Genomic DNA, 59,853 nt, shown 5'->3' with positions numbered 1-59,853 from the left:
ATCAAAACTTTATTAAAAAATAAAATCATTGATTACCTCCAATAAAAATATACATTAAACTATTTCATAACATACTAAAAATTGTGCCTACTGTGTATGTATGTATAATACGCCCTTTTGGTCAAACTGTAACTTTATTAATTAATTACTTAAAATTATTATTGCTTCGCATCCACCTTCTACATTCACTCTTGAATTGTATAATTAAAAAAAAAAAAAAAAAAAAAAACTGATTTTATTTTATCTGGCATTTTCAAAATACTGTATTAGCTAAAACCTAGTTAAGAACCACTATGTAAATTGCCATCTCAACACAGGCGTTCCACACTTAGTGAGACCTAGTTCCACACCCAGCGCCCTTGAGGTGATTTCTCACGAAAACGGCGCTTTATAAATTAGACAAATATTATTATGGGCAATACGTCACTATTGTAACTAAATGTAATATTAAAATAAAATAAATAAATAAAATAAAATTAGCCCAGGGATTCTATTCAACAATACAAGATCAAAGGACGGCGTTAAAGCCAGTAATGATCAAACTCTCCAACAACGGCGGCAATTGATAATTCTTCGTGAAGAACTGGATTCCAAGAAGAAAAATGGCGAAACAAACTTAACAATAAACTATGTGAACTCCAGCCCCAAAATCGTCGAGATGCAGCTTAATGGTATTCCACTAGTCTCAAAAAACGGTTAATTTCACACATGCCTAATAACCTAGTAAATAACTTTATGGTAAATTATCAAAATGTTATTGGATTACGCACGAAGATGGTTGATGTGAAATTACAGAGGCCAGCTAATAAACATAAACCGGGATCATGCAGTATTTATTCTTCAGACTTAGAAATAATATATCATTAAAAATGTCACTCTGTACTACAATATGGAATCATAGCTTGGGGGGTGCATATAAATCATCCCTTCTCCCACTCGAAACAATTCAAATTATCTTTTTTAAAAACCATATTACCTACTACCCAACAATAAATGTATTCCAAGAACTCGCTGTTCCCCCACTTAACAAAAATTTACGACAAAATTGCACTACTTCAGTTGCACAAAGATATTTTTAATGAAAACAATACCCCACTGCTAAATATTAGCATAAAGAATACTTCTGTTGGTGGACTAACTGTACCACCCGTAAGAACCATAACAACACAGAATCACTATGTATATATAGGAATAAAATTATTTAACGAATTACCCGCTGACATGCGAACAGAAAAAAAATCGACAAATATAAAAATAAAATTAAATCATATTTTTATATTACCACTATATAATTTTAACTTCCTCTTATGATATATTATTGACTGTTTTGTTATTCTTAATGTTTTATGTACATCCCATATACATTTCTTGTTTTGCAAATTCCGAGTACCTTTATAATCATAAAAATATTATGTCTAAATCTCCAATTACATACAGTGATTTTACAGCAAAATTCCGAATACAAACATTCTAATAATTTTTTTTGAATTTTGCTAGTGCATAAAATTGTTACATGTTTATTAAATTAAGTGACCAGACAATTTGAACTCGTCACAGTACATTTATATTTCTTCACATTGTGTGCACTCTAGATTAAGGATTAAGGGATTTTTGAAATTTTTGGATACCATCTATCTAACTTTTCTGAATTTTTAAATTTTTTTTTTCAAAATCTAAATTTACGGTTGTCACTGTTTTTGTATCCTCGCTATTTTAATACATTTTCTCCACTGCCTATTGCTTGCCATATTATCAAAACAATATGTCATTCGAGGATACCCAGACATCGAACGAAATCCGCGGTAATAATCCCACAATGGATACAACAATAAACTCTGTCACGGTTAAACTACCCGCTTGCTGGCGCGACAATATTGCACTTTGGTTCGCACAAGATGAAAGCCAATTTTCTAACTCAAGAGTCAAGGATGATCTCACCAAGTACAACATTATTGTTGCCGCTTTGGATATGGAGACCCTCACGACCGTAAGCGACGTCGTTATTAATCCTCCTGCAGCAGACAAGACGTACACTGTTCTAAAATCAGCACTCATCGAGAGATTACAAAATTCTGAAGAAAAACGACTCACTCGTCTTCTAACCGGACTACAGCTTGATGACAGGAAACCTTCTGGACTACTTCGACTCATCCATGAACTCGCTGGTCCCGGGCTATCGGAAAGCCCAATCGTACGCGTACTTTGGCTGCAAAAGCTACCTCAACACGTCCAGGTCATACTGACCGCACTACCCGATGACAACCTGTTACAACTAGCATCCGCAGCAGATAAAATTTTGGAAGTTTATCAAAAAACAGAGTGTGAAACAATGGACAAAAAACAATGTAATGGCATTCCGAACGTAGATTTAAACATATGTGCTGTATTACAGAGTTTGCAAGAGCAAATTTCGTCACTCACTCTCGAAGTCAGACAACTTAAAACGACTCGAAGACATGATCATGGACAGGCGCAAAGCCATTTCGAAAACAAAAATCTCTTTCGAAAACAGCATCCGCCGTGAATGGCGTCATCCATCGACATCGTACCCGAATTCCGCGCACCGACCTCGTTCCAGGTCCCGCGGTAGATCGATAAACAACAATAACAATTCAAACGGCTACTGCAAATATCATGAAAAATTCGGTAACAAATCACACAATTGTATTAAACCATGTACTTTTAATAACAACAAGTCGGGAAACGACAGTGGAAAACCGCAGTAGGGACGTACGATTTTCCTCAAAATACTTGTCGTCTCTTCATCCATGAACTCGTGACGCGACAGAAATTTTTAATCGACACCGGTGCCGACGTATCCGTTCTCCCAAGGTCAAGCTGGAACACGAAGAATACAGTCACAATGGATACATGCCCCACCACGTTATATAGTGTTAATGGGAAGACTATAAAAACATACGGTACCAGAACGATCAACCTCCAATTTGGCCTCCGACGCGAAATGAAATGGAAATTCATTATAGCCAACGTTTTCAAAGCCATCTTAGGAGCGGATTTCTTGCATCATTTCAAATTAAAGAAAGGAGCCCTAACGGACCAGTCGACAGGATTGCAGATTAGAGGTGCGACGCTACAAGGACCCTCATCTGGCATATCGACGCTGTCTACCAGTCAGAAATACCGGGACATACTACAAAAATATCCAGCACTGACCCGACCCAACATAAAGACGCACGACGTTCCGAGTCATAATGTCACTCACGTCATAGAAAGCAAGGGACCGCCGGTAACTGAACGAGCTCGAAGGATGGCACCAGCACTGCGAGAAGCTGCAAAGAAGGAGTTTAAATTTCTAATGGAGCAAGGAATTTGCAGGCCGTCCAAGAGCAGCTGGGCGAGCTCACTACATATGGTGAAAAAATCCAACGGGGAATGGCGCCCTTGCGGCGATTATAGGCGTTTAAACGCAATTACAACGCCAGACAAATTCCCAATACCACAGCTCCACGACTTCGCACATAAATTGAACAAGGCGAAGATTTTCTCAACAATTGACCTAGTGCGCGCCTACAATCAAATCCCAGTCGACGAGGCGGATATTCCAAAAACCGCAAAAATAACACCATTTGGCTTATACGAATTTACATCGATGCAGTTTGGACTATCTAATGCAGCCCAAACCTTCCAAAGATTTATGCACGCTGTAACAAGAGATTTAGAATCATGTTTCGTGTACATAGACGACATTTTGATTGTATCAGAAAATGAGGAAGAACACATAAAACATTTAGATGCCCTATTCCAACGCCTCACAGAAAACAGCTTGGTAATAAACCTCAACAAGTGCAAATTTGGTCTACCAGCCGTTGATTTCCTAGGATACACAATATCACTGGACGGTATCACTCCCATTAAGGAGAAGGTAAAAACCATTGTAGACTTTCCACTTCCCAAAACAGCGCAAGGTTTAAGACGTTTTCTCGGAATGCTGAACTACTACAGGAGATTTTTGAAAAACTCCATCAGCACCCAAATTAAACTCTTCGACTTCACAGCAGGCTACAGAAAAAATGACAAAAGAATCCTCACTTGGACTCCGGAATTGACAGCTGTGCTTGAGGAATGCAAAAATCAGCTGGCAAACGCCACCCTACTCGCGCACCCGGATCTTCAGGCGAAAATCGCCATAATGGTCGACGCGTCTGATTTAGCAATCGGCGCATCCCTCCAACAGTTCAAAGGTAATGCATGCAACCTTTAGGATTTTTCTCCCGTAAATTTACACCAGCTCAATGTAAATATAGCACGTTCGACCGGGAGCTAACAGGATTATACGAAGCAATTAAGTATTTTAGAAACGAAATAGAGGGTAGAAATTTCACAGTCTACACCGATCACAAACCGATTACGTTTGCGTTCAGCAAGAAACGCGCTTCAAGCTCCCCGCGTCAAGAAAGACAATTAGATTTTATTTCACAATTCACCACCGACGTCAAGCACATCTCCGGTCATCTCAACACCGTAGCAGACACGCTGTCTCGAATAGAAGAGATAACCAGCCCCTCTGCTATTGATTACAGACGTATGGGAAAAGAGTAGAGTCACGACGACGATCTAATTAAGGCGCACGAGGACTCCTCCCTCGTCTTGCGGAAAATGATAATTCCCGAAACTGACGAATTATTATGGTGCGATATCTCCACTGGTCGTGTGAGACCTTTTGTTCCTCGTGACATGAGAGAACAAGTAATAGCCAACGTACACAACGTATGCCACCCAGACGCCTCCGGCACCTCCAACAGCATACGTCAGAGATTCGTCTGGCCCAAGATGGCAACGGACATCAAAACCTTCGTCAAACAGTGTGTCGCTTGCCAGAAAGCCAAAGTGTCACGACACACAACTGCACCCACAGCGACATATATCCTGCCTGAGGACCGATTCCGAAACGTCCACATCGACTTGGTCGGCCCTCTACCAGCTTGCAATGAGTATAAATACCTCCTAACAATGATAGACAGATACACTCGCTGGCCAGAAGCAGTACCATTAAAAGATATGTCTGCAGAGAACGTAGCTATAGCCTTAATGTTTTTTTTTTTTTTTTTTTGTATTTATTAAGTTAAAAGAAATACATATTTCGCTTTGTTAACTTAAGTGTACATTGATTAAGACAAAAATATTATATATATTAATAATTATGGTTTACTACCTAAGTAACATATTTTTCTTAAGTAAGAGCATTTTGATTTTGCTCATTGATCTTGAGGGCAAACAGTTTTTTCTTAAAAATGTTTATTCTATTTACAGTTGTCAGGCTATCAGGAAGGAGATTATATATGTGTACACCCTCATGGACTATGTTTCTTTTACCACACTCTGTCTTTGCTGAATTTGTGTATAATTTATTATGTTGTCTTGTGTGGTGGTCATGTACTTGTGATTTTTTCATAAATGAAGTATTTGTGTGTATGAGGCCATTTTGGATTTTGTGAATTAATAGGCATATGTTGTATTCGTACAGTTTTCTAATTTAAAGTAAGTTAGTTTCTTGGTATACTCTTTTGGTGGGGGTATCTGGTCTATAGTTAAAAAGTTTTTTTATAACTTTGTTTTGTATTATTTGAATTTCGTTTAGATATGTGATGTTTGTGTTTCCCCATATTTCTATGAGATGATTTACCGCACTCATCACACGTTTTCCTACGCACCGATGCCATAAGGAAACCGCTTCAAAACCCCTACGAAGGACCTTTCGAAGTCAAAGAACGTGACGATAAAACTTATGTTATCGTGGTCAACGGTAAACCAAAAAGAGTCTCAACAGATCGACTGAAACCTGCATTCTTTCAAAACACAGAAGAAATTCCACCAAGAATAGTCTGCACACAGCCTCCAATAACAAAAACGACAACTCGATCCGGAAGACATGTTCATTACCCGGATAGATATCAAGCGCAGTAATAATTTGACAATACCACAATAAAGGCACTGTAATTATTAAAAAAAAAACTAACCAGAAACCTTATACTGACGTATTCATAAATTTCATAAATTACTTTATATTTATCGTATCGCAAATATCAGACAATCTAATAAATTACTGTTACTCAAAAAAAAAAAACAAACCAAAATTATAATCAGTACTACGCATATCTAAGCAATCAACAACTAAATTCTTCATTTTGTAAATATTTAAAATTGCATGTACTCTGTCGAAAGTGCATTAATAGAAAAACAATAATTGAACTGTCAAAACAAGCGTATTTTAAATCATCGTAAATATTCGTAGTAAACACAGGTAGCTTGGTACCACTCTAGGTACATCGCGACTAGCGCCCGCCGTTCAACAACAACTATGTCAATAGTATGTATATTGTATAGTACAAATATGTTTACCTCTAAATTAATTATGTTGTTACCTACTTACTACGGCGAATAACATTCGTACGGCCAAATATCATTCAACGCCACACAGGTACATAGTTACTATGCAGCGTTGGCGTTGAGCCACTATTATTATTTATTACTTTTCTTTTGTAAATCTAGCGCAATAATAATGCACAGTATGTACTTTATATTATAATTTAACATCCTAGTTAAATAAAAACTTTACTTTCATTTCTCGTATGTTATAGGGTAAAGGTTTGATTAATGTACAATATAGTAAATAAAACTGAACTTTTATTTTAAAATTTTATATGACATTATAAAAAATATTTTTGTTAACATCATACATTGTGACAAAATCAAAAGTGTTCGTAATTATTGTAAATATGTGTTGCATTTCTTTGTATCGCGTGGAGACGCTGGTAGGGAGGTATGTGGGTCTACTTTATTTCATCCCACGTGTGGCAACACTTACTCAAATTAATCCGCCGCTAGACGCAAGCGGGCACGAGAAATCTTCATTCCTTCTTCAACGTTCGATCTGACCGCCACTCTCCACTACTTTGTCTGCCACCGTCTCCGCGATCTGTAAAAGTGTAAATTCATCCTCACGAATAAATTTAATTAATATTGCCGACAACTCATTTTCATCTCCCATCTCCTGAATACGATTTACGGTTCCGGCAGCCACCGTAAATTACAAATACACACACACACACATTGCTGCCACAAGTATCAGGAAAGCTTGCAAAAATTAGTCTAAAACTAGTTATAAAAATGATATAATGGAAGTCGAAAATACAATAAATCATCATGTAAAACATTTCTGGAAACACGTAAAGTCTATGAAAAAAATGAAGTCGGGATCCCTGGATTTATGAATCATAAACAAAGGAGTTCTAGCAACATAAAATAAATTGTTGACATGTTTGCCGATTTCTTTAAATATCTGTTTGAACCTGACATTTCAGATGAACAAATTCAGGAATTTAATTTAATTGCAAGAATCTTCGAAAAGGTCAACTTAAATTTAACGGAAGACAAGCTCAATACAGAGGACTCTCAAATGGGCTTCAAAGCTGGATGCTCTACTGATACGGCCATATATAGCATGAAACAAACAATCGAATACTATAAAGCCAGAAAAACAACGGTGTACGCATGCTTCCTAGACTTAAGCAAAGCCTTTGACAGGGTTTGTCATAATTCAAATTAGGAATTCCCTCTGACGACATTGATTACGATTCATTATTACAATTAATGCATCTCTTATCGTTAAAACATAGAAGAATACTTAATGATCTAATTTTTTTATTTAAAATAATCAATCACCGGTTTGACTCCCCTGAATTAACTTCGTTGATAAACTACCATGTTCCTTGTAGACAAACTAGACTCAAGTCACCTTATTATTGCAACAATACTGGAACTAACGCAGAACAAAATTCAATAATACATCGCTTGCACAGATTAGGCAATGAATATTCCAACATCGATCACGCTGATTGTCTATTATCATATAAAAGATGCATAAAACAAAAATTGTCGAATAATACCATACCATCATAATGTTTATGTACTTCAGATTAAAAACTACTAGTACTCGATAGGTAGAAGCTGATATCAGTGCATTATATATTATCAGTCATCATAGGTACTATGTAAAACTTTATCGGACTGTCAAGCAGTGTCGCACATTATTATTATACACGCGATTCTCCCATCTATTACTTTTGTTTCCTTTTCATATTATAATAGTATATATTTTATTCTTTTCATTTTCTAATAGTTTATACCTTTCTAATAGTTTATACCTTTTGTTTCCTTTTCATATTATAATAGTATATATTTTATTCTTTTCATTTTCTAATAGTTTATACCTTTCTAAAAATTTTTATTTTATTTTTTACAAACTCTTATTGCCTTTCAGACATTTTATAAGCACTTCATTCTTGCTTATACTACTTTATTGTAGATTATTACATATAATGTCTTACTTTGACTTAATACTATACTACAGATTACTACTTATATTTTATTTATATCTCTTTTTTTCATACTTTTAACCTTACTACTATTTACTGATTATACCGTTATACTTACATTTATATTGTTGCATTCCTTATGTTGCTGTACTATTCTCTGTAATTTAGTATGTGAATGGCACATGTTGTGCCGTATATGTGAAAATAAATAAATAAATAAATAAATAAATAATGCGTTGTGGAAAAAACTGACCGAACGACAAGTTCCACCACAAATTGTTAATATATAGAGAACATGGTACAACCAACAGGAAAACTTTGTCAGATGGAATGAAAGCCTATCAGAAGCAGCCAAATTAAAGTGCGGCGTTAGACAAGGAGGCTCAATGTCCTCAGTGCTTTTCAACGTGTATCCTTATATAAGGAAACAAAATTATTAGATGTAAGACAGATTTATATACATGCACTCATAATGTACTATACGAACAATCCCAAGCTTCATAGTCTTGTTGATCACAGCTACACAACAAGACTAAGATCAGAACAAATGATGATAGTACCAAAAATGAACACATCGTTTGGACAACGTTTCCATGTATTTCTGGCTCCTAAGGTGTATAATGGGTTCAGAATGGGTTCATGTGGCAGAATGAAATCAGAAAGCTTCCTGAATGAAATTATTGTCTGACTGAAGAAAGACCATTAAGTGAATTCATTCCGACTTTATCCATATTATCGCATATACATTTATTATTTTAGTTTTTGTTTTACCATTTGTATAACGATATATGAACAGCATTGTTTAATTGTGTTTATATTTTATTTTATATGTTTTTTATATTTTCTTATGATTTTTTTATTTTATATTTTCTTATTTATTACCACCATAATACGGGCATTTGCCTAGTTTGGGGTATTAATAAAAAATAAAAAAATAAAAATAATATGGATGAACTTAGTAAACACTAAATAATACGACAAGAATCGGATGCCATATTGCCGGGGTATGTATGAACAATATTAGCTATGCAGACGACATGGTCATACTAGCTCCATCGTTAAGAGCGATGAGAAAACTTCTGGCAATATGCGAAGCTTACGTTGATAGTCATGGGCTGATTTACAATGCTAAAAAGTCATCCCTGCTGATATTTAAAGCAAATACTGGTCCCACTGTCATTCCACCCATACGTCTCGGCGGGGCCAACCTGACAATTTGCAGCGAAATCAAATATTTGGGGCATGTCATCACCGATGACCTAAATGATAAAAAAGACATAGAACGTCAAAGAAGAGTACTGAGTGTGCGAGCTAACATGCTTGCCAGGAGATTCAACAAATGCAGTAATCCGGTGAAGAAGCAACTTTTCCAAACATATTGTATGAGCTTCTACACTAGCGAGCTATGGACGACATACACACAAGGCGTCATGAACACACTCCGAGTACAGTACAACCACGCATACAGAGCCCTATTTGGTCTCCCCTGGCGATGCAGCGCCTCACAGATGTTCACCGAAGGAAGGGTGCATGGGTTCGCTGCTTTGATGCGCCACAGAATAGCCGGAACGAGTCAGCGCTACCAGAGATCGGACAACACTCTTGTCCAGGCCGTTGCCCAGTGGCAGGGAGCGCCTCTACACCGGAGATGGAGAATTTCAATCAAGCCACCATAAAGTCCTAATGTGCACATCAATGTATTGATTTTTTATTTATTATTTTTATTTATTTCTTTATTCATTTTATTTTTATGTATTAACTTAAATGTAAACTATTATGGCAGACAGAGAATTGCACACACCGCTCTGTCCAGCTGAAATAAACATTATTATTATTATTAATTCTGATATAAATTTGCAATTGTCTGATATTAATATTAACATCACCGACATAGCAAATTACCTTAAAACGCTTGAATTAATCAAATCTCATTAGCTTTTCTGATTGGTGTATCCTAAATATCCTTACCCTTAATGTAAAAAAATGTCAAGTCATGAGACTTTATAGGAAGAAAAACCCATTGATTTTCACATACTGTATGAACAATCAAGTCTTAGTATCTGTACCCGAAATAAAAGACCTGGGGATAATATTTGACACCAAATTAACATTTATTTCCTACATTTACATATAACCACTAAAGCGATGCAAATGTTGGTTTTCATGTTAAGAACTTTAAAAGATTTCAAAAATTTAAAAATATTGTATTTATCCATTGTCAGAAGGCATTTAGAATTCAACTCAACCATTTGGAATCCATTTTAAAATCATCATGAAAAATCAATCAAGCGAATTTAACATAAATTTTTACGAAACATAAATTAAAGATTAGGATTTCCTATTTAAAACATTAACTACACCTCACTGTTGAAAGTCATGGGCCTTGCCACATTAAAAGAAAGAAGAACATGTTCTGATCTATTTTTTCTTTTTAAAATTGTTAATAACATGTTTTACTCCCCTGAACTCCTTAGGCTGATTGACTTTCATGTGCCTAGTAGAACGGTTGGTCTGAAGGTACCTTACCATTGTAAAATTGCAGGTATCAAAGCAGAAATAAATTCAGTAATGAACCGACTGCACAGTGCAGGGAATAAATATTACATGAACACCCACGGTACTGAACGTCTATCAGGCTATAAAAACATTGTTATTAAATCTGTTTGTCTTTTAAATGACTTTGTATGTCACTTCTGTAAGTGGCATTGAAAGTAATAAAGAGCGCACTCACTTATTAATTGACATTAATAGACGGGGCGATACTGCCATCAATGTCGTAGCAAGTAAAGGAGATTATATTTTGTTAAAATTATGTGCTGAACAAGGATTTTGTGTGTACTTTGACAAATCTCAAATGAATCCCTTGCACTGTGCAGCAAAGGGAGGGAACGTTGGGGATATAAGATATTTACTAAATCCCTCGAAAGAAACCTACAACAGCATAAAATCAATCATTGACGAAAATCATCTCGATGAAGAGGCAACCACATTTCCACAAGCTAGAATGTACCAAATGTTTTGTTATATCAAATCTACGGATAGTCATGCTACCCTGATGTTAGCTGCAAGTAAAAGACATCTAGAGGTCGTTGAACTCCTGCTGTTGAAAGGAGCAGATATCCATACCGCAAAGAATGTTGGTTAGTCTGCATTAATGCAAGCTGCAAGTCAAGGACGTGTAGAGATCGTTTAACTCCTGCTGTTGAATGGAGCAGACATCCACACAACAAATAACAATGACTTGTCTGCATTAATGCAAGCCTCAAGTCAAGGACATGTAGAGATCGTTTAACTCCTGCTGTTGAATCGAGCAGACATCCACACAACAAATAACAATGACTTGTCTGCATTAATGCAAACTGCAAGTCAAGGACATGTAGAGATCGTTTAACTCCTGCTGTTGAATGGAGCAGACATCCACATAACAAATAACAATGACTTGTTTGCATTAATGCAAGCTGCAAGTCAAGGACATGTAGAGATCGTTTAACTCCTGCTGTTGAATCGAGCAGACATCCACACAACAAATAACAATGACTTGTCTGCATTAATGCAAGCTGCGAGTCAAGGACATGTAGAGATCGTTTAACTCCTGCTGTTGAATGGAGCAGACATCGACACAACAAATAACAATGACTTGTATGGAGATCTAGAGGTTGTTGGACTCCTGCTGTTGAAAGGAGCAGACATCCACACTAGGGAAAATAATGGCTGTTCTGTATTAATGCTAGCTGCAAGCGATGGACATCTATAGGTCGATGAACTCCTACTGTTGAAAAGAGCAGACATCCACACAAGGGATAATATTAACTGGTCCGCATTAATGCTAGCTGCAACTAAAGGACATCTAGAGGTCGTTGAACTCCCGCTGCTGATTAGCTGATTAAAACTCCCGGTTATACTGCTTTTCTCCAGGCGGCCGCTAACGGTCACGGTGTTGATGTCAACTCTCAAAATGATGATGGCAAAACTGCCTTGTCATGGGCAACTCACAACGGACATGTGAATGTTGTGAGGGTCCTTCTGCAGCACAATGCTGATGTCTCCTGTCAGGATAGGAATGGGAAGACGGCTCTCTCTTGGGCGGAAGGAAAGGGACACGGAGAAGTGGTTTCGTTTCTGCGCATTCACGTGGAAGCCAACCCGATGGAGTGAGTCACCTCTCTGAGTCTTGTAGACTGTACCACCACATCTTGACAGCAGTATTTAAGGGCAGTGCTACCAGCCCTCCATTAAATTCTTAACTGTGAAGGACTAAAATTAACACAAACAATAATAACGTCTAAAAATATTTTCTAACGTAAGCTTGTGAAACCTTTATAAATGTTAGAACCAACTACGTTAGATCAATATCAAAGTATTTGTAAGGTTTTAAATATAAATATCCTGGTGAAATTATAAAACATGTGAATATTAAATAAATAAAGTGAGCGGTCATCTAATACTAACACATAAAAACTATACATTATCTTATTAATAAGTAATGACAATCCGATCAAGTGCGGTCTTGGTTAAAACACTTGCAACAGAATGTCCCCATGAAATAAACACTAAAGTGTATATCAGTCTGTAGTCGTGACAAGTTAGTATTTAGTAGAATATTGAAGCTATGGCTACCCTGGCCAGTCTATGCAATACGCAATTCAAGCAAGGCAGATGCAGCGCCTGTTGACTGAACATTGAACACATGCTCCAGGAACATCCTGCTCAACTCACTTCAACAGGTAAACTTATCTTTCTCGAAACTTGCGTATCTAGTTCATTTTCTTAAATTATTATTTTTGTTTAGCTTTTAGCTGAATATACCTCTCCATTTGGGGTACTATTTGAGGCCGAAGGGAATGGGAAATGGAAGTACATAGTTATTCAAATTTGGTCACCAAATACTACTAGTCATTTCAAGCAACCTTTCAATTCTAAATGGTGGTCTTTCTCAAGGACAATACAGGGAGTATCTTACACTTTGGAATGTTCCGAGATGTTAAACCGAGATAGCACACGTTACTTGAAATGGATTTAGCCATGTTTGGTTATCAGATCTGAAAAGCTGGTTACTGCCCAACCTTCCTCATTCTTTCTTCTCCCATTAACCTTCCGCCTTACAGCATTACCTGATTGTACATGCCATAGATCCACAGGCTCTAGATGGTTAGGAGCAGTTTATAGTCTTGTGAGTACACTGCAATAAAATAATGCAGTTTGTCAGATTATATTATAGCTTTTGGTGGGTTTACATGTTTCAGTAGGAAGAACAGTCGGCATTGAGTTAAATAGCGGAAATCAAAAAGGTTATATAACACGTAGGCTCCGATATCGTCCCTGTTGCCACTCCAATTATTGCTGTCATTTTTTTACTTCATTTTCCGTCAATTTTCTATTTAAAAGGTAATTTTTGAATTTGGCCAATGGTGGCTCTTTCAATAACAATAATAATTTTTGACCAGTTGTTTTGTAGTTGGTTCCAATCTATAAAATGACAATTTAAAAAAATAGCCAACGTAGGACAGTGGTTCATTGCACCTGAACGGCAATCAGAAGGCGTGAGTTCAATTCCCGTTGAAGGCATTTATTTAATCTTGGAAAAAGTTTTCAATTTATATTTGTGTTTTTTTTTTTTTTTTTTTTTTTATTATAAATTTTTAAAGATACAAGTTTTATGCAGTCCCACAAAGCTGTCACACATGACGGCTTGTCTGTAGGTTCTACAAATAATATATATAAACATTTTTAATTTTTAATACATGTATGACACAAAATTATACAATAAACAATATCACAAAATAATATATATCAAAGTACCTACCTATATACAAATTATTTAGGCAGGTACGTTGAGATGTTCAGGAATACATCAATAATAAAGTTCAGAGATACATTGATTCGTCGCTTATTAGCCAACTCTTAGTGTTTTTGGGGCAGGGTCTCTCATTATTCTGAGGTTTAAAAGAATTATTAAATTTATTGAAAATCACTGGTATTAAATATTTAAGCGTTCGGCTTCCATACCTATTTGTTACTCTTGGAATAATGAGGCCCTTATTTTCAGTGAATCTTGTTGTGTGATTATGCACCGGTTGCTTTTTATATTTGCTATCTCCCTCATTATCCATTATAATAATGTACCAAAGAAGACCCTTTATTGGAAGTAGGCCCTCAGAACCATACAGTAGTTTTAGATTACTTCTTTGTCTGTAGATATTCGGTGGTACAATTTTTTTTATTATAGCAATTTGTAAGTTTTGTATATATTTAATATAAATATTGCTTGAGTGCCCCCAAGTTCGTATGCCATATCTGAGTATGGATTCGACCATAGAAAAATAAATTATTTTAAGAGTACAATGAGGCAAAACAAATTTCAGTTTATAAAAATTACTTGCAAAAGATCGGAGCTGGTTACAGATTTTAGCCACTTGTTTATCCCATTTAAATTTATTGTCTACTATTAGTCCCAGATAAGTATATTCGTTAGTAAAGTCAATTGTTTCACAGTGGCAAATATTTTCAATTTTTCTATGAATACATTCAGAATTATGAGCAATTATTTTGGGTATATTCCATATTCTCAGGCTTGGTGATTTTACATACATACATTTTGTTTTTTTAACATTAATAATTAAACCAACATCATGAGCCCATTTAAGTAGCTCGTTAAAGTCACTTTGCAATTGTTGAATAGCTATGATAGGACTTTCATTGGATACTACAAGTGCAGTATCGTCAGCAAAAATGAATCTAAAGGCCTTTTTAAAGAGTTTTGACATAACAATAACATATATAATGTACAATTTTGGACCTAAAATTGATCCTTGCGGTACTCCTGATTTAATATGTCTTCCTTTACTCATATCATTTAAAATCTTTACGTTCATTTTTCTATTAGTTAAGTAGTTTTTAAAAAATGAGAGGAGTTTACCCCGGATTCCAATGTTTTCAAGAACCTTAATTAATTGTATATGGCTGAGAGTGTCAAAAGCCTTTGAGTAGTCAATAAAAAGCACCAGTACATGTTTTTTAGAATCAAGTTGAGAATTTATAATATCAGAAAATTTTTCCAGCAATTTATCACAACTTTTTTTTTTCTGGAACCCGTACTGGCATTCATCTATAATATTCAAATTATTCAAATATTTATCTAAATTTATCGAAATATATTTTTCTAAAATTTTTTCTAGTGCCGGGAGAATAGAAATTGGCCTGTAATTGTTAATTTCGGAGTGATCTCCATTTTTGAAAATAGGTCTTACAATGCTATTTTTTAATTCATCGGGGATGAGGCTCGTATCGATTATTCTGTTGATAAAGTGAGCAATAACAGGGCTAAGTAATTTGACATGTTTTTTTAAATCAAACATACGAATTAGATCTATGCCCGGTGACTTTGAATTTTTCATACCTCCGATAATATATTCAATTTGCTTAGCATTAGCTCTAGGTAAGTACATTGAATGCGGTAGGGATTCTTGCAAGTGTTTAGACGCTCGGAAATCACATTCATGTAACAACTTATTAACTCCTTCATCAAAAAAGTTAGCAAAATTTTCTGCCACTGCATCAGAAGATTGTGACTTTAGGAAATATTTAGATAAGACTTCATCGCAACCAGATTTATTTTTCCTACCCAAAATTGTATTAATTTCATTCCATGTTTTTTTAATGTCCTTGAAACAGTGATTAAATTTGTTATTATAGTATGCCTTTTTTGTGTTTAATATTTGTTTATTAAGTTTATTTCTATATTTTTTTAATGGGATTTCATATTTTTTATTATTAGGCGTGTTTTTCCACTTTTTCCACATGGCATCTCGTATTAGAATACTTTCAGCGAGACTGTCATTCATCCAAGTTTTTTGATTATTTCGAAATTTTTTTGTTTTTAATTTTGTAAAGGTACTTTTTTCATAAATATTTTTAAAAATCGATTTTAATTCTGCATAAATAATGTTTGGTTCAGACAATTTTAACATTGCATTCCAATCGGTGATTTCGATCAATAAATCAATCCTTTTGTCCGATAGTGCAGTGTAATACTCTTGGTGCGATTTGTCGACGGTACATTTATCATAGTAACAGAAGTTAATACTAGCTGCAGTTAGGTAGTGGTCAGCTATTATTGAATCGCATACGCATGAACTGATTTCGGTCGTCTCCTTCACTCTTACATAGATATGGTCTAAACATGAAGCCGTTACATAATTAGTCAATATCGCTTCTCTAGTCACATCATTTATACATCTGGTCATTCCAAAATGAGACATGAGGTTTTCATATTGCATAGTTATGGGTTCGTGTACATTTAATAAGTTAATATTCGTATCACCTAGAACCAATACGGATTCTTTTATATCAATATTTCCCAATATTGTCTCCAGCTCAGCAAGAAATAATTTTTTTTTTGTATTAGGTGGTCTATATATTGCTAAAAGATGTAAGCGAATATGTTTGTTTACTGAAATGGTTCCATAAACGCATTCAAAATTATTAGTCATAATATTTATTTTTTCAAATGTAAGGTGATCTTTCACGTACACAATAATACCGCCACCCGATCTTTTTGTTCGACAAAAATGGTACGAATTAAATCCCGGTAATTTATAAAGATTTATATTATTTTCATTAATAGACGTTTCGCATAGCGAAATTAAGTCGATGTTTCTCAAAGAGCTAGAAACAATTAATAGTAAAGTGTCCCAATATTTAGATAAAGATCGTATATTTAAGTTGAGGGCAGTTATTTTATTATTTCCTAACACATGTTTTTTTGTAGCCCAGTTTTCAAAAATTGACGTGCGTTCATAATCTATTTCTGCTGTATCAAAATCACAGTTCAAGTCACCCATATAGAATAATATTTTAACTGGCAGCAATAATATATAAACATGTATTGGGATTTATAAATATAAATACGATAGATACATAACAATATAGCAGTAAGTATTTCCGATATGTTCCAGGTTAGATTATAGTTTTGTACAGAACAAGGTAGGTTTACTAATTGGCACCAATAATTACATATTGAATTTTTTCTACACATACGAATACACGAAGAGTGCGCGAACATCAATATAATCATAGATTTCAGTATACTAGCGTTTAACACTGTGGCAATGGGATAATGCATTGTAACATAAATGGCAAAATTTTTCGGCAAGGATATGAAATATTTATGTCTCAATAAATTATATACATTACGATGCATAAATGAAAGTGATAATATGAAGTTAAAAAATGAAAAAATTGTGATTAGCATTGTAATTGTTTTTTAGAATTATAATACATACCTAATCATAGTCTATACGACTTTGAGCGATATGCATCATCTTTTTGTAGTAAGAACAATTAGTATTACCTATTAGCTTTGTGATTGGTATTTAGGGTCATCTTGAATAAGGTGTTCTGATGTGCACAGTTACTACATTTTTCTTCAGTGTTTTTGTTAGGGCATTCCTTCCATTCGTGATCTTTTGCGCAATGTAAACACGTCGCACGTTTGTCCTTATTAAAACATTTTAATGCAGTGTGACCAAATTTGAGACAATGGTAGCATTGCGTCAAGGGGCTGGCATCTTCCACTCGTACTCTGCTAAAACCAATGTTAATTTTTTCCTTTTCCATGAGGTATGACCTTACTGCTCCGCTGGTTTCAAATATATAATTAGTGAGTCCATTTTGGTTTTTTGGTTTAAACATTTTTATTAGTTTAATCGTGTTTTTAGTATCGCTATTCATGATATCTTTTATTCCATCGTTTTGTGTTTTTATTGCCTCAATTATGTCCTCTTCAGTTAAATCTACTTGAAGATTTCTTATGAATATTTTTGGATTTTTCTTTCTTAATTCCTCTGCAACCATGTTTTTCTTAAGGGTTTTATTGATTTCATCTGTCAATTTCTCTGCATGTTCTTTTGAAGGACAAGATATAATTAATTTATTTTGCGAGGCTTTTCGTATTCCGTTCACTGCGATACCCAAGTTTGCTATTTTAATTTTCTTTACGATTTGTTCTTTAATAGCATCCAATGTCATGTTCGAATCTTCACCTTTGATGATCAATGAGAATTTGGATTCCGGGATTACTTTGAGACAACTTGCGTATGTTTTTTTTTCAAAATTGCTCGTATTCTCGATTTTTTTTTCTAATTTTTCAATTAGTTTTGACTGGAGACAAACAATCTCGTTTTGAAAAGATATTTTTTCCTGAGTCCATTTTTCTTCTAATAGTTTTATATTTAATTCCAGATTATTTTTAGCTTTCGAGTCCTTTACCGTAGAAATATTTGAAATTTCTAATTTTATGTTTTCTATTATCGACAGCACGTCCATAATGGGTTAAGCTTGTGACCGCCTCGCGGAACACCTCGCTCCCGGCAAAACTTTGATAAATGTGACAATTCTCTAATGCCGGCGCCAGACATGTGTTCAAATAAGTGAACACTTATTTGAAGACTTTGCTCACACATTTGGTCACTTATGTGTGTCTCTGCCAGATATGTGTTCAAATATTTGATCACTTCTTTGTGCTCACAGTTTTCAAATGGACCTCACATAACATGGACGACGATTTGGTCGACACAGTTTGCTTATATTATTTATTTATTAATCTTAAGTTAGCTCACATCTTCGTGTGTGCTAATAGTTTTATAAACATATAAACATGTACATTGTTTGGCAAACATAATCTTTCTTTAAATATTTCAATAAAGTCACAAAAAAAAAAAACAATTGAGATAGACATATTTTCTTAATTCATTTTTGAACTTATTATGTGCTAGTAATTATTTATTACACGTGCAAATAAATAAACAAAAACAGCCAAAACGAAGACGTGAATGGATGTGTAAAATGTATCGTAATAGAACAAGGTAAGTGAGGCGTTTTGGGTCCCATATGTCAGGCTCTCCTTGTAATAATTCAATGAATTCAAACACGCCCTCATTGTTCCACTCCATCGCTAGTTCGCTTGGTTATGGCTGTACGCACGCGGCACGTCAAGTCTCCACGGCGACGCTCACGATACTGGGCTTCGCGCAGTGTGGCTGGCATGCAAACATTTTGACTTTGATCCCTTTGATGTGCGCCAAAAAACCGACATAATAATGTATTGTCTTTCTATAAACACGTCTACACACTACCACGGTAGAATGACGAAGAATAATAATTTAGAATAATAATTTTTGCTTTTCATAATTGGTTATTCTCTGTGTTCTGCTTTATAAAACCCTTGTCGTGTAAGCATTATTAAATTTATCTTTATTGAGATATAAAATAATTTTCTTTTAAAAGCAGTTTTCTGTTATTATCTTATAGGCAGGTACTTAATCGGTTGTCTGAATTCATGACACAATTAATAGTTCCAATTGACGCAGTGCACAAATAAGACTGAAATTAGTATTTTGAAGATTTGTTCTCTAATTATAGCTTTCTATCGATATTATTACCACTTTTAGTAATTTTCATGAGTAATTTTTAGAATACGATTACTACGGGTCACCAAATAAATATTATATTATACTATTTATATTTCTAGCTGTACCCCGCCTGTGGCTCAGTTTGTCTGTGCAGATAGAGAAGAAATACGCGTTTTTCTTTTACGTCCAACAGATGGCGCTGATTAAAAAATAACATAATTATTTGTCCAACCGATGACGCTGTTTGTACCTGTCAGGTGAAATCTTTATAATACAGGTATATAAAAAAATACACGCGTATTTGAATGCAAGATTATGTCAAAATTTAAAAAACAATCATTGAAGAACTTCCATAGATTTAAGATTTTAAGCAAAGGAACATTTACATTTGTATTTGTATAGATAGATAGATTAGTAAATGTTAATCAGGACACCATAAAACTATTGTAAAAATGTTGATGTTTACCGACGATCGCCAACAGTTTTAACTTTTTTGACCTTAAATTTAGTATAAAAAACGCTGGTTTCCTTTGTGACTTGGACCGTATATTTAATGAAATAAAAAATATATTAGCTTTCCTTTGAAAAGGGCACTCGTCAGCAATTTCTCCAAAAACCACCATCGAAATGACACAGTTAAGGATAGAATGATATTACATTTGATAGAAAGGGATAAATACAGTTTTTTTTACGTTAGGACCACAGGAAAATAATTTCCCTCAGGGCCAGAGCCATCTTTAGCGATGCTGGGGGGAGGGGGTCTTTAATAAACGAAGAAGTTAATATAACTTTATGCCACTAACTTTTTTTTTAACGTTACCGGTTTCAGCACATTATGATCATTTTCAGAATGCACCAAAATAAAATAAACGAAAAAGCTTTCAATTTTTTCAATGTATCGTGATGAAAAAACAGCAAAAAATAAGAAAAAGAGAAAATCATCAGTAAAACGGAATTAAATTTGTAGCAAAAGAAAAGAAAAATGCTAGTGGTTGAGAATGGTTCTATAATTAGATAAGTCCATTTCACGTTATTTGCTGACGAGATGAAAATTTACTTCATAACAAGAAATTTAATGGACTGCCTTGTTTTACAAAATAACTTAGACCAGTTATGCAGTTGGTATAACAAACAAATAATTTATTTAAAAAATAAGTAACAATCTTCTGTACATCATTTTCACTGATATCAATAATCAAGTATCAGTAATTAAAATTAGTATTAATTAAAAAAATGCTATACATCATATTTGTATTTTCAAATGTTTAACTGTAATGCAAAATAGCTAGTAAAAAATATATATATTTTTTTTTAATCCGTGAGACATCTGAGTTTAATGCTAAATGCAGCGAGATGATATGTGTACATTTTTAAGAAATAACATTACTTCATTACTATTCGTTGGCAATACGAGTTACAAATATCCCTTTTCATATCACAGAAAAAAATCATGCCCCGCTTAACAGCAACGAGCCTAATACCTAATACCTTAGTAGAAATGGAGGGTAAATGACCCTCAGGTTATTGATGGTGTCATTTTCCTCCTAGTCGTATTTTTATGTTTAATGTCTTATTAATCAAAAATTTCAATAAAATGGATAGTTGGCAAAAAACTAGGATGGCTTAAGGACTAACTAAAAAATAGAAAACAAAATCCCAAGTTTGTAGACGCCATATCGGAGGCATTGAAACTAGGAGTCCCACAAGGATCTGTATTGGGGCCATTACTATTTATGTTATATATCAACGGTTTAGTGCATTGCTTAAAAAACTCTTTGCAGGTGGTACGCTTTTATATACAGGAAATAATTCTGAAGAATTTATGTTCAAAATACAGTACGACACAAATATCTATGTGGTTAAAGATAAACAAATTAAATCTAAATGTTACAAAATACGGTACGACCTGGAACACATATCTATCGTGTTAAAGATAAACACAAAAAATCTTAATGTTAAAAAAAAGTACGACTTGGATCAAATCCCTGTGTGGTTAAATATAAATAAATTTAATCTAAATTTTACAAAAAGTAATTACATGGTAATAGGTAAAAATATTCAACGAACTCGGTCAAATTTTCATAGACAACAAAAAAATAGATGGAAATCAAACACTTGGGCATTATTGTAGACAATCTACACAAATCTAACTATAATTTTGAATTATTAGCAAATAAAATGCCAAAAACGGTAATTTTTTTTGGTATAAATTTGATTAAATATGTTTATAGTAGTATAATAGCATCTCATTTAAATTATTTCTCTAGTGTCCCTTTCTTGTGCAATGGAACACAGATAAATAAATTGCAAATAATTCTAAATAGAGGAATGCGAGCAGTATTGAATTGAAGTGGGTAATCTCCGATAATTATTGTGCAGAATAATAAACTTGGAATGTTGAGTGTGAAACAACGAATAATTTATAGTACCTAAATTTTTACATTTAAGTTAAAATAATAAGATACTTCCGAAATACATGTTTAAGAATGTAAATTTTAATTTTGCGATACATGGCTACCTCAGGAAAAACTGTGGAGATTTTAAACGTCCAAAAACCATTTTTTCGGGAACCCAAAATAATTTCTTTTTTAAAAGATTTAAGATTTTTAATGAACTATCGACAGAGTTGTTAAAGAAGCTAAAACCCAGCTGCACCAAGATGAATCCAGCTGCTTTAATGCACCGATGACTGAATTTCATTGTCACTTCACCTGCAGAGCAAAATCTATGCTAGAATTCCCAGAGAGGTCTTTAATATCATTTTTTTATAATTTTAAGTTAAAATTTTAAGTTAACTAAGTTGTAGTCTACTGCTTCTCCAAGTATCACTTTTAGTTTTCCCCTCGAAATACATATAAGTGGGTAGGCTGGGTTTGTTTTTTCTTAGTGAGTTTTGTGTTTAAAAAAGTTTTTGGTATCTGAAAGAATAAACTTTTCTTAAGTATGTATTTTTATTTATTCAGTCAGTTTTGTATTTATGAAATATTTTGTAGTCCGAAGAAGAAGTTATTACAAAGAGAACATCCAATAGACAGTCCCTATGAAAAGTGGCCTAAAAGCATATTCCTAAATACAAAATGGAAACATTTATTTAAATGAATTAAAAATGCGCTTTCTTTTAAAAAAAGTCTTCGTCAGCAATTTTAAAACTTTTCGGATTGTTTTTAATTTTGTTTGTTGTTGATCTTTCGGGACTAAATTGTGATTTTTTTTATGATGTATATGAATTGAATTTTGAAAATGAGGTTGCTTTATTGATTATTAAAAATATGATGGAATTGAATTATGAAAAAATGGTGGAATTCCATTATAATAAAATAAAAATAAATTTCACTTTAATTTTATTGACCGTTTATTACCGACAAAGGCGGACTGTCAAATTTATCATCACACTTAATAGAAAACAAACACTAGTTTGATAAAGACAGAGACGTTAAAATTCTCCATCCTTGTAAGAAAGGTCATAAACTAGAAAAACTCGAATCTTTATAAATTACCCGCTTAAATGAAAAATTAGACCCTAACTGACCCTAACTAATAAGCAATAAGAATCAATTGCTACGTCTCCGAGTTTGTATCCATTGTAATTTCATAATAATTTTGAAATGAAAATATGTATTTAGTTTATATAATGACCATTTTTATTTCAACGTAAACATGTATCCCTTCAAAAAACAATTTAAAAATAATAAGATTGATACAATATATATATATATGAATCCCATATATCAATAATTTAATATCGATTTGATAACAAAATTGTGTATTTCATAATTCACATTACTTGTAAGGTTTTCCCCTGAACAATATTGAAGTGAGCTACAAACCCAAGGTAATTAGCCGACTGTAATTACCAAAATAATTAGAAATATGAGAGTCTTAAACGACTTAGTGAGAAATGTACTTAATACAATTGATTAAAACCCTTTTGGACCACCCCCCTAAGTTTCAATTTGATATCTGTGGCATCAAATACAAATGAATAGATATATATATATATATTTTATTTATTAAATAATTAATCAATTTACAGTATAATAGTATTACAGAGTATAATAAATGTAAACGAAAATAATTCATACAATTAGTTTTCACTGCTATTGATTTTTTAATGTTCCTCTTCTATGGAATACAAATGAAATGTTATAAACAGATTCCAAATATAACATTAACAATGTTAATAATCATTTACACATTTTGCTTTAATTTCAGAAGATGTTTTCAAAAAACGATTATAAATAAAATATTTTATTGAGCATAATAGGTCCATTTCAGTTTTCGGTACCATCAGTTACATTGCATCCGCTGTAATTAGCGAGACTTTGATAATGAATGTATATATCTGTTTGTGAGATCAGTTTCATCATTCAATATCCCAGTCCTTAGTTCACTCCGAGAGTCAGCCAATTGTTTGCGATGTAGTAAAGTTATATCGATTCGGGCTATTAAACCAGGATAGCTTGGACTAGATATTTATGATCTTTTTGCGAAATGTCGGTCGTTGAGTTCAGGTTTCACTAAACCGCGACCAATTGGCTGGAACCATCGTTCTTCAACACATCCATCGTTTCGTTCTCGTTGACCGTATTGTAATTTTTTGTTGGAAATTTAGATACACTTTTAATTTTCTAAGATGCACGAGCTGTGTGAGAGTCGGATTTGCTTTCGAGAATACTAAATAAAATAAAGCTTTTAAACCTTAGCTTTACTAACGACTGCAACTTTTTTCGTGTGTGCTATCATTTGGCATTACATGGAGAATTTTGTTAGTATTTGTGTGGATGAAATTTTAAATAAAAAATGTTGTCCGGAAACTCTGAGTCAGCATGTGGTTCGTTAGAAAACACTTTCGAGAATATTGATAGTTCCATGTGGAACATGAAAACTCATTTCCTGACTTTTCTGTGAATTAATACGTGTCCTCAAATTTCCCTTTCGAGTTTCACTCGGAACAGGAAAAAGCTTTTTCTCCACTGTGAGTCAGTATGTGTCTCGCCAGATGGCTTTTTTGAGAAGATGCAGAATTGCACTCAGAACATGAAAAAGGTTTTTCTCCACTGTGAGTCCGAATGTGTGTCGTCAGATTGCTTTTTTGAGAAAATGCATAATTGCACTACAAACATGAAAAAGGTTTTTCTCCAATGTGAGTCAGCATGTGTTTCGTCAGATAAGGTTTTTGAGAACATGAATAGCTGAACTAGGAACATGAAAAAGGTTTTTCTCCACTGTGAGTCAGAATGTGTCTCGTCAGATTGCTTTTTATGGAAGATGCATAGCTGCACTCAGAACACGAAAAAGGTTTTTCTCCACTGTGAGTCAGAATGTGTCTCGTCAGATTGCTTTTTATGGAAGATGCATAGCTGCACTCAGAACACGAAAAAGGTTTTTCTCCACTGTGAGTCAGAATGTGTCTCGTCAGATTGCTTTTTATAGAAGATGCATAGCTGCACTCTGAACATGTAAAAGGTTTTTCTCCACTGTGAGTCAGCTTGTGGGTCGTCAGTGTGCTCCTTCGAGAAAATGCATAAATGCACTCAGAACATGAAAAAGGTTTTTCTCCACCGTGAGTCCGAATGTGTGTCGTCAGATTGCTTTTTATAAAAGATGTAAAGCTGCACTCAGAACACGAAAAAGGTTTTTCTTCACTGTGAGTCAGAATGTGTCTCGTCAGAAGGCTTTTTTGAGAAGATGCATAATTGCACTCAGAACATGAAAAAGGTTTTTCTCCACTGTGAGTCAGAATGTGTCTCGTCAGAAGGCTTTTATGAGAAGATGCATAATTGCACTCAGAACACGAAAAAGGTTTTTCTCCACTGTGAGTCAGCTTGTGGGTCGTCAGTGTGCTCCTTCGAGAAAATGCATAAATGCACTCAGAACATGAAAAAGGTTTTTCTCCACCGTGAGTCCGAATGTGTGTCGTCAGATTGCTTTTTATAAAAGATGTAAAGCTGCACTCAGAACACGAAAAAGGTTTTTCTTCACTGTGAGTCAGAATGTGTCTCGTCAGAAGGCTTTTTTGAGAAGATGCATAATTGCACTCAGAACATGAAAAAGGTTTTTCTCCACTGTGAGTCAGAATGTGTCTCGTCAGAAGGCTTTTATGAGAAGATGCATAATTGCACTCAGAACACGAAAAAGGTTTTTCTCCACTGTGAGTCAGAATGTGTCTCGTCAGAAGGCTTTTTTGAGAAGATGCATAATTGCACTCCAAACATGAAAAAGGTTTTTCTCCACTGTCAGTCCGAATGTGTGTCGCCAGATTGCTTTTTATAGAAAATGCCTCATTGCACTCAGATCATGAAAAAGGTTTTTCTCCACTGTGAGTCCGAATGTGTCTCGCCAGATTGCTTTTTATAGAAGATGAATAGCTACACTCAGAACACGAAAAAGGTTTTTCTCCACTGTGAGTCAGAATGTATCTCGTCGAATTGCTTTTTATAGAAGATGCATAGCTGCACTCAGAACACGAAAAAGGTTTTTCTCCACTGTGAGTCAGAATGTGTCTCGTCAGATTGCTTTTTATGGAAGATGCATAGCTGCACTCAGAACACGAAAAAGGTTTTTCTCCACTGTGAGTCAGAATGTGTCTCGTCAGATTGCTTTTTATGGAAGATGCATAGCTGCACTCAGAACACGAAAAAGGTTTTTCTCCACTGTGAGTCAGAATGTGTCTCGTCAGATTGCTTTTTATAGAAGATGCATAGCTGCACTCTGAACATGTAAAAGGTTTTTCTCCACTGTGAGTCAGCTTGTGGGTCGTCAGCGTGCTCCTTCGAGAAAATGCATAAATGCACTCAGAACATGAAAAAGGTTTTTCTCCACCGTGAGTCCGAATGTGTGTCGTCAGATTGCTTTTTATAAAAGATGTAAAGCTGCACTCAGAACACGAAAAAGGTTTTTCTTCACTGTGAGTCAGAATGTGTCTCGTCAGAAGGCTTTTTTGAGAAGATGCATAATTGCACTCAGAACATGAAAAAGGTTTTTCTCCACTGTGAGTCAGAATGTGTCTCGTCAGAAGGCTTTTATGAGAAGATGCATAATTGCACTCAAAACACGAAAAAGGTTTTTCTCCACTGTGAGTCAGCTTGTGGGTCGTCAGTGTGCTCCTTCGAGAAAATGCATAAATGCACTCAGAACATGAAAAAGGTTTTTCTCCACCGTGAGTCCGAATGTGTGTCGTCAGATTGCTTTTTATAAAAGATGTAAAGCTGCACTCAGAACACGAAAAAGGTTTTTCTTCACTGTGAGTCAGAATGTGTCTCGTCAGAAGGCTTTTTTGAGAAGATGCATAATTGCACTCAGAACATGAAAAAGGTTTTTCTCCACTGTGAGTCAGAATGTGTCTCGTCAGAAGGCTTTTATGAGAAGATGCATAATTGCACTCAGAACACGAAAAAGGTTTTTCTCCACTGTGAGTCAGAATGTGTCTCGTCAGAAGGCTTTTTTGAGAAGATGCATAATTGCACTCCAAACATGAAAAAGGTTTTTCTCCACTGTCAGTCCGAATGTGTGTCGCCAGATTGCTTTTTATAGAAAATGCCTCATTGCACTCAGATCATGAAAAAGGTTTTTCTCCACTGTGAGTCCGAATGTGTCTCGCCAGATTGCTTTTTATAGAAGATGAATAGCTACACTCAGAACACGAAAAAGGTTTTTCTCCACTGTGAGTCAGAATGTATCTCGTCGAATTGCTTTTTATAGAAGATGCATAGCTGCACTCAGAACACGAAAAAGGTTTTTCTCTACTGTGAGTCCGAATGTGTCTCTGCAGATTTTTTTTATGAGAAGATGCATAATTGCACTCAGAACATGAAAAAGGTTTTTTTTCACTGTGAGTCAGCTTGTGGCTCCTCTGATTGCCCTTCAGAGAACATGAGTAGTTACATTCGGATAATGAAATTTTTTTTTTCCTGTACGGGTGCAAAAGTGCCTTTTAAAATTCGACTTAAATATTGTTTCTGTTTCGTTTGTTGGTTGTTTTTGTTTTAATTGTTGTAATTGTTTTTCCGCAGGATGCATCTTCAGATCTATCGAAAAAAATAAAGAAATATGATTATTAAGGCTTATTACGACTTAATATCTACACTTAACGTAAGAAAGCACAGAAAATTGATTAAAATGTTAACAAAATAAAAAGGCAGAAATTATTAACAGAAAAGAAATTGTTTTTACCGGACTGGTCAATTCTTTCAACGCGTTCTAAGCATTCCCTTTTAACATCCGGCAGGTCTATGTCGATTTCCATACATGGGAATCCCCCATCATTATATTCTCGTCTTCTGAGTTCCTCCTTGACGGTAACAGTCTCCACATTAATGCAAACTATAAAACAACATGTACCTATATTGATAATCCATGTTAAACAACACAATTTTTTTTTAAAATTATTATATTTATGATAAAAAATATCATTGATTAACCCTGCCGAAGTGAGAATTAGGTGAAAAGAGTTCAAGGTTTTTTTAAGGAAATTAATTAGAATGACCCCGGATGTCCGCTTAAGGAAGGAACAGGCATTTGCTCCAAAACAATTCAGTATGGAGTTGTTTTAAGTCAACGAAATGATAAAATCCAAGCGTGCGCAAGCAATTTTTTTTTGGTTCGTTACATGATATTTCACAATTTATTCTTGTGGCACGTTCCAGAGTGGGAGATATTCTCGGCATCGCCTTGGTGTAATATAAACAATTCACAATTTAAACATTAATTGAAATGACAAGATCTGAGTAACCAGCTACATCCCGCTTTTCACCTCCCTATATCCATTCCCTCCTTTCTACCTTTAGCCATACAACATAGTATTACACCAAGAACTTGAGAGCAGTTGGTAAACTTGTGGCGTTAACAAGCAAATTTTGTTCTATCACCATGGCAATCCACAATAAACTTGAAATAATAACATTCAATTTATTTTACATAAGCAATGCAACTAACTGGCTGTCTGTGTACTCTCCGCATATTGCAAACATTCCTTCTTCACATCTGGGTGGTCGAAATCCATATACGTGTACGGCATTTCTCCTCCGCCTTCTTCCTGGGGCCCTGGTTCCGTCTTGATGGAAACAGTTTCGGGATTTACTAGATCCATGACACCGCTGTCGTAGGGTTTGATAATTGGTTCAAGCCCATTCAAATATATATCTGAAATAGAACACAGTTGTAACAGAACCCTATTTTAAATGAAATTAATATTTTGTTTAGTTGGAATATTCTGGCAAAACAATGATATCTTATGCGAAACTCATATTTGGAAATAGGAATACACATCATAGTAAATGTCTACTGTTTGCAGATGACCTCAAAATTCTAATGGAAATAAGTTCCCAACAAGACTGTCTTAAAATGCAAGCTGATCTGGATGCACTATCTGAATGGTCGTTGATAAACAAATTAGATTTCAATACAAAAAAATGTGTCACTATGTCTTACACTCGCTCTTTAAACACTATACTTTACGATTATAAGATAAAGGGCGAAACACTATCACGTGTAAATTCCGTAAAGGATCTCGGTGTCGTCTTTGATCCCGAACTGAAATTCTCTGGCCATATATCGCAGCTCACTCAGTCTTGCTACAAACTTCTTGGGTTCGTCATTAGGACATGCAAGCAGTTCAATAACCAAGATGCTATGTTAGCATTGTTCGATGGCATACTGAGAAGCAAGCTGGAGTATGCGAGCGATGTTTGGGCACCGTACCACCAGAAGTACATCGAAATGATAGAGCAAATCCAGAAGAAATTCCTCAGGTATGTCTATATGCGGACGCATGGAACCTATCCCAGATTCATGCACCATATCGACTTACTTGAGGAAACCAATTCTGTGAGTCTGGAAACTAGGCGGAAAGCAAGCCTAGCCAATATATCTTTCAAAATTTGGAACAATTTTATTGATAGCCCATTCCTCTTGGGATGCTATGATTTATATGTACCAGACCACTACAGCCGAAGTCGATACCATGACTTATTTAGAGTACCAAAAGGCAAAACCGACGTCCTGGCAAAGCATAGCATGACGAGGGGAGTGGTGCTGTTAAACGAACTAGCAAAGAATTTGGATGTAAATGACTGTTCTTTAAACGACCTAAAACAATTATTGAAGAGTCACTTACCCAAATGCTGATATGATGTAAAATTATACTGTTTGTAAAATTGTACTGTAACTGGAACGAATGTTCTGTTATACAATAAAAAAAAAATAAAAAAAAAAAATAAAAAAAAAAAAATAAAAAAAAATATTGTGAGTATCTTGACCTTGAAGTTGACATTTGAAATCTGTTGAAGGATCCGTTGTTAATCGTCGGATAACACATCATAAGTATAACCATAAGTAAATTTTAACCGGTAAAGCTTTTATTAAGTCCGCTAATCCGCTAACTTAGTGTACCGATAACGGCCAATACCAAAATGATTAGCGTAATTAATAAAAGCATTAGTACTTACTAATAAAAGCATAAGTACTTACTAATAAATATCACAAGTATGGGAAGATAAATTTAACTTCGTGGGTTCAACAGTGTAAGCGAAATAAAGTTGAATTAGAGAGTAAAAACCGGGTGATGCCACTGGCCGACTGGCGCTGAAAAACTGGCGAGTCATAAATCAACTATCTATAGATGGATAACTCCGCCCTCTTTCCATACATTTGGTTTGGTCAAGTTTTAACCTTAGATCTGGCAAATTTGTAGACACCCCGCATCGTTGACGTCACACCACACCATCGACAAAGGAATTAGCGGATTGAGGAAATTAATAAAAAGGCGTAACCATAGACAATTTAATTCTGCTTCGGAACCTACCGAAAACTAAATTCATTAGCCAACATAAGTAAAATGTCACCCAAGACCACAAAGTCCCATCTGACAAAGCCCTGTCCTAAGAAAGAAATGAGCTTTAAAGTATCTTACTTTACAGCTCATTTTCTCAGGACAGCGTTTTATTAAAAGGAAGCTGAAAAACAAACTCACAATTACACGTACAATAATTTTATTTTTTAAATATAAACATGAAATACAATAATATAAGCACAAAACACATTTAGAAGAAATTACTGTATGAATATATAACTAGTTGTTGGAAATAATAGTTATTTTCTTTCAACATCCAACGCTATTGAAAAAAAATATTGTCAATAAGGCAGTCAACGATTCAACCTACTGTTTTAGCTGTATTAGCGCCTAATTACATTATTATTATTTTTGTTTCCCTCCTACTTATCTTATTACATAAATATTTATATCTTTCATATATAAATAGTAAGTAAATACTTTTGTGATACTTTTTAGTTTTAAAAACTTTATATGCCTTTCAGATATTTTTAACTTAGGAATAGTACACAACATAAAAAACGTTACAGTTTAAAGAGTAAAGTAAATTTAACAATAGTTTATTGTTTTAACAATACATATTGGCACCTGATAAATAAATAGGGTATAATTATAACAAATAAACCACATAAATATATTTACGTATATACGCACAAAATAAATTTAAAGAAGGTGTTGAGAGAATATTCATTATGATGTCAAGTATGTAATAAAAAAGTGGAACTATATAATATTAACTAGACATATAAAATAAACAATTTTGACTATTTTTTTAAGGCCAAGACCTAAGGCCTATTCCGTTTAATAAAACGGAATAGGCCTTAGGTTGAATAACTTAGAGGCGCTAGAGTTAAGGAAAGTCAAAAACGTCAGTAGCAAAGTCATCAAGAACCAAATAAACCTAAATAAAAGCCCTATACTCAGATTGTTCCCTATTGACAAAGAGCACTCGCCTCTCAATCTCCCACCTATCCCTACCTCTTCCACTGTAGCTCAGACCGTCTACTTACCGTGATATCAACCCATTTTCATAGACAATAAAATTACGTCAAAGTAAAAACTTTAAATATTAATATTTTTTTTTATGCTTCCGATTTTGTTGTCCGGGTTAAATCTTCCCCATAGGAAAAACTAAACCCTTCCACTCACTTTTCCACAAATGATCATCTAGTCCATCAACATTATGTAAGTGCATTATATAAGCAAAAAAAAAAAAAAAAAAAAAACAAGAACAACACGTCAACTCACAAGAGATCAAAAGGGAAAATAATTCACCGACTCCAGATATTTTCATATCAGAGGGTTCGGCTCGGTAGAACTTCTAACAGGGCCTATAAATCCTACTGATCCCTCAACATAAATATTTTTAAAAAATCTTTTGTTATCCTACATGTATTCAAAATGACCGACTTTTGCATCTTTATATATAATTTTTTTGATAGATCTAATACGCCTAAATTTTTAATTAGAGAGCTAGGTATAATGCCAGTAGCCGAAATAACGAATGGTAATATTTTTATAGTCTGAGAATGCCAAATTCTTTTTATTTCATTTCCGAAATCTGTGTATTTTCTTATTTTTTCGCTAACAGATTTTTGAATATTACAGGCATTTGGTATAGCGACATCAATGATATAAGTTATTTTTTTAATTTTGTCATGTAAAACTATATCGGGTCTATTATGACTAATCGCTCGGTCTGTTAGTATAGTTTTATCATAATATATTTTATAAAATTCGTTTTCTAAAAATGAATTTGGTTCGTATTCATAATATGGTACTATATTACGGCAGTCAATCAAGTTATGTTTAATTACTAAATTTTGGTGAATTATTTTTAAAACTTGATTGTGCCTAAATGTATACTCGGACGGTGCTAATATAGAACATCCCGATATAATATGTTCTATAGTTTCCGGAAAAGCCAAACATTTTCTACACAAATCATCAATTTGATTTGTATCTTTGATTATATGCTTTCTATAATTTTTAGTATTATTGACTCTATCCTGAATGGCAAGCATAAATCCTTCTATTTCTGCGCTCAACTCTCAAATACTCAACCATTTTTTTGACGAAAATTTGTCAACATACGTTTGGTTGAGATAATTGAAGTGTTTTGCGTGTAAAATTTTATTTGACCAGGAATCTAATAATTCCTGGTTGGGATTTATAAAAATGTTGGCTTTCTCATCGTATAAATTTAAAGGTGTAACATTTCTATCTGCTTTGCAAATTATTTTGTGCATTTCTGAGCTATGAGCTATCCTATGGAAAAAGTTCTCAGCATTTCTACCTGATTATGTTTCAAAGAAGTTATTTTGACTATGCCTCTACCTTCTAAATTTCTAGGTAAATTAGTTCGTTCTATAGCTGAATTTGGATGATGGCAATTAAACTTTGTTAGCGTAATTCTAATTAATCTCTCTAAGTTATCTAAATCTGTATTAGACCATTTAATTATGCCAAATGAGTACGTTAATAGAGGTATTATTAAATATTAAGGAATTAATTATTTTATTTATTATAAATGCATAAAAGTTATTTTGAATACTGTTATACCTAAACCGATATTATTTTTTTATAAACAAACGTGTGTAAAATGCTAAAAATAAAGTGTTAGCTTGACTTAAATATCCAGTGCTCGGCGCCGCGTATATTTTGCATCACTTGACGAAGGGGAGTATAATTCCGCTTCAAAACCTCAACACAAACCGTAGACATGGTAAAAATCTGTGTTTGTGACATCACAGATGCAAACTTATTTTGTTTCTCGCTCACTCTACCATAAGACCCGTGTACCAGAAAGAGAGGCTTCGCAAACCGTGTAATGCGTGTTCTTGCCGCTAGGTGGCCGACGCGTGCTCCCCGTCATTTTTGCTTCCTGGAAAAAAAATGTTAAAAAGTCTGATGGACGCCATTATCAGTTTATGTTACCATAACATTGTGCAAACATTTAATATTATCAAATATCTGGTTGTGTGAAACTATAAATGCCTACCAATATTGTTCTTAAAACGTGTTGTGTAAAAGGATGACTGAGTCAATTTCGGGAATGGTGTTGGAGATTAGGAAAATTTGAATTAATTGATTTTCTAATCTTATCTCAATATGCATCAGTCTGTGGGTCTCATTTCAGTATAATAATAAAGTAATTAGAATCCAATACAACTAAAACAGTTGTTGGTTGACTGCCTTATTGACACTATTTTATTCAATGGCTTTGGATGTTGAAAGAATAAAACTATTATTTCCAACGGCTAGTTATATATTTATACAGTACTTCTTGATTAACCTTTTTATGATTCTGAGATTATTGTATTTTATGTTTATATTTTATAAGTTTGTTTTTCAGCTTTTGATAAAATGATGTCCGAAGAAAAAAATGAGCTGTAAAGAAAGATACTTTAAAGCTAATTTTCTTTCTTAGCACAGCTCTTTGTCAGATGGACTTGTGTTTCATTTTATTTATGTTTTAGGCTAATGAATTGTGTTCTCGGTAGGTTCCGAAAGAGAATTATATTGTCTATAGTCGCGCCTTTTTTTAAATTTCCTCCATCCTTTGTCGATGGTGTAGTGTGACGTCACCGATGCGCGGTGTTTTAAAATTTGCCAGATCTAAGGTTAAACACTCGACCAAGCCAATTCTATGGAAATAGGGTCGCATTGTCAATCAATAGATAGTTGATTTATGGGTCTATCTATCTAGTGAGTGGTATATCTTAATTTCGCGTCTTGCATCTTGCATCGTTCAACAATACCATGGTTACTCCGCTTATCTGAAGTAATATTGTGTTAACTGCAAAATATTTGTGTTCCATTAACACAGTTTTCTGTCACTTCAGTGACCATCACATTTATCTACCGAAGTTAATCCCATTCTTGCAGTTCTACTTTTCTGGTGACGTTTCTTCTTCAAGTTTCAATTGTCTCCTTGTATGTAAGTAGGTTCACGTTACATTGACCAAGTAAGATCTTATCCCCCTAATTAATGCATGTTTATTTTTGGAATATGTCACATTTAGCGACATTCGCGATATAATATACTGAGTTACCCAACAGCAACTAAGTTTACACGGTACTTGTGTTTGTTCATTGTAAACTTACGGCTGCCGTCACAAATGCCAACCAAGCGATTAGTAAGTTTATCTCTTTACACTGAACAGTAATTTCTTACTTTTTCGTAAAAGTTAATTACATCACATATTTTTTCTCGAGTTTGCTTATTGTAAAAATAGTTTATTTACCCAAAACCTCGAAATTGTTTGCTTATTGTCAATATAGTTTATTTACCCAAAACCTCGAAATAGAAACCAATGTTGTACATTTAGTTATGTATACAATATCAGGTCATAAAATAAGGCAAAAGCCATTTAAAGCATCTTCCCTGTTCTGAATGGAAATCCAGAGTGATACTGAGGGTATCTTACTGTCGGATGACATTGAAGCAACTGGTTCGACTCACTCAAATGTACACCATACTAAATTTGACAGTTTTTAACTTGAACGAAACCTGTACTGTCACGATAATAAATCATTTTGTTAATCCAGATAAGTATATTTACTGCCAGTCAAGTTTGTGTATTTGTGAAGTCAACATTGGATTTAGTTCTCTATTGGAACTGAGCGGTCTCTCTTCTTAGCGGTTTTATTGGTGAAAGCAGCCGTGAGATATAATATATTTTAATCCTATTTTTGTCATGCATATGTTTTTCCCGCACGGTTAACTATTGCAAACATAATTCTTGTTCGTATTTAAATCACCATGACCAGCAAATTCATAATATATAAAGGTAATGTAGTACCTATGCGAGTCATTCCATGTAATGTAATGCCTCGCATAATACGCATTATAAACAAACTGTCAACGGGACACCTGTAAGCATTGTTTGCTTTATGCGATAACACTTTAACTTAGTCGTATGACTGACAAAACTAAAATATTTGACATCTTTGATGCCTAGGTCAAATAATCGTCTATGATATTTATTGTAAGGGGTCGAGTTCACCACCGAGGTTTTGAATATTTCGTTCCAATTGAAAATGATTACTTTTAAGTAGTTTTAACCACTCGTAAATAGGATCAGTTGTTTAATATTTATTTATTTATTTATTTTATTTATTTATTTAACGCCCAGAGGGCTTTTACATGTGAGTGGTACAAATTTAATGACAGTTTTGAAACATAAGAAAGAAAAGAAAGAAATAATAAAAATAAAATTACATAAGTATATGCGAGAAACAAAATTAAAAATAACAAGAACATATATTATATTGTTTCAGGTTTGATTTATTTTAAGCTAGGACAAAGAAGGCCATGGATCTTCCAAACCCAGAGAGTGTTTCCATCAAGGAGGAGCCAGGGTCCCAGGAAGGGCGTGGAGGTGAAAAGCCGTATATATATATAGAAATCAACCTCCCGGATGTGAAGAAGGAATATTTGCAGTATGCGGAGAGTACTCCGACAACCAGTAAGATGTACTATTTAGTAAATTTCCCGTTTCGGAATGATTCGCAGAAACCACATATATCATTCTTTATGGCGTCCTCTCTTGTCTTTTTTTTAAATTTAATTAAAATGAAATTTCATAATATAATTATTAAGTTATGAAAGTATTTTTTTGTTTTTGTTATTGTTACAGCTGTTTCGGCTTTCAAGTCCATTTTCAAATTGTGGTTTGAGCCACCTTTAGACGACTTATTAATATGATTCTATTTGACCTCCTCCCAATTTGATATGACTTATTACCAGTTAAACCGACTTACTGATCAAGCGGGACGTGATTATTTACTGAGAGATGTTTTGCAAATTTTGAAAAGGTGCTTTTATTATTATAATATCTTATATGTTCTTTGAATCTAGTTGAGAAAGCCCTTCCCTTCTGTCCTATATAAGTTGCGTTGCAGTCGGCGTGGTCACATTTTAATTCATATATGCCACTTTTATTATGTTTAGGATTTCTACTTTTAGAGTTTTTAAGGTTTGTTCCCATGTTATTATTGGTTTTGAAAGCTATATTTAGTCCGCATTTTTTAAACCACAGTTTGAAAATGGTCTTGAAAGGCGAAACAGATCTAACAATAACAAAAAATACTTGCAGAACTAAATAATTATATTATGGAATTTAGGTTAAATAAATTAAAAAATATATATATATGGAGTTCTACGAATAAAATTTATACGTTTCCCTTAAAATGTATCTTCACAGTAAACTGTCAAATTGCACTTAAAATACTGACAAAATTTCCAATTTCTAAAGTTTAAACCTTTACTATACATGATTTAAGTTATGCATGTCCATTAAAATATGTGTATTTGATGTACAAAAATATTATTTCACTGACAATATATTAAACCAAAAAATATATATTCTAAAGGAGTGCAGGATAATGACTAAATGTTTTACTTCTTGAAGCATCAGTCCTGGGGTCCTTTTTTTAATTCTTTAATAAGCCCCCAGTCTTAGTTTCCGCTTCTACCAGATTTATATATATGTTAATAGAAACAATATGTTTTCTTATAACTCCTTTCGGAGAAGGAAGGCCATAATTATTAATGTAATAGGTTATTCGTATTTGCATGTCAACGTACATATTGCTGTTTTGTTTCTCCAGGTACCATTAAGGTGGAAACTATTACCATCAAGACAGAACCTGAACACCGAGAAGAGTTTGGAAGAGGAATTCCTAACTCAGATATTGACATAGACCTTCCGGATGTTAAAAACGAATGCTTAGAGCGCTCCGAAAGTATTTCCCACACAGCAGGTAAAAGCGACTTTGTTTTGTTAACCTTAACAATTCGCGCTCTCCTAATTTATGCGTTTATATGAATTTACCGTACTCAAGAAATTTATTCATAATCTTTTTCAGACTTGTCAAACGTGAAGACGCATCCTGGGGATAAAATATTTTTTTGTTCCCATTGCAGTTATTACTGCTCTCTCAGGTCAGCATTACAAATGCACCTTAGCACCCACAGTGTAGAAAAACCTCTTTCATGTTCCGACTGCAACTATTCATGTTTAAGAAAGGATTCTCTAAAAAAGCACATGTTAATGCACGGTGGAATAAAATCTTTTTCGTGTCCCGACTGCAACTATCTATGTTCTCAAAGGTCGAGTCTAATAATGCACATGTTTACCCACAGTGGAGAAAAACCTTTTTCATGTCCCGACTGCAACTTTTTATGTTCTATAAAGGGGAATCTAAAAAGACACATGCTCACACACAAAGGGGAAAAACCGTTTTCATGTTCCGACTGCAACTATTCGGGTGCGAGTAAATATTTACTAAAACAGCATATGCTCACCCACAGTGGCGAAAAACCTTTTTCATGTCCCAACTGCAACTATCGATGTTATAAAAAGGGTGATCTAAGTACTCACATGTTTACACACAGTGATGAAAAACCTATTTCATGTCCTGACTGCAACTATCAATGTTCTAAAAAATCGAATCTAAAAATGCATATGTTTACCCACAGTGGAGAAAAACCTTTTTCATGTCCCGATTGCAACTATCGATGTAATAAAAAAGGGAATCTAAAAAAGCACATGTTTACCCACACTGGAGAAAACCCTATTTCATGTCCCGACTGCAACTATCTATGTTCTTCAAAGTCGAGTCTAAAAATGCACATGTTAACCCACAGTGGAGAAAAACCTTTTTCATGTCCCGACTGCAACTATTCATGTTTAACAAAGGGAAATCTAAGACGTCACATGCTGACCCACAGTGGAGAAAAACCTTTTTCATGTCCCGACTGCAACTATCGATGTTATAAAAAGGGGCATCTAAAAATGCACATGTTTACCCACAGTGGAGAAAAACCTTTTTCATGTCCCGACTGCAACTTTTTATGTTCTATAAAGGGAACTCTAAAAAGACACATGCTCACACACAGTACAGAAAAACCTTTTTCGTGTTCTGACTGCAACTATTCGGGTGTGAGTAAGTATTTCTTAAAACAGCATATTCTTACCCACAGTGGTGAAAAACCTTTTTCATGTCCCGACTGCGTTTATCGATGTTATAAAAAGGGGAATCTAAAAATGCACATGCTTACCCACAATAGAAAGAAACATAATCCGTGTTCTAATTGCTAACTATTCATGTACGACAGTAAGACAGCTAAATATGCACATGTTTACCCACAGTAGAGAAAAATCTTTTTTATTTGCTGACAGCAACTATTCGTGTGTGAGAAAAAAATTACTTAAAAAATATATGTTTACCCACACTTGAGAAAACCTTATTTCATGTCCCCACTGCAACTATCTATGTTTTACAAAGTCGAGTCTAAAAATGCACATGTTTACCCACAGTGGAGAAAAACCTTTTTCATGTCCCGACTGCAACTATTCATGTTTAACAAAGGGAAATCTGAAACGTCACTTGCTGTAGAGAAAAACCCTTTTCATGTTCCGACTGTAACTATTCGGGTGTCAGTAAATATTTCCAAAAAAGCAAATGCTTACCCATAGTGGCGAAAAACCTTTTTCATGTCTGGACTGCCACTATCTATGTGCAACAGAGTGGAATCTAAAAATACCCATGCTTACCCACAGTAGAATGAAACTTTATTCATGTTCTAATAAATAGGAGAGAGGGAATAATTGAGTGAGATTTTTTTTTTATTATTTTGATCCCGTGTAACGGACGTTGTTGGCCATATTTTTCCATTTCTAAAAATATCTTAACTTTTATAAAATGTGCCAACTCCCCGTTACTGGCAAATTCATCACTCCCCGCCACTGCCCATTTCATAGCCCGTTTCGGCCAAAACTGCCCTAAATTTCTGCCTCCGAAAAGCATCGATACCCCATCGCGCGCGTACCTCGGCCGACCGGAACGATGTTTAGTGTTGTGTATACAAATTTTACTAATTAATTAAAATTTTACAAATATGTCGATATTACCTGTTTTTACTTGTACATCTCCTCAGCGGTAGTCAAATAAAAACTTTTTGCGATATGCTACCACTGAGGAGATATTTAAAATGTCTTTTAAACGATTTCAATTTAACCATTTTTTTTTATAATTAATTTACATATTTGTCTCTACAAAAATCCAGGAACCTCGTAGCATAGTGAATCTTTGTGATTTATTTCGGTTGAAAGTCGACCGAATAGGATATAAGCAGCTACATAATTAAAATAAATCAGTTCATTTTTACCAACAAATAAGTGTTTTACTACTTTTTACAAGTGACTCCTACCCTTCGCCTGCCTCACCTCGAATAGTCTTCTGCTCCAAATCTTCTGGTGTTTACCTCTTCAAGATCAGCCGGCCTTGTTAGGAAACAGCCAAACGCCAGAAGTGAGCAGAGACAACAGCACACCCAGTGCCCAACATTCACCGATCGCTGGGTGCGGGAGGCAGATTGCCATTGACTATTACAACTATCATCACTATCAGCCGTAAAGGAGCATTCTCATCGGCTGAAGACACGGTTTGGACCCGGCGCCCAAATCTACAGTCTTGTGCGGACTCCTGTTCAGTACATCCCGTATAAGTTGATAAGAAAATAAAGTGTACAAATTCCAAAAGCCTACTAAGTTATATTTACTACGAAGCCTATAAAGTGTTATTTAAGGCGATGCCATACGTAGTAATGTAAAATCATGTGTTTTTGGTTTGAAAATTAGGTCGCCTAGAAATTTTTCAGATGCTTTAATTAAATACTGTGAGTAGAATACTTCTTGGTCTTTGAAATAATCGACTATTTTTTAGATAAGTCTTTTTATAAGCCCAGAAAAAATAATGTATAGGCCTATGAAAACTGCTCTATAGTTCAAAATCTCCTACTTACGAACCCATTTTCGGTTATGATTTTATTGTATAATGTGGCGAATTAAGTTATCTATAAAATGATCGGAAAAAAATTAAATATTTATGCCTCAACATCCACAAAATAAAATAAAAGGTACTTTTTGGCCACGTTTTTTTCTTGCATAAATCAAAACAGGCGGATGGTGTTACGCGGGAATTTAAACCTTATCGCCATCTACGTAAGGGTTGTTATTGATAGCGGCTCAATTTAAAATATTACACGACGTAGTGCATCGCCTTAAAGTGATATCTACTACGGACCATATAACCAATAATACACTATCACAAGTGCAACATTAAAAAATTGTGCCGGGCACAAAATAGTTGAGTACGGTTCAGGTTATTTTTGACAGTTTGCTGCAGTGCAGTATCAGAACAACTATTGCCGAGAATCAAACTAGGAGCAAAGTGAGACAAACCAGTGTGACCAATATTGGAATCTTCACGAAGTAGATGGAGATTAAATTTGAGACCATGAAAAAAGAATTGTTTCAAAAAATAGACAACGAAAACAAAGATGCACGAACTTCTAGACATTTTATCAGCAGCCAATATGACGACCTCACTACAAAAATAAATATTTTTGCAAATTTAGTATCGGAGGTAGAAATCTTAAGAAAAGAATTAAATGAAAAAAAAACCTTATAATAAAAAATTTCGAAATTCACCTGGCCAGTGTCGAACAGATTTTAAAAGAGGATGCATTGGAGGTCGCAGGAATACCACCATGTGAAGGTGAACAACCCTCGGAGACCGTCTAGAAGCTGGCAGCGGCTGTAGCTATAGAACTTCTCCCCCACGATATCCTGGATGCCAAAAGGATTCCCGACAGACGACCTGGAGCTCCCCCGATAATGCATCAGATTCACCGATATTCGCAATAGAAACCTACTACTAGTAAACCGAAAAAAATTCACCATGATTTTATAAGTGCTATTCTTAATCCTTACTTCAAAGAACTTCCATGGAAAACCAAAAATATATGCTAGGAAAAATGTTTTTGTACGTCTAGTACAAATACGAAAAAATGTTGGTAAAGAAATCAGCCACGGACATAATAATATATATTGAACATTCTGATGACTTGTGTAAAATTATTTAGGTTGCTGAAGAGCTCTGACATAATATCGAACACTGGCCCGATCGCTCTTACCATACATATCCTGCTCCTGTTGTAAATTGTTGTTGAGAAATCACTTTACAGTGATTGTTTCCAAACTGTCATATATCTTACCTATTTACTACTATCGGGTATAGGGCGAACTCCCGGTTTTAGCCACTGTGTCGGGGCTCCCAATACAAAATATAAAGCTCCTTTGTAATTTTTTTTTAAAAATGGCTCATCTGATTTTAGATAATGAAATAGTATCTTCTGATAAAATTAATAATTATGTATCTTCAGATATAAAATTTTATTATTTTACAAGCAATAATTGTCCGCCTGAAACACTCATCCACATTGAAAAATCTCTTGATAAAAGATACATGACGCCAACGGGACTCGAACCCGTGTCCCTTCGATTTCCGGTCGACAGCTCTGACCACTGAGCTATGGCGGCTTATCTCTTACCCGCGAAATTATTCAATATATACTAGTGTTTCATTCAACAATTACTGCTTGTTACATTTTTCACCTGAAAACAACCAACTTTATTTTATATGAGAAAGGCATTGTAAGTGCTAAACTCTCTCACTAGATGGCGTCGAGACAAATTGTCTACATTTTTAGGTGAAATACTTGAACTCGTCAAATATTAATTATTATTTTTTGGTAAACTAATGTTTTTAAGACAAGATTTTTTATGCATAGCACAAAGGGTAACAATTATTTTACAAGCAATAATTGTCCGCCTGAAACACTCATCCACATTGAAAAATCTCCTGATAAAAGATGGCGTCATGTATCTTGTGGATGAGTGAGATGAGTCATGTGGATGAGTGTTTCAGGCGGACAATTATTGCTTGTAAAATAATTGTTACCCTTTGTGCTATGCATAAAAAATCTTGTCTTAAAAACATTAGTTTACCAAAAAATAATAAATAAAATTTTATAATTAACTAATGAAACCACTACACGAACCTACAAAATTTTCACCATAATGTTCGATGCATAAATAAAAATTGGGAAGAAATTCTCATATAACTTAATAATCTAAAGGTTAAATTTAATATAATTATTTTAAGAATGTTGAATTAATGAAATATATGCACCAAAACACCTTCCTGATTATACTCACTTCTCCACAGAAACTCATCACAACCAGAATGACGGCATTATTATACACGTAAATAATTTACTGAATGTTCAGACTGTGGAATTAATAATCCCGTGTGCAAATTGTCTATAAATATCCTACGGTGACCCTTGCATACTAGCAATAGATAGATCTCCCTCTTACCGCAATATAACCCCGTTCATACAAAACCTAAATGAAAACGTATTAATCTTAATTAACATTTTACCAAATAATTCACACCCTCAATGCCAAGATTACCTAAACCTACTTAGCTATCATGGATTGATATCTACAATAAATCACCCAACTAGGGTCACAAAATAATCCAGCTCTTGTATTGACCACATTTTAATAAAAACGAACAATCCATATAAAACACTTGTTTTATAATCTACCCCATTACTGACCACTATGCAACTATGATTTCATTATACACCATCTTAAAATACAAAAATTAAATACTAATCTACAAAAAAAAATTTCCAGTAATTATTGGCACAACTTAATACACACACCCAACGCTGATGATGCATGGACTTACTTCATAGACAAACTACAAACTGAAATAAATAATAACAAAATTCTATATTAAAAACAATCTAAAGTACTACGACCTAAAACCACTCAATATTGATGGAGAGACCGTCGACTTCTCAATGAATCCGGAAAAAAATCCTAAACCATGCCAATGACTTTTTCACTAATGTCGGGAAAAAGCTGGCAAACAAAATCTCCTCCCCAAATTCAAAATTACACACATACCTATACCCTTTTCTAAACAATTTAAATTTCAAACGGTTACACATGACGATATTAAAAATACAATTAACTCATTAACCCTCCCTCAGGCGCACCTATCGGCGAACCGAAATCGGGCGCACCCGGCCTGAGAGGCCACCTATATATTTTTAGCCCCCACCATCCACTATATTAATTTTTATACAAAATACTTGTCGGGTAGTCTTTACTAGGATCCATAGAAAAGAATTAAACCAAATATAACACAAAATAACCAGTTTATTAAACATTACCAACCATAAACTAAAATTATCAAAATAAACAATTTTCCAAAAACAGTGTTCAAGATAATTGGTCAAATCGAGCTCTATAGAAGTAATAAAAGTTTTAAAGTTATAAAAATTTAAAGGTAAGGTAGGTGGTAGACTCTACTGATCGCAGCCGTAGCCAGATACGGACGCTGAGGTTCCCAAATCAGCAGCCGAAAAACTAGTTTGGCACAGCGCGTTTTCGTGAAGTAAACAGATCGGGTTAAGGTTGATGACAACCTAAACATTCGTAATTCGTCATCCTCCTAAATCCTAATTCAAAAACGCATATTCCATACTTTCACCTTTTGGAAGGTGTTGCAGGGGATGTGAGGTTTCTTCACGTTCCTCGTGGGGCAACAACCAACATTTGTTCAACGAAATTTCAAATACATTGCGTCTAAAATATACAATAACCTACCTGAATAACAAGACAATCGAATAATATTAACAAATACAAAATCCTGATCAAACAATAGATCATAGAAAAAGGTCGTGCAAAAATGAGTGACCTCACCCAATTATAATCCTTTCACTCATTATTGTTACAAGTTTTTGCTTTATTGAAAAATGTTTATTTAAATATTATAAAATATTCGTACACAAGTCTGTCTCGACACAGGATTTCCTAGCGAGACAGGCAAAGCCAAAAAAATATATGTTAACCTTTTTATATAGATGCACATAATAAAAAAAATTGATATTGTTTATGTAAGACAATATGACGACTAAAAATTTACATGTTTACCCACAATAGAGAAAAACTTTTTTCATGTGCCGACTGCAACAATTCATGTGTGAGAAAGATTTACTAAAAAAGCATATGCTTAACCACCGTGGAGAAAAACTGCAACTATCTATGTTCTACAAAGGATAGTCTTAAAACTCACATGTTTACCCACTGTGGAGATAAACTGTTTTCTTGCCCCGACTGTAAGTATTCATGTTTAACAAAGGGACATGCAAGAAGTCATTTTCTGACCCACGGTGGAGAAAAACTGTTTTCATGTCCTGACTGCAACTATTCATGTTCAACAAAGGGAAATCTAAAAATTAACTTGCTGACCCACAGTTAAAAAAGCCGTTTTTTGTGCCCACTGCAAATAATCATGTTTTACAAAGGAACAACTAAAATTTTACATCCTTACCCGCAGGTATATTGATTTATTTATTTGTAAGAAACGAACAGCTTTTACATAATTAGGTCCGTTTCAGTTTTCGGTACCATCGGTTACATTGCATCCGCTGTAGTTAGACTTTGATATTGGATGTATATATTTGTTTGTGAGATCAGTTTCAACTTTCAATATCCCCATTTCGAGTTCACTCCGAGTGGAACAATCAATTTGGGCTATTAAACCAAGATAGCTTGGACTGAATATTTATGAACTTTTTTGCGAAATGTCGGTCGTTGAGTTCAGGTTTCATTAAACCGCGACCAATTGGCTAGAAACATCGTTCTTCAACACATCCATCGTTTCGTTCTCGTTGGCCGTGTTATCATTTTTTCTTGGAAGTTTAAATACACTTTTAATGTTCTAAGATGCACGAGCTGTGTGAGAGTCGGATTTGCTTTCAGAATATAAAATAAAAAAAGCTTTAAAACCTTAGCTTTACTAACGATTGTAACTTTTTTCGTGTGTAATATTAATTTGAATTTCATAGAGAATTTTGTTAGTATTTGTTTAGTTGAAATTTTAAATTAAAATTTTTTCCGTTAACTGTGAGTCAGCATGTGGTACGTTATAAAACCCTTTGGAGAATATTAATAGTTGCATGTGGAACATAAAAACTTATTTCCTGTCTATTATATTATAACGTGTCCTGAAATCTCCCTTTCGAGTACATGTATAGTTTCACTCGGAACAAGAAAAAGCTTTTTCTCCACGGTGAGTCAGCATGTGTGTAATCAGATTATTTTTTTGAGAACATGCATAATTGCATTTAGAACATGAAAAAGGTTTTTTTCCACTGTGAGTCCGAATGTGTCTTGTCAAATTCCGTTTTGTTAAAGATGCATAGCTGCACTCTGAACACGAAAAAGGTTTTTCTCCACTGTGAGTCAGCATGTGTTTCCTCAGAGAGCCCCTTTGAGAAAATGAACACAGACACTCCAAACATGAAAAAGGTTTTTCTCCATTGTGAGTCAGCTTGTGGGTCGTCAGATGGCTCCTTCGAGAAGATGCATAATTGCACTCAGAACACGAAAAAAGTTTTTCTCCACTGTGAGTAAGTATGTGTTTCGTCAGAGAGCCCCTTTGGCGACATGAATAGTTGCACTCTGAACACGAAAAAGGTTTTTCTCCACTGTGAGTCAGCTTGTGTCTCGTCAGATTGCCCCTTTGAGAACATGTATAATTGCACTCAGAACATGAAAAAGGTTTATCTCCACTGTGAGTCAGAATGTGCCTCGTCAGATGGCTTTTTCGAGAATACGAATTGTAGCACTCAAAACATGAAAAAGATTTTTCTCCATTGTGAGTCAGAATGTGTAGGGTCAGATTGCTTTTTAAAGAACATGAATAGTTGCACTCAGAACACGAAAAGGGTTTTTCTCCACTATGAGTCAGAATGTGTCTCGTCAGATGGCTTTTTCGAGAATACGAATTGTAGCACTGAGAACATGAAAAAGGTTTTTCTCCACTGTGAGTCAGAATGTTTCTCGTCAAAATGCTTTTTTGAGAAGATGCATAGTTGGAATCAGAACAGGAAAAAAGGTTTTCTTCACTGTGAGTCAGCATGCGGCTATTCTGATTGCCCTTCAGAGAACATGAGTAGTTGCATTGTGAACATGGAAAATGTTTTTTTCCTGCAAGGGTGCGTAAGTGCCTTTTGAAATTCGACTTATGAGAATTGGAATACGTACAATGAGGATAAAATAATTGTTTTTCCGCAGGACGCATCTTCAGATCTATCGAAAAAAATAAAGTAATATGATTATTAAGGCTAAATACGACTTAATATCTACACTTAGCGTAAGAAAGCCCAGAAAATTGATTAAAATGTTAACAAAATAGAAAGGCAGAAATTATTAACAGAAAAGAAATTGTTTTTACCGGACTGGTCAATTCTTTCAACACGTTCTAAGCATTCCCTTTTAACATCCGGCAGGTCTATGTCGATTTCCATACAAGGGAATCCCCCATCATTATCTTCTCGGCGTCTGAGTTCCGCCTTGACGGTAACAGTCTCCACATTAATGCAAACTATAAAACAACATGATTGATAATCGATGTTAAACAACACTTTTTTTTTAAAATAAAATATTTACTATAAAAAATATCATTGATTAACCCTGCAGAAGTGAGAATTAGGTGAAAAGAGTTCAAGGTTATTTTATGTCCGCTTCAGGAAGGAACAGGCATTTGTTCTAGATCACCTTCAGTATGGAGTTGTTTAGTCAACGAAATGATGTTTTCTTCAATCAATATGTATTTTTAACGTATGAGGATGAGGTAGAAAATTTGAGGAATCGAGCACTTATTGTGAGCATTGGCGGCTTCTGAGATCGTAGGATATGGCTCTCGACTAGTAGTATGGAGATTCCCGGGATAAAATCCAAGTAAGAACCCTATTTCCATTCCCTCCTTTCTACCTTTAGCCACACAATATATTATTACACCATAAGCTTGAGAGCAGTTGGTACACGTGTGGCGTTAACAAGCAAATTTTGTTCTGTCGCCATGGCAATCCACAATAGACTTGAAATAATAACATACAATTTATTTTACATAAGCAATGCAACTAACTGGCTGTCTGTGTACTCTCCGCATATTGCAAACATTCCTTCTTCACATCTGGGTGGTCGATATCCATATACGTGTAGGGCATTTCACCTCCGCCTTCTTCCTGAGGCCCTGGTTCCGTCTTGATGGGAACAGTTTCTGGATTTACTAGATCCATGACACCGCAATCGTAGGGTTTAGTAATTGGTACAAGCCCAATCAAATATATATATATCTGAAATAGAACACAGTTGTAACGGAACCCTATTTTAAATGAGCTTAATATTTTGTTTAGTTGGAATATTATGTCAAAACAATAATATCTTATGCGAAACACATATTTGGAAATAGGAATACACATATTGTGAGTATCTGGACCTTGAAGTTGACATTTTAAATCTGTTGAAAGATCCGTCACTAATCGTCGGATAACACATCATAACTATAACCATAAGTAAATTTAAACCGGTTAAGCTTTTATTTAAGTCCGCTAATCCGCTTTTCACATAATATTTAATACTACTTTTAAAAATATTTTCAAAACATTTTCGTTAAAATAAGCAGACGTCTAATTGACAGTTTGAACGTTCCGCAAATCAAACGCCAATAGATTTCTTAACTTAGTGTACCGATAACGGCCGCTAGCAAAATGATTAGCGTGATTTAAAAGCATTAGTACTTACTAATAAATATCACAAGTACGGGAAGAAAAATTTAACTTCGTGGGCTCAACAGTGTAAGCGAGATAAAGTAGAATTAGAGAATAAAAACCGGGTGATGCGACTTGCCGACTGGCGCTGAAAAACGGATGAGTCAACAAATTAGGTTAGTTTTAAACAGACAATAATGAAGTCATAGACAAGCATTATGCCATCAGCAGTAATGCTCGTATATTTAATTTGACAAAAACCGATAGATGCAAAAAGTTACAGACGGGTAAAATCATTATTCCTCTTTGGCGGCCAAAATACGCATTTATTTCCAATTTTGGTAAAGGTGGTTATCTCTAGCCATAGCCTGAAGAATTAGACATTACGAATGAAGATAATATAAACAGTTTGAATTAATGGTTTGATGACAATCATTAAACTTGGGCTAAACTTATTACATAACATTAACACTAACAGACGGTCTGAGAAGGATCATATAACAGACTAAGCCCCAATGTTGGGAAGTTGTCCTAAGAAGACTTATAACAAGGTGAGTAACTCTAGTTTCAGGTTTGTACAACACAGAATTCGTTATCTCAGGGGGTGGTAAATTTACTATTTATAGAACCAATTCACATTCCAAATATATTTAACCGTGACATATTTATATGTTAGCAAATTGAGTAGAATCTGCCAACATTTGTATTTTCACAGGCGTGATTGCTAGTTCACAAATTGAAATCGCGACTTTGAGATTTAATCTGAAACACAAAACTATTGGTATAAGGGGCTTAGCCTTAAAATGGTTTGAATCGTACCTCAACAATCGTAAGCAGAAAGTTCAAATTTCAAATATTGACGAAAAAATGATGCAACACATGGTAGAATCACAATGGAGAACCATAAACAAGGGCGTGCCACAAGGAAGCATTCTTGGGCCTCTCCTCTTCCTTGTATACATAAACGAACTTCCAATAATTGCTGGCACAGATTCTTCAATGTTTGCTGATGACACTGCTCTGTTATTTGAATGTACTGGAGATGTTGACGAGTTTAATTAACATGTTAACGAGACTTGTCAATTGATAGCAAACTGGCTGTTTTCACAAAATCTGTCGCTTAACACAAACAAAACTAAACTTCTAAAATTTTGTCCAGTACAAGCAACACCTATTAACATAAATGTTAACTTTAATAACAATCATTTCGAACCTCCCCAAACTTGTTCACTGCTGGGAATACAACTAGATGCAAATATAAACTGGAAAGAACATGTATCTTAAGTTGTTGCAAAAATCAGTAGCTTTTCTTTTGTTCTAGGCACCCTTAAAAATATCTTAAACATCGAGTCAGTAATCACCGCATACTATGGATACGTATACTCAATGATAAAATCTTTGATGGGCGGACATAACAGTATAACTGCATTTTTGACCATTTAACGATTTATATGAGAAAATGTGTCTTGTGTATGCCGGCATCAATGGTATTAACAGTATAGTTACACCAGTACTCAAAACATAATAAGTTTTTTGGGGAAACTCAGTAAACGCCAAAGATGTTTTTATCATCCAAAAGAGGTGCCTACGAAAAATTACAAACTCTGATCACCGGGATTCATGTAGACCATTTTAAAAAAATCTTAAATTCTGACAGTGACGGACATATTTATAATGGAGTTATGCCTGTTAGTACGATCATCTCCAGAAAAGTTCCCACAAAAAACCTCAACACATAAACACGCTACAAGGTTCACAGAAAACCTATTAATCCCAAAAGCCAACAAAACTATTTTTCAAAAAGGACCACACTACATGGCCATTAAAATATATTACAACCTTCCACGTAGCATCAAACAAATAACCGTCACACTTAAATTTAAATCAACACTAAAAACATTTCTTTTAAACAAATGTCACTACACCTTGAATGAATACCTTACATGAATTAAATACCTTTGTTTTTTTATTTTTTATTTACTGTTATTTATTTTTATTTATTTGTTAACGTGTAATTGTTGGGTTATGTGATATAATGTGTTTTTGTTGGGTTAGCTGGAAGAAATAGGATGTAACCTATAAGTTATACCTTTTGTACTCTTTTTAAAAAAAAAGAAAAGATTTTGTTAAGTACCGAATTTAATTAAAAAATGTTATTTTATACACGAGTAATGTGTGTTTGTGCACGCATCGGATCCTTCACTGGGCTTGCATAAGTACCATATGACAACAAGAGCTTCATAGTCGTTCATTGAGCTCGATCGTCTACTGAACAATGAGCAAATAAAATGTTTTGGTTGAATCGAAAAAAAAATTTTCCGTAGAGTAGGATCCGATTTTAAAACGGATCCGTTTTTAAAACGGAGGTGTGAACATGGCTAAAGGGTATCCGATTTTAAAACGGGACCCACCTCCGATATGAAAACGGGAGTGGGAACGGGCAACGGGAACTCTATTATATAATAAATATTGTTTTTTTAATACATTTCTAAAACCAAATGCGAATTTTTGCGACGCCATTACAGAATGTGTTTTGTTTTTAAAAATATCGATTTAATTAATTCACGTGTGCATTGGAAATAAAGTTATTCCATTATAGTGATTTGTAAAAAGGGGAAAAATATAAATTTTTATACAGATTGGGTAACTTTTAAACAAGTTACTTGCATTTGAAATCTGTAGCAATTTAATAACAAAAATTCGCCATTTTAGGCCATTTATTGAATTAAGGTAACACAGTAAGTTTTCGATTATTTCGTTTATAATTAATTAATTTATTTCAAATTTGAACGAATTCAACAATCTTTACGTTTGAATGTATTAAAATATTTATAAATATTTTTTTGTATGTAGTATTTTAGAAAATATATAAGAATTTTGAATATAAAATATATACTGACTATATATTTTATATTCAAAATTCTTATACTTAATTTATATCTTGACTGTGGAGTGTTTTATTTTTTTATATTTTTAATGTCGCTATTTCACTGTGGATCTGTGTTGTGCTATCATATATTTTTTACAGTAATCCAGCTTTAGTAATGGTGAGAGAGGATCGCGCCTAGGCCCAAAAGGCAGTAAGGGCCCAGTCTGCTTCCTTCCAACTGTAATTTGAATGCAGAAAGTTCCAGAAGCAGGCGGTGCGGATCCTTCTCCCCACTGCGCCCCCAAGAAAAACAAAAAAAGTAAGTGAACGTGTTTAAATATGCATGATACAATATTATTGTTTTCCTGAGTGTTCTGCAACAGTGAGAGTGAGTTGGATTAGCGTTGGTTATATGTGCATTGTACACATGAGGTAGAATCGGAGCTGTCCATGACACTGATGTTGATTTTTATTTATTTTACCTCCTGGCTTTTTACAGAATCAGTTCACGCGTGAATGAGAAAAATCCGTTAATGTGATTAATGTATATGTTTTCAGAATTCCATCTCCGGAGAGAATAGGGTGTCCTTTTTCACTAGGGACACCAGCAACATTACCTTCACCAGTTCCCCCAACATTGATATCTCCCGCTACCTTCACTCCCTTACCTGGGACATCACGGGATGAACCGCGGTGGGGTGATAATAGCGAGCTGTGGGTGGACATCCCACTCTACCAAGAAGTGTCTGCTTTTGGAAACGATGAGTTTATTTTTTAAAAGATTCTTCAGGATGCGGACCGTAATTGAAAAATAGATGCATTAAATTAATTTGTGATTTCACAAATTACTTGGTCTGTATTTCAATTACGGACCGCCTCTGGTACGACGTTTGAAATTAACTAATAGCACGATCAAATGAATCAAATACTTGGGGCGGGCAATATCAAGGGTTAGAATAACATCAGTGTATGTATGAGACGATGTATGCATGTGAATAAAGCAAATAGTATGTCTGCCAAAACGGAGTTGTTAAGCGGTCCATAATTAAGTTGTTAAGTGACCATATACAATATTAATGGCCTTGAGAAGGACCGTTTTTTCTGTGGTTAAATCCAATACAAACTTTTCTCATACAAAAAGCCCGAACATATCGATAGACTGAATGGTATATCTATGTTTCGTGTCTTGCATTTTGCATCGTTGAACAATACCATTGTTACTCCGCTTATCTGAAGTAATATTGTATTAACTGCATAATATTTGTGTTTCATTTATAATTGAATTGTCGCCTTGTACGTAAGTAGGTTCATGTTATATTGACCTAGTAAGACCTAAGCCCCTTAATTGGTGCATGTTTATTTTAGGAATATGTCACATTTAGCAACATTCGTTTATACCGATTATATGTGTTTGTTCATTGTAAATTTACAGCCGCCGTCACAATTGCCAATTGAGGGATTATTATGTTTATCTGTTTACACCGAACCTTAAACTTTTTCCTATTAGTCAATTCCATTAGGTGTTACATCACATATTTTTTTCTTGCGTTTGTTTATTGTCAATATAGTTTATTTTACTCTAAACCTTGAAATATAAACCATTGTTGTACATTTAGTTATGTATACCATATCTGATCACAAAACACGGCTAAAACCATTGAAAGCAACTTCCCTGTTCTAAATGGGTACACAGAGTGATACTGAGGGTGTCTTTCTCTCAGATGACCTTGGAGCAACTGGTTCGACTTCCTCAAAAGTATACCACGCTAAAGATGACAGTTCTAAACTTATACTAAACTTGTATTGTCACGTTATTACTCATTTAAGTAGGTTAATCCAAATAAGTATATTTACTGCCAGTCAAGTTTGTGCATTTGTCAAGTTAATATTGCACTTAGTTCTCTATGGGAACTGAGCGGTCTGTTGTTTCATTGGTGAAAACGGCCGTGAGATATTATACATTTTGATCCTATTTTTATTATGCATATGTTTTTCCCGCACTGTTATTTATTGCAAACATAATTCTAGGCCATGGAACTTCCGAACCCAGAGAGTGTTTCCATCATGGAGGAGCCAGTGTCCCAGGAAGAGCGTGGAGGTGAAATGCCGTATACAGATATAGATATCTACCTCCCGAATCTGAAGAAGGAATGTTTGCAGTATGCGGAGAGTACTCCGACAACCAGTAAGATAAATTACGAAAATCAGAAGAATATTATAAACAAATAATTGAATAATACAAATGTTTAAGAATGTTTTAAGAATTTGACGAATTCTTTCCCGTTTCTGAATGATTCACAGACAGGACATATATCATTATTTATGACGTCCTCTCTTGTCGTTCATTAGTTATGCTGGTGTCCTTGGGGCCCTTTTTATTTCTTAAATAAACCCCAGTTTTTTTTCCGCGTCTACAAGATTTATCAATGATTTCTTCAATCGTAAATTTATATATTTAAATCAAAAAAGTATCTTTTCTTATAACCCCTCTCGGAGAAGGAAGGCCGTAATTTTTTAATGTAATAGGTTATTCGTATTTGCATGTCAACTAAAATATTGTTGTTTTGTTTATCCAGGTAGCATTAATGTGGAGACTGTTACCATCAAGACAGAACCTGGACATCGAGAAGAGTTTGGAAGTGGAATTCCTTACTTAGATATTGACATAAACCTCCCGGATGTTAAAAAGGAATGCTTGGAGCGCTCCGAGATAATTTCCCACACAGCAGATATAAGCGATTTTGGTTTGTTAAAGTTATCAATTCGTGCTCTCCTAATTTATGCGTTTTTATGAATTTACCGTACTCAAGAGATTTATGCTTAATCTTTTTCAGACTTGTCAAACGTGAAGACGCATCCTAGGGATAAAATATTTTTTTGTTCCCGTTGCATTTATTACTGCTATCTTAAGTCAGCATTACAAATGCACATGAGCACCCACAGTGGAGAAAAACCTTTTTCATGTTCCGACTGCAACTATTCGTGTTTACGAAAAGATTCTCTAAAAAAGCACATGTTTATGCACGGTGGTATAAAATCTTTTTCATGTTCCAACTGTAACTTTATATGTTCTACAAAGAACCAATTAAAAATTCACACGTTTACCCACAGTGAAAAAAAACCTTTATCATGTCCCGACTGTAACTATTCATGTACTACAAAGACACAACTACAAATACATTGGTTTACCCACAGTGGAGAAAAACCGTTCTCATGTCCCGACTGCAACTATCTATGTTTTACAAAGTCGAGACTAAAATATCACACGTTGAAACACAGTGGAGAAAAACCTTTTTCATGTCCCGACTGCAACTACCTTTGTTCTGCGAAGGTGAGTCTAAAACATCACATGCTCAAACACATTGGAGAAAAATCTTTTTCATGTCCCGACTGCAACTTTCGATGTTATAGAAAGGGGGTTCTAAAAGGGCACATGTTAATACACACTGCAGAAAAACCTTTTTCATGTGCCGACTGCTACTTTTCGTCTAGAAGAAAGGATTCTCTTAAAAAGCACATGTTCATGCACGGTAGAATAAAACCTTTTTCATGTCCCGACTGCAAATTTCGATGTATTACAAAGGGGGATCTAAAAAGGCACATGTTTACACACAGTGCAGAAAAACCTTTTTCATGTTCCGACTGCAACTATTCGTGTAGTAGAAAGGATTATCTTAAAAATCACATGTTCAGGCACGGTAGAATAAAATCTTTTTCATGTCCCGACTGTAACTTTCGATGTTATCCAAAAGGGGATCTAAAAAGGCACATGTTTACACACAGTGCAGAAAAACCTTTTTCATGTTCCGACTGCAACTATTCGTGTACTATAAAGGATTCTATTAAAAAGCACATGTTCATGCACGGTAGAGTAAAATCTTTTTTATGTCCCGACTGTAACTATTCATGTACTACAAAGAGACAACTAAATATTCACACGTTTACCCACAGTGGAGAAAACCTTTTTCAAGTCTTGACTGCAACTATCTAAGTGATAAAAAGGGGGTACTCAAATTTCACATGCTTACCCACAGTGAAGAAAAACCTTTATCATGGGCCGACTGCAACTATTCATGTTCAACAAAGGGAAATCTAAGACGTCACTTTCTGACCCACAGTAGAGAAAAACCGTTTTTATGTGCCCACTGTAAGTTTGCATGTTCTACAAAAGGACAACTAAAAATTCTTACCCACATATATATTATATATATTCCAAGCTGTATTTTGTATTTACAAAGTGTATTTTAAGTTGATCCTTTAAATAAATTTTTTTTTCAGCATGCATATTTTAAGGGAATTTGTTATAACATTTAGTAGCTAAGTATGTGTAATGGTGTTGTGCCGTTGTTATATTGAGTTACGGGATTATTATTTGTCCCGTGGTTTTCGGTCTGGTGCTCAATTACTCTATTTTTAGTTTATCTTTGTGGATTTGAAGTAATGGATTTTTGATAGATTCTATTTAATTTAAAAACTTAAAAATTCTTGGAATAATTTAGTTTTAATCTCTAATTATAATTATGGAATAATTCGAATAATCTGACGATTCTTTGAGAATCATTTTAATGAGTATTCTTTGGATTACTTCCAGTGGGGCTAAGTTAGTTTTATAAGCTCCTTCCCAGCCTATTACTTTGTACTGGATAAGTGTTTGGGCTAGTGCTTAGTTAACCTTTTGCATCATTGGCTTTTGAAGAATATTTCTCAGTTTGAGGAAATTGTAGTAAAGTTTACGTATTCTTATAATAGTCTGTCGAATATGCTGTGTCCATCCAATGTGTTGATCTATTATTATGCCTAAGTATAAAAAAAACTTTTTGGCAGTATTGAGCATTTTTGTGAGTTGCAATCGTCAGAATAATTTTTACATGAGCTATAAATATTAATTTTCGAATTTATTGTTGAAAGGTTTTGTCCGTTAGTGTAAATGTTATGTAGTAAGTTTTGTCCTTGATTAGTTTATCTTACTGATTGCACGTGACCAAGGTATGTTTTACACTATGTTGCTGCGGGATTGATGTGGTGGTGCATGCTCTGCGATTTGTAGTCGTAGGGATGCTAGATTTATGGAGGATATGGTCAATTCATAATGATGTTCTTGTCGTTTAGATAGATAACTTTCGAACCATTCTATTACATTTTTTTATTAATAAGTTGTGATGTTCTTGGTGCGGAGTCTTTCTTATTTTGCTTTCAGGACTTTTAATATAGCTCAAGGCTCGTTATAGATTGAAACTCTCAAGGTTCGTTACAGATTTATTTACGATAAATGATTACTACAACCGAGCTAGTACAATAGAGGATGATAACGTCAGTTCGCTAGTGGGGTTATTTCTCGTCTGCCGGAGAGCCAAGCTAAACTGGCCATCTCCGTAAAACGATCGGAAATACTCGGCGTTCCCGAGCAGTTCCGAACGCTTGTCAGTGTTGTCATACACTACATCTTCCCCCCTTTAATCGAACGTTACCAGTACAATGACACATACATTTACAATTTTAGACTCTATACATTTACATGTTTACAATTATTTTCTTAAATATAAATATTCCATTATTACACACTATTTTATTTACACTATTCACATAAGACCATTTGTATCTTTCTTGGGAAGGATTCATCTCGGTCGAAGTCTTCTCGGCCATGGTTCCGGATGTACAACCTCTGTACTGGGTACTGGTTCCGAAAGTACCTCCGAAGTACTGGGCATCGGTTCTGCGCCATCCAGCATCGCTTCCTCTCCCTCTGTCAACCTGGAATCAGGAGGAAAAACCGTTAACTCACTCCACAGGTTGGACAATTCCTTCTCAGACAGCTCAGTCCTCGTGTCATCAGACGCGGAATCTGGCAAATCTAAGATTTCTTTGCTCCAGCTGACAGACAAGCTCCTCATCTGATCAACATGTCGCTTCCATACTAAATGTGAATCACAAGTTTCAATCAAATACAATTTTTTTCCAATTCTACGTGTAATAATTCCCTTTACCCATGTAAATTTATTATTCTGTCTGAAGTCTTTCACCAGACATTTCTGTCCTACACTGAAATTTCTGGTTTTCACACCACCATAATTTCTATTCCACTCCGGCTGTTTAGATCCCCTTTGTTCGGTCTTTGTCGGAATCAAGCTGTCAAATGTAGACCTTAGTTTCCTACCAAACAGTAATACTGCTGGTTCGACTCCAGTCGTTACAATGTGGAGTATTCCTATAATCGGACAGAAAATGTAACAATTTATCCCTATAATCCCCCTGAAATTTATTCCCTACCATAAGTTTTTTTAGGAACCCCTTGGTAGTTTTTACTGAGTTCTCAGCGAGACCATTACTCTTGGGGTGCATTACAGGTGATGTCATGAATTTAATATTGTTTTCCTGTAGGAAATGTTTAAAACTTTCTTTCGTAATAGTTGTTCCGTTATCTGAAACTATTAGTTCAGGGTTACCAAAATTAGCAAATAACTTTCTCAATTCATATATTGTATTAGCTGAATCTGCCCTTTGAACCTCTATACAATCGACCCATTTCGAAAATGAATCGCAGACGACCAAAAACATTTTCCCTGCCAATGGCCCACAATAATCTAAGTGTAACCTACTCCAGACCTTCCCTGAATTAGGCCATACAGATAAATGACTTTTTGGAGGTGACTGCTTTGTCGACGCGCAGTCTGGACATTCCTGGACAATTTTTTCTAAATCCTTGCTCAGCGATGTCCACCAAAAATAACCTCTGGCCAGACCCTTCATTTTGACTGTCCCCAAGTGTGAACAGTGTATAAGTTCTAAAATTTTTTTATGCAACGAACTTGGAACGACGATCCTATGTTGCCAAAATAGACAATCCTTCACGATCGAAAGTTCATTTCTTTTTATCCAAAATCTCCATAAGATATTTTCGCGCTTAATTCGTTTTGGCCAGCCCTGCCTCAAAAAAGTCAGTACCTCTTGAATTTCCACGTCCGTTTTAGTGGCTTCCGTGATTGAATTGACGTCTAAGTGCTCACAATTGCTAACATAACTCACGAAGTCTGACCCGTAATCTTCATTGAACTCTTCAATAGTACTTTCTATCGGTAGACGAGACAGAAAATCTGCCTGATTCTTGCAGGATCTTACGAATTCCGTTTTATAAGTAAAACCTGCTAAAATTATTCCGTACCTTTGGAGCCTATTAGCTGCAAGAATTGGAATATTTTTATGTTCACCGAGAATTTTCATCAAGGGCAAATTGTCCACGCACAGCGTGAATTCTCTACCATATAAATACTGAAAAAATTTATTTAATCCGAAAACTATAGCTAAAGCCTCCAAATCTAAGATGCTATATTTCTTTTCCGCGTTTGTTAAACTTATGGATGCGAAAGCTACAGGTCTCAATGTTCCGTTTGCGAAAACATGTACCAGACAGGCCCCTAGCCCCGAATTACTCGCATCCGTATACAATTTTACTGGAAGGTGAGGTCGGTAATTTGTTAATATTGTATTTCTACACAACAGATTTTTTATCGTGTCCACTGCGTTAATGCATTCTCTAGAAAAAACCCATTTGACCTCCTTTTTTAAAAGATTATGAAGTGGCTCCAATATTGACGATATATTAGATATGAAACTCCGATAAAAATTGACGAATCCCAAAAAACTTTTTAATTGATGAATATCCGTTGGATATGGTGCGTTTTTAATGGCTTCTAATTTATCCGTTTGCGGTTGAATTCCCTTTTCAGATATTACGTACCCCAAAAATTCTAATTTTTTTACAAAAAATTGACATTTTTCAGTATTGTCACATAATCCGCATTCTTGTAAACGCTTGCAGACTGCCATGATGTTGGCCAATAAATCCTTTTCATCGATGCCCGAGATGATAATATCATCTAAGTAGAATGCTACTCCTTTTAGTCCTTGTAAGCAACCAGCGATAGTTCGAGCGAAAATCGCCGGAGCGGACTTGAATCCAAACACTAATCTATTGTAAACAAACAACCCTAGATGCGTATTAATCGTTGTGAATTTTTTACAACTATCTTGTAATTCTAACTGTGAATAAGCTTGTTTCAGATCCAATTTTGCGAAAATTTTCCCGAACTAACCTTATTAATAACTTCTTCTATTCTAGGAAGAGGGTATTTCTCTAATTCTGAAACCATATTTAAACTGCGTTTATAATCTACACAAATACGAATCTCGCCGTTTTTCTTAACTACTGGTACAATAGGAGACGCGTATTCACTGCTCTTCACGGGTGAAATAATCCCATCTTTAACCATGGATTTAAGTTCTAGTTCCATCTTTTCCCTAATCGCATATGGTACTGGCCTTGCATTACATAAAAAATGATTCGCATCTTCTTTTACTTTAAAATTCACTTTAAATTTATTAAAACGTCCTAATTTCCGGGCGAAAACATCTGGAAATTTCCCTTTAATTTTATCTAAACCTTCCTTTCCTGATGAAACCGAATTAATAAAACCTTGTACTGGAATAGTATTTAAGTTGTAAGCTTCCATGAAATCTCTACCAACTATCAGTTCTGACCCATTCGATACTACAATAAACGTTACAAATTTAACAATATTATTGTATTCGACCTCGAATTTTAAATTACCGACAACACGCAAATTATTTCCGTCATACCCCGAAATGTTCCGTGACTCGGGAGACAATTTTACATTCCCAAAATGTTTATAAAACAAAGCTTCTGGAAAAACACAAACCGAAGAACCTGAATCAATCATAGCTTCGAAACATTTACCATTCAATTTCAATTGTGCCTTGATTGCCTTAACAAATGAAACATTATCAACATTATTATTATTACAATTCCAAAGTGATTTCACTGATCCGTTCTTGCAATTTCTTCGTAAATGCCCTAATTTTACACAACTAAAGCACTTAGCTTCTTTAAATCTACATTCACGCGT

The 59,853-nt window shown here is 34.6% G+C and overlaps 3 protein-coding genes and 1 long non-coding RNA gene across 4 annotated transcripts; 2 read left to right on the top strand and 2 right to left on the bottom strand.

Moving 5' to 3' along the window:
• Nucleotides 1–26,519: 26,519 nt before the first annotated feature.
• LOC149414349 (uncharacterized) lies at nt 26,520–30,320 on the bottom strand. Its single transcript, XM_089644003.1, has 4 exons — nt 30,212–30,320; nt 28,679–28,885; nt 27,917–28,066; nt 26,520–27,771 (listed from the first exon to the last, which is right to left on the bottom strand). The coding sequence occupies exons 2-4, from the start codon at nt 28,830–28,832 to the stop codon at nt 27,608–27,610; spliced, it is 468 nt and encodes a 155-aa protein (XP_089500129.1). The 5' UTR covers nt 28,833–28,885; nt 30,212–30,320; the 3' UTR covers nt 26,520–27,607.
• Nucleotides 30,321–35,885: 5,565 nt separating this feature from the next.
• LOC149414348 (uncharacterized) lies at nt 35,886–39,669 on the top strand. Its single transcript, XR_016304044.1, has 3 exons — nt 35,886–36,043; nt 37,188–37,340; nt 37,446–39,669. It is a non-coding gene; the product is annotated as an uncharacterized LOC149414348 (long non-coding RNA).
• A 3,435-nt stretch (nt 39,670–43,104) lies between these two features.
• On the bottom strand, nt 43,105–47,768 carry LOC149414347 (uncharacterized). Its single transcript, XM_089644143.1, has 4 exons — nt 47,439–47,768; nt 46,746–46,895; nt 46,481–46,600; nt 43,105–43,109 (listed from the first exon to the last, which is right to left on the bottom strand). The coding sequence occupies exons 1-4, from the start codon at nt 47,590–47,592 to the stop codon at nt 43,105–43,107; spliced, it is 429 nt and encodes a 142-aa protein (XP_089500269.1). The 5' UTR covers nt 47,593–47,768.
• Nucleotides 47,769–52,032: 4,264 nt separating this feature from the next.
• Nucleotides 52,033–56,827, top strand: LOC149414346 (uncharacterized). The gene is made up of 5 exons (XM_089644142.1): nt 52,033–52,229; nt 52,961–53,117; nt 53,509–53,676; nt 53,767–53,874; nt 56,631–56,827. Exons 2-5 carry the CDS (start codon nt 52,964–52,966, stop codon nt 56,825–56,827), a joined length of 627 nt encoding a protein of 208 aa, XP_089500268.1. The 5' UTR covers nt 52,033–52,229; nt 52,961–52,963.
• The last annotated feature ends 3,026 nt before the right edge of the window (nt 56,828–59,853 follow it).

The sequence above is a fragment of the Hesperophylax consimilis genome, chromosome 20, assembly GCF_061612785.1.
Source record: "Hesperophylax consimilis isolate HC1 chromosome 20, BYU_Hcon_1.0, whole genome shotgun sequence".
In the NCBI taxonomy this organism is placed as follows: Eukaryota; Metazoa; Arthropoda; class Insecta; order Trichoptera; family Limnephilidae; genus Hesperophylax; species Hesperophylax consimilis.
The sequence above is the reverse complement of the archived record's forward strand: the minus strand, read 5'-3'. Positions and strand labels throughout refer to the sequence as shown.

Excerpts from the sequence above, each read along its gene's own strand:
- LOC149414347 (XM_089644143.1), bottom strand. The coding sequence starts at position 47,592 with ATGGATCTAGTAAATCCAGAAACTGTTCCCATCAAGACGGAACCAGGG. Across the intron at positions 46,896-47,438 it reads GGAGAGTACACAGACAGCCA|TTTGCATTAATGTGGAGACT; the intron begins GTTAGTTGCATT and ends GTTGTTTTATAG. Across the intron at positions 46,601-46,745 it reads TGAAAGAATTGACCAGTCCG|ATCTGAAGATGCGTCCTGCG; the intron begins GTAAAAACAATT and ends TTTTTTCGATAG.
- LOC149414349 (XM_089644003.1), bottom strand. The coding sequence starts at position 28,832 with ATGGATCTAGTAAATCCCGAAACTGTTTCCATCAAGACGGAACCAGGG. Across the intron at positions 28,067-28,678 it reads GGAGAGTACACAGACAGCCA|TTTGCATTAATGTGGAGACT; the intron begins GTTAGTTGCATT and ends GTTGTTTTATAG. Across the intron at positions 27,772-27,916 it reads TGAAAGAATTGACCAGTCCG|ATCTGAAGATGCATCCTGCG; the intron begins GTAAAAACAATT and ends TTTTTTCGATAG.
- LOC149414346 (XM_089644142.1), top strand. The coding sequence starts at position 52,964 with ATGGAACTTCCGAACCCAGAGAGTGTTTCCATCATGGAGGAGCCAGTG. Across the intron at positions 53,118-53,508 it reads GGAGAGTACTCCGACAACCA|GTAGCATTAATGTGGAGACT; the intron begins GTAAGATAAATT and ends TTGTTTATCCAG. Across the intron at positions 53,875-56,630 it reads AATGCACATGAGCACCCACA|TACTGGGCATCGGTTCTGCG; the intron begins GTGGAGAAAAAC and ends GTACCTCCGAAG.